This window comes from Solanum dulcamara, chromosome 9, assembly GCF_947179165.1.
Source record: "Solanum dulcamara chromosome 9, daSolDulc1.2, whole genome shotgun sequence".
Lineage (NCBI taxonomy): Eukaryota > Viridiplantae > Streptophyta > Magnoliopsida > Solanales > Solanaceae > Solanum > Solanum dulcamara.
The window spans coordinates 19,217,736-19,289,824 of NC_077245.1; the positions used below are offsets into that span (position 1 = coordinate 19,217,736).

The 72,089-nt window shown below is 35.3% G+C and overlaps 2 protein-coding genes and 1 non-coding gene across 4 annotated transcripts; all 3 read right to left on the reverse strand.

The window, feature by feature from the left end:
* Positions 1-7,328: 7,328 nt before the first annotated feature.
* LOC129904252 (RNA-binding protein Y14A-like) lies at positions 7,329-14,041 on the reverse strand. Its single transcript, XM_055979794.1, has 4 exons — positions 13,680-14,041; positions 12,063-12,199; positions 11,293-11,438; positions 7,329-7,724 (listed from the first exon to the last, which is right to left on the reverse strand). Exons 1-4 carry the CDS (start codon positions 13,936-13,938, stop codon positions 7,679-7,681), a joined length of 588 nt encoding a protein of 195 aa, XP_055835769.1. The 5' UTR covers positions 13,939-14,041; the 3' UTR covers positions 7,329-7,678.
* Positions 14,042-23,840: 9,799 nt separating this feature from the next.
* On the reverse strand, positions 23,841-47,807 carry LOC129902192 (protein-tyrosine-phosphatase PTP1-like). Of its 2 annotated transcripts, none has more exons than XM_055977275.1 (9): positions 47,433-47,807; positions 32,227-32,323; positions 32,056-32,138; positions 31,795-31,929; positions 29,932-30,063; positions 26,156-26,304; positions 25,924-26,065; positions 24,573-24,648; positions 23,841-24,399 (listed from the first exon to the last, which is right to left on the reverse strand). In XM_055977275.1, the coding sequence occupies exons 1-9, from the start codon at positions 47,658-47,660 to the stop codon at positions 24,389-24,391; spliced, it is 1,053 nt and encodes a 350-aa protein (XP_055833250.1). In that variant the 5' UTR covers positions 47,661-47,807; the 3' UTR covers positions 23,841-24,388. The 2 variants fall into 2 exon arrangements, with proteins under 2 accessions (XP_055833250.1, XP_055833251.1); XM_055977276.1 differs by having other exon boundaries at positions 24,563-24,648.
* LOC129904852 (U6atac minor spliceosomal RNA) lies at positions 45,668-45,798 on the reverse strand. The gene has a single exon (XR_008770519.1). It is a non-coding gene; the product is annotated as a U6atac minor spliceosomal RNA (small nuclear RNA).
* Positions 47,808-72,089: the final 24,282 nt, after the last annotated feature.

A 72,089-nucleotide genomic window follows, 5' to 3' on the forward strand; every position in this document is an offset into this window, starting at 1 on the left:
TGAAATAAAGAGAGTAAAGAGAAAAAAATAATATTTCCAACAATACCATTAATGACATAGTATTTACGAAGAAGATATTACTCTACTTTTAGTACATAGGGATAATTTAGTAAATAAAGAAAAAAAATTGAAATCCACAATGAAATTCATCGCTAAATTGTTCAAACCTACAATTCTTTTAATAATCCGATGCTAATTCGCTAGAAGCATTTCTCCATAAAATATGCCATTGGAGGGGTGTTGTAGTAAAGATCGTAGTGCCCATAATTTTTCACCAATCTCATAAGAAATTTAGTGATATATTTTGTTGTTTAACTATAAAATTTATTTATTGCTAATCTATGTTTTTTTAAAATAATGTAGGGTGGGAGTTAACTAATAGGGAATTTAAAGTAGTAGGTTTCCAAACGAATAGTATTGCTTAGATCATAATAGATAATGTGAAAGAGTCCACCTCCAAGAAGATTGTCTTTCAGTTTTGAAAAAATATTTTTTTGTAACACAAATAATAATGTTAGCTCTCCCGCAATAGAAATCTGAGAAAATGGTCCAAAAACAATATGTCAAGGCATGAAAACACAGAAAATAGCAAGAAGGAAAAATTGGGATAAAACCAAAGACATATCCTTTTACACCATCAAGTCCATTAGTGTAATTTGACATTTATCAAACATTATACCCATGTTCTTCTAGTATATCTTTGGTAGTCCTTTGTGAGTACGACACTCACCTTTTATGCTTGTTTCGAAGTTATTTGTTTAGGTGTAGCTTGCATTCATAATGCATTAAGGGGACAAAGATAAAAAAAAAATTGTTGGATGTGGCTCAGAGACAATATCGATACAGTGAGGTATTCCAATTGAGATTGTTTTGTTGGAACGTCGTTCTCTTCCATTTCAATTCCTTGTTTTGAATTAATAAAGAGAGTATTGACATTAGATGCCAATATTGCTATAAGGTCTTCACTATCGGAGTTCATTGTGTTCCTGATGGGTACTGTGTTGTGACTCATTCTAAAAGTCACAACCCATTAATTCTTTTTAAAACGCAACAATATCCCATCTACTTGAGTTCATTGAGTTCATGATGGGTACTATATTGTGACTTATCCTAAAAGTCACAACTCATTCATTCCTTTAAAACCCAACAATCCCCCACTTGAATGTAGAATGACTATTTCATGAAAATATATGCATGGAAAAAATTGTGTGATTCAAAAATAAGGATTCATTGCATCTGGATAAGTAGTTTTTTCTTTGAACTTTCTGTAGTGAATATATATCGGATATACTCGGTCAATCGGTAAATTTTGATACCTTTGAACCGTTGATCTTTGGTGTATACCTAGACAACATAAGTCACACAATCAACTATTTATCCGTCTTCGGTTTTCATTGTTTTATTCTTTTAAGCCATGAACACTTTTCAATTGATAAGTGCGTGGAGAACTAGCCCTACCGGATTCTCCTTGAAGCAACTTACACTTCACACTTACATAGACGATTCCTAAATGTATTATCCCATAGAAACACCATTTGGTATAACCTATATCAAACTTAGAAATTATTAAAAAGTCTTAATGTCTTATTCTTGTTAGTGAACATTGTTTTATCACGAGAATGGATCATATGATACATTTTGACCATGTTGAACCTTCATCAATGACTTTATTTGATCTTCTTGAACCTAGATCTTGAGATCTTCAGTCTTTTAGGTAGAGTTGCCACCTAGATGATTTATCCTCGGCCATAGTCCCAATTTTTTTGATGATCTTTCAACTACCCCATAGTTAGGCCTTTTGTAAGTGGATTCAACACATTATCCTTTAACTTTACATAGTCAATTATGATAATTCCTCTGGAGAATAGTTGTCCGAAAGTATTGTGTCTTTGTCATATGTGATGAGACATATCATTATACATAACGCTCCCGACCCTTTCTATTGCCGCTTGACTATCACAATATATGCCTATAGGAGCCATTGGTTTGGACCAAAATAAAATGTCTTCTAAAAAATTTTGGAGCTATTCAGCTTCTTCACCGGCCTTGCCTAAAATTATGAGCTCAAACTTTATTATAGAGCGTGCGATACATGTTAGTTTGGATGATTTTCAAGACACTATTTCTTTATCAATGGGAGAAACATATCCACTTGTGGACTTAGTTTCAGTTGATCAAGTGATCCAATTTGCATCACCATATCCTTCAATAACTGTTGGATACCTGTTGTAATGCAAAATAAAGTTTTGAATATGTTCTAAATACCCCAAACTCATTTTATTGCCATCAAATGATTTTGATTGGGATTACTTGTTTATCAAATCAATTTACTTATAGCGCAAGCTACGTCTGATCGTGTATAATTCATGATGTACATCAAGCTTCCTAACACTCTTGCATAATTCAATTGAGACTGACTTTCACCGTTATTTTTAGCAAGATCAAGATTCACATCAATTGGGGTTTTTACACTTTTAAAGTTTAAGTACTTGAATTTTTCAAGTACTATTCAGATATAATGAGATTCACACCATGTTAGACCTTGAGCAGTTTTGTGAATCTTAATTTCCAATATCAAATTGGTAACTCCTAGAGCTTTCATATCAAACTTACTAGAAAGCATACGCTTAGTAGCATTTATATTAGCAATGCCATTATTCATTATCAAACATCATCCACATATAAATAGACAACGGTGACTTGATTTGGAGTGTTCTTTTTGTAAACACATTTGTCACACTCATTAATTTTGAAATAATTTGATAGCATTATATGGTCAAATTTTGCATGTTATTATTTGGATGCTTGTTTTAGTCCATGTAAAAATTTAACAAGTCGATGCACCTTCTTTTCATTTCCAGGAACCATGAACTCTTCAGGTTGTTTTATGTAGATTTCTTCCTCTAAATCTCCATTTAAGAAGGTTGTTTTCACATCCATTTGATAGGCTAACGCTATTAACACTCGAATTGATGTAATTCTAGTTAGCGGTGAGTACGTATCAAAGTAATCAACACCTTTACAACAACAAATTCAGTATAGTCCCACCATGTGGGGTCTGGGGGAATCAAGACCTTCACGTTGTCTAAATTTTTTGACGACAAGTCTTGCTTTATAATTTGTCAATAGCACCATCATCTTTCATTTTTCTTTTGAAAATCCATTTGGAACCTAAGAGTTTATTTTTGGGAGGAAGATCAATCAATTCTCACGTATGATTATTCATTATGGATTTAATTTCACTATGAACTGCCTCTTATTAATATTGTACTTATAAAGAAGTTATAAATTCTTTGAAAGTTCGAGACTCATTTTCTAATAAGAATGTTAGAAATTATGGTTCAAAAAAAGCAGAGGTCCTTTGACATTTGCTACATCTTGAATTTCCTCGTCATGATCATTTTTCTTTGTTTCTTCTCAAGATCTTTAAGTCATTCGCTAGACGCTGACATTTTCTTTTATGCGAATATATGGTTCCGAAAAGTTTAGTATTATCTGATTCAATTATCATATTAATATGAATATATGATTTCGAAAAATTTAGTATTATCTGATTCAATCAACTGTTTTAGGTCTTATTTTTATCTTTTAGGTTTAGGAACTTGCACCTTAGCCAAACACCCCCACATTTTTAGATATTTAAGGTTAGACTTTCTTCCTTTCCTTTTTCGTATGGAATAGATTATGTTTTACTGTGGTAAACTCGATTGAGTATTCAGCTAGCTGTAAGGATAGTTTTTCCTCCACAAGTTCTGGAGTAAATTAGAACTTATTAACAAGGCATTCATCATCTGCTTAAGTGTTCTATTTTTTCTTTTCGCAATTTCATTTGATTGTGTGGAGAGTAAGGGACAGTTGGTTGATGAATAATGCCATATTCTAAACATATTTCCTTAAAAGGAGATTCATATTCACCGTCCCTATCACTGCTTATCATTTTGATCTTTTTGTTGAGTTGTGTTTCAACTTCACTTTTGTATTGTTTGAATGTTTTAATTGTCTCATCATTACAACTAAGTTAATAGACATAACATTATCACCTATTATCATCAATAAAAGTTATGAAATACTTATTTCCACTACGAGATGATAGTAACTTCATGTCACAAATATTTGTGCGAGTTAAGTCTAACGGATTTGAATTCCTTTCAACTGACTTATAAGGATATTTAACATACTTAGATTCAAGAAAAAATTGACAGTTTGATTATTTTCTTTCAAAAATAGGCAATAAATTCAAATTACTCATTTTGCGCAAGGTTTTATAATTGACAAGTCCTAAATGTGAATGTCATAAATTATTTGACTCAAGCAAGTAAAAAAGAAGCTGCAACTTTATTATTATCAACAACTATAATATTCAATTTGAAAAGACCCTTAGCGGGATAACTTTTTCCTACATACATCTCTTTCTTACTTATCAACTTTGTTGGAAATAAAAATGCACTTAAATTCACTTTTGACTAGAAGACCAACAAAACCTAAGTTATTCCTCATTTCAGGAACGTGATAAAAGTTGTTCAGAGTCACCACATTACTAAAGTTCATCTTTATAAATATTTTTCAATAGTTTTCAACCTTGGTTGCTCGAAAATTTCCATGAAAATGGTCTCGTCAGATGCAGCGGAAGCATCTGTTACAAAGGCTTCTATAACAACAATAACATGTAAGATGGCTCCTGAATCACAACACATAAGTTATTAGTTCTCACACCTATTTCAATCATGTTGATTTGACCTTTCTTTTTATCCTTTTTTGAAGGACGATATTCCACAACCTTGTGTCTAATTTTTTCACAGTTGTGACAGTCTCCTTTGAACTTTTTCTTGTTAGGAATTCTTCGATCTAAAGAGATTCTTCCTCTTTTACAGATTAGTTAGGCTAGCCTCAACAATATTTGCTCCCACAATTATTGAGTTTCCTCTAGCCTTATTTTTAACAACTTTGTTATCTTCCTCAATCCTCAACCGAACAATAAAATCTTTGAAGGTCATCTCTTTACGCTTATGTTTTAAATAATTTTTGAAGTCTTTCCATAAGGGAGGCAACTTCTCAATCATTGTTATCACTTGGAAGGCATCATTCACAACTAAACTTCATAAGAAGTTATGTAAGTATTAACAGTATATTTATTTACTCAGACCTCACTTAAGTGAAATTTCACTAGATATCTTGTGTTGTAACAAAAGCATTATTTAGGTGCATACCTTCAGAAACTTAACAACAATAAACTTCTCAACTCGACATCTTCTATTTTGTACTTTTTCTCTAAAGCATCTCATAATTTTTTGGACGTTTTCATATTGTTGTACATATCATCCTGTAGCCCGCTTAGTATATAGTTTTTGCACAAAAAAAAGAGTGCGTTCAGACCTCAGATACTAGAAAACGTTCATTATCCAGAGTTGATTCCGGCATAACTGGAACATCTTCTTTAATGAACCTCTGTAGAGTTAATGTAGTCAGGTAAACAAATATTTTATGTTGCCTGTGTTTTAAGTCAACTTCACAAAATTTGTCGGACTTTTCTGTTGGAGCCAGTGCTGGTACAGAACAACTGGAGGGGCTGCATAATAGTAGTGCAAATCATAGGAGTACTTTATGTTTCTGTTATGTTTGTTAACAAAAAAATAAAATAAAATTATCAATTGGTGAAGATTTTATTTCTTAGAATCAAATACACTTTTTTTTCCGAACAAATTTGCCAATTGGTGAAGATTTATTTCTTCGAACCAAAATAACTTCTCTTTTTCTGGAACAAATTTATCAATTGGTGAAGATTTTATTTCTTCGAATCAAATAATTTTTTTCTTTTTTTCCGGAACAAATTTATCAATTGGTGAAAATTTCATTTCTTTGAAACCAAATAATCTTTCCTTTTCTGGTACAAATTTACTATTCGATGAACTTTTTATATTATTCGAATCAATTACTGAATCGGAGTAGAAACACAAAAAGGTTTTAATCTCCAAATCCAAAAAAATAGATGAACACAAAAGAAAAAACAGCTTGATTGTTAATGTGTTCTATTAGAATAGCAGAAGAACAAAGAAAACTAGAAGTAGTAAATGTATAAACAAATCTTAAAATATATGTGACCACAAAATTCACAGTGTATCCTTAAGTAATTTAATCTCTTCACTGTACCCGAAGTTGTGAATTATTTCCTCCTAAGATAAAATAGATATACCTAATATTGACGTAACGATACCTCAAACATCAATATCTCCAACAAACTCAAAGAGGCAGTCTTCAAACCACTCTTAGACTCGAATTTTTGTTTGTAAGAAAATATGTAGAAGATGCAAAAAATTCAATGCCAAAAATGAGAGAAACCTCTTGTATTTATAGTCAATAAAGGATAGTATGAAAATGTGTTATTGTGTGTTATCAGAAAAATCGCAACTCATCCAAAAAGTTACAACGCATCGGAAGAGACAACACATCTTAAAAGTCACAACTCATCCTAAAAATCACAACCAATTCACACCTTTAAAACCCCAACAATTTCTAACGCCAGTCACGCCCTGACGCCCAAAGATCCTGCTGAAACATACCTGGGACTTGGGAGGTATAAAAATGTTCAAATCTAATTCAACATTAATGAGACAATATTTCTTAGTATTTGCTTGATGCTGTCAAGTATCGCAGTATTTCACTACTTAAGAATGCCATTTTTCCTTGATTGGATTTTAACTCAAAATCAGTCAAATAGGTTTAAGTAAATTAAGAATTGGATTCCAAGAAAAAAGAATATTGGAACTAATATTGTCATTTATCTACTCTGGTTCATTCTTTGGGTTTCTCAAAGAAGAAATACAGACAACATTTATCAAGTGACATGTCTGCTATCATTTTTTCTTCCAAAAAGCAAGTTTCATTTCATATAAGATATAATCGAAAAATGGTTTTCCCTTACTTTCAGGAGGGGGAAGGGGTGAAAATTTATTGTTCTTGCAGAGCTGTTTTAACCGTGTTATGTTTAATAAAGGTCTCACGCCCTTATGTAAGTTTTTACATGGCAAAACAAGTAAATTCTGCTCTACTTGTTCCACTATAAGAAGAAAAAATTCGAAGTGACATTTATTGCATAATAATTGAGCAAATGAAAAGGATAACATCTGTCAACCTAAACATAACTTAAAATAAACATCCACTCCAATCAAAGCAGCACAAGTTATCCGCTCACCTTAAAAAAAATAACTGGATATTTTAAACGATCTTAGCTTGAGAAAGAAAATGTGCCATTGCACTTTCTTTTTGCATATATCCCCAATAATAGAATATGCTAACTCACTTGAAAACGAGAACACAACCCGCGTGCAAAGTTTTATCAAAAGAAGCAACTTAAGAGACATTTTTTGCATAACTCAAATCCTACCGACATCCCATTCACAAGGAAAAAAGATCAATCTCAAATAATGCTAGGGAGTGCTGAATATTCTGAACGAATAAAAAAGAACCTAGACATCTCTCAGAGGCCAGTATGATAAATGCAATGCTGCTGGGAAAGCTCTGAATACCGTCTGCACATGGTAGTTAAGGAAAGAGAGAATAGGCAAATTGGAGAAAACTCAGAGTCAGTGAAGTAATATCATACACATAACTAAGGACAGGATCAAACAAGTTGGGAAAAAAACTGCAAGTAAGCCTCATGACCATTGCATTTGCACACTGATTAGAATCTCCGCCTGGGACTTCTAGAACGATGGCCACGTGGTGATCTGCAGAAACAAGGATCAAATAAGAACCCACTGTGTTTCAGATAATATTTCAACAAATCAAAACCTGACAAAATTTCACAAATACAAACATAAAAGAAAAGAAATTTCTAATATTCTTTTTCTATTTTGAAACAAATGAAAAAACTTTCAGAGTAGGAGAAAATGTCCTAGATTCTAAGGGCTCCTTACAACTCAGAAGGCATTAACTCGCTGAGGGAAATCATTAACTTGTATTCTGATTTCCGTCTCTAATTTTTCCAATTTTCTTTTCAGTGTGTTGTTGGGAGGAACTGAAGATCCTACTCACAAAGATTCCTTCACCAAACTGAGAGAAAAAGTTCAACAATGTCATCAAACACAGTAGCTAAGCTTCAATCTCAAACAAGTTAGGATAGGCTGCATGAATCCTCAGTCTATGTTTTCGCTCCACTTGGATATGTTTCATCCTGATACTCCATAGTTTTTGTTTCTCCAAAACTAGAAACTCCCTGTATTTTTCTTTTGGCATACCAAACTCTGAATAGATTACAAAGACTACTAACAAACATGGCACCTGATGTAAGTGAACCTACATGACTAATAGCCTGTTTAGCGAAGTTTTTAGGAAGCCAAAAGTGCTTATTTTAAAAACGTGAGGTATTTGGCCAAGCTTTAGGGGAAAATAAGTAATTTTGAGGAGCAACTGAAGTTGTTTTTCAAAAGGTAAAAAGGTAGTTTTTCTCCAAAAACACTTTTGAGAAGATACACTTAATTGCTTAAAAGTTATTTTGGCTTAAAAGCACTTAAAATACGCCAATGCAAACAAGCTCTTAGAAGCACTTTTAAAAAGCTTGGTCAAACACTAATTGTAGCTCAAAAATTGATTAGCCAAACATAAGAGTGCTTCTCACCAAAAGTACGTTTTCAAAAGCATTTTTGAAGAGAAAAAAAACACTTTCCAAAATAAGTTGATTTTAGAAGTTTGGCCAAACAGGATATAAGCTTTAATCTTTTGCTTCCAATGCATTCTGTTGTTTGCCAAGATTGTAAGAACTCCAAGAGATTGCAAATCTTTCAGAAGACTTTCACGAAATTTTAGGTCTAAACTATCCCCCACCCCCCAAACACCTTTTAGTCATCCACGTTCAATAATATAAGCAATGCTAATAAATAGATTTTACATGCATATCTCACATTCTACGCTAGTAAAATGAGGCAGGAAATTTAGGCCATTGGTTGGTACACTCTGGTTGTTTGCTAACTCAAAAAGAAAGAATCTGGATTTGCCTGTCCATCAGATGTAGCTTCGACAATTTAGCTTTTAGTGATTGTCGTTCAACTTTGAAGCATGCCAATTTGCAAGAAAAGCTGGAGTGTGCCTGTTTGGCTTGAAGCTTAGTACAGATATATCCTCATAGTCTAGCTAACTATGTTGCTCAGACCCTCCAAAAATATTGCCACACTCGTATCGGATTCTTCACAAATGCACTACTTTTGGAAGATCCTACACACACCCGTCAACATTTTTAAAGAGTCCAAAGCAACATAGCTGGCTACTAGAACTAGAAGTTGAAAGCCAAACCAGACACAATATACCCCAATTTGGCAATAATCAAGATTGTGCATAATATAATATGTTGGTCCTTTCGGTCCCTACTGTGATTGATGTGAATCTAGTTCAATCCATCTCAACTTGGGTTAAATCATAGTACTAAATTCAACATTTTGAAAATCCTATGTTGACCATCAATTTCTGAAGAACAGAACCCCCGCCTCGGGAAAAGGCAAGGAGGAGGACTAAACGATGTAAAGTTGGTGTCTATAGAAGCAAATCGTGTGATAGAAGTGAGAAGGCGCTTCTGCATGGATAAAAAACTAGGCTTCACATAGTAAACCTAAAGTCGACAATATACTGGATTAAGGTGAAGAGGTAGCCTGCTCGGCTGTTCCACATTATTTTTTCTTGGGATTATTATTTGTATGCTTAACCCAACATGCTAATTCAACAGTACAATCTAAGGTCCAAGAGAAGGCTGACTGAATCCAATGAATCATGAGTCGAGCATTGCTACAAACCTCCGAGTACCTGTGGAAAATACAAAAGGTTCACAAAGAAGGCCAGATACACAAAACAACAAACAAATGGCTCTCCTGGAGCAAGAACCAGAGATACTAAGGGAAGAGATGCAACAAGTGCGGGCCAAACTCATTGTAACCACCTTTCTGCACCTACTTCATTTTCCATCCTTTAAATCACATGTTCCAGACCACTTCCCCTCATATACCCATTCATCTCCGATTCCTCTTGCCAATTTTGGCCTACCTCCGATCACTCCCGCCAACTTGCCAAATCTACCCGGACCAAACTCCATATGTCCCATCTTATGCATAATTCCAACCTACTACTCCCCTTGCATTCACGACTACACCCAACTTTTCACTACCAACTCAGGTTGCTACCATGCCTGCTTACCCAACGATGTAGAAGATGCTTGGGGCACATATCGCCACTTCCTATGAGCTACCTAAGCCACCTGTATATGCATTGGAGCTTCTACGTTCACAGCACTGATTGCGTTCAGAGTCCTATACGAGGTGGATCAGTACGCAAAAATAGAGAAGGATGCGCAATTGAAAGAAGAAGAATTGATAGCTAGCCAACTCCACGATACGAGAAAGGCACTGAAAAGCCTGCAAATCGCCAGGTGAACCGAGAGCCTGGACTATGATGACTTATGCACCCACCCAAACATCGACATGCCAGTGGGGTACAAGCCACCTAAGTTCGACATAGTTGACAAAATGCGTGATCCTCATATGCATCTGAGAGCCTACTACGACAAGCTAGTCCGTGTATGGAAGAACGAGAAGTTACGGATAAAGTTGTTCATCTGATGCCTTTCGAGAGAAGCTCTGACTTGGTATACTCGTCAGGATCCTCACAAATGACGTAAAAGGCAGGAAATGGACGAGGATTTCATGACTCACTATAGGTTCAGTATCGAGATTACCCTGAATAGATTCTCATTAGCCAACATACAGAAGAAACCGTCTGAGTCATTTCAGAAATATGCACAGTGCTGGAGAACCGAGGCCTCCAAGGTCCAACTCTTCAAGTACTTCTTCTGAGCTCAAGAAGGTATTTATTTCGACAAGATGATGTCGATGATGAGCCAGAAATTCACAGAGCAGGTCAAAATGGGAGACTTTATAGAAAAAGGCATCAAATCATGAAAGATTCAATTTATAGTCACACGACAAGCCACAAGTAAGGTCATACAATCAGGTTCCATTGGTAGTGTCAAGAAGAAAAAGGAAGACGTCTCAGCCGTCACACCTTAATACCATCACGGAGAATCATCCTGCCGATACCCCAAAAAAACCAAATAACGACAGACTTAAAAGTAAAAAGAAATAGATACAAGATATAACCATCAAAACCTACTTCAACTTCATTCAGAAAAGAATGATTAAAGTGAAAAGTAGTGTTTTTGATAGGTTTAGGCATCATTTCTTCAGATTTTCTGCTTCATTTCCTATAAATCACATGTAACAAAGACACAATAGCATGGATACACTATGGACATACCTCCGTCTAGCATTCCTCCTCTTGAAAGGACCCCTGCTGAATGCCCAATCAACATTTATAGTCTGTGTGAGAAACTCAGCTCCATCCTTCTCACTTATAGCTCTTTGTGCTTCTTCAAAGTTCTCATATTCTATGAATGCATATCCCTACACAAACAGTTCACGTCAAGTAACAGAATAGAAAGGACCTGCTCCAAGCTTAATGAAAATGCAAAACAAGATGTTTCCCTCCAATAAGGAAGGGCACACACATGAAGAGTTATCCTATCTAGAGGTTTGAAGACCCTCAAAATAACTGATAATTGCATTCTAAAGACAACAAATGACTTCTGATAAGTGAATCTGTGATTATGTTCCAACATGGGACATATCCATGGCTCCATGCATACATAAGTTTGTGCTAAATTAGTAGCTATTAAAGGTTTCCAGTAAATAGTGGAAGACTCAATGGTCAAACATCCAACATAGGTAGAAATGAGAACCATCCAGGTGTGACTTGTGAGTGCTACAGAGAGCACCTCTAAATTAAACTAGCTAAACTATTAACAAGGAGTGCTCTGTTCTTGTTACTATATTGCACTTTCTTCATTGAAAAGTGACCTTATGGAAATGCAATAATACTAAAATAAATGCTTGCAACAGCTAGTATTCACTATTGACTATTTATTCATATAGTCCCACCACAGTCAGCATCTTCTCCCATGAATAGAAATTGTGCAAGAAGCAACAGAACATTACTCGACAGTCTGAAACAGAAGAGAATCGGGTCACCTTGACAAATCCAGTCCGACGATCCAGATTCAAATGCAAATTCTTGATTTCTCCAAAATCACCGAAATCATTATGAAGATCATCTTCTTGTGTTTCTTCATTAATCCCAGTAACTAAAACAATCCATCCTTCAATGGCTGCAGAAATTTGATTCAGTAAAACTCAATAATCTTTATTGAAATTCTTCTTGCCTCATCAAAAGAAACATAATTGCACTCAGCAAACAAAGGCCATATCTAACTGACACTTTGTTGATGTTAATTACTAACAGCTTGTCTGGTTGGTTGTTACCGACTGTATTATATATCATTGTTAGTTTAAATACAACGTTTTGATTTGACTGTTACTTAAATTTTATTGTATCATATCGTTAATCCATCGTTAGGTAACAACAAAAAGTCTCATTTTGAGTAACGACAGATTTGGTGTGAACGCATCGTTAAGTCTTTTTCTCATTTTTCCCTTTACTTTATTATTTAATAATCATATTTTATCCTTTGCTCTAGCTTCTTATAGTAGCTCTACCTCGTACCCTGCTTTTCATGTAGGTTTATCCTTCAAATTGTTCATGTATGACATTATGTAATGATGAAAAACAATACATCTATCAAAACGTTGTATTCATCAAAGCAATCTAGTGCGATGAAATACACTACAATATGATACATTAAAAAAAAAAGGGCAGCCCGGTGCACTAAGCTCCCGCTATGCGCGGGGTCCGGGGAAGGGCCTGACCACAAGGGTCTATTGTACGCAGCCTTGCCTTGCATTTCTGCCAGAGGCTGTTTCCAAGGCTTGAACCCGTGACCTCCTGGTCACATGGCAGCAACTTTACCAGTTACTCCAAGGCTCCCCTTCTACAATATGATACATTATGAAGCAATATGTAATAACTATACAAACAAAGTGTAAGTAATTCCATAACTTGGATGTACTATCTAATAGCTCACCTAATCTGTACTCTAAAGTGCTCACAGCTCATTACATGGCAGTAAAATAACTGACTTGGAGAAAAATCGACAAACTCTTTACCCACATGTTTAGCCCATCTAAAGCTTCATAACAAGCAGTGGCCTATGAATCAACAAATCAGAATGACCATTAAGATTATTTCTTGCGCTAAATACTAAACTAGCCACATAACACTTTCCCATCTTTTGGGGGGTGACTTCAAGTTAAGCCAGATTGGCACAGGAGGTGGGCTGTGCTCTTTGAGAAGTGAGTAACATCATTTTAATAAATTAAAAACTGCTAATTTCAAGACCCCTCTCTCGGATAATTTCCTTTCTCTTGGTAGACAAAGACAAAGGAACCAACTTTAATTCTTCTTCATCTCTTTTTGAGGGTCAGCTCGACTGATTTCCAATCTTAATCGGTTAGTTTTCCAGAATACAATTTGGATGTTTAAAACCTAGAGAGAAGTGCTGCAATTGCATTCTTTTCCAGGTTAATTGACAGCATTATCCACTCCATGAAGTAAATATTTTACTATCTATAAATTAGAATGCAGTCAATTACCCACCCTAATATTCAAACTTTTTGAGCAAAAAGCCAAAACATTCACTCAAAACTCTAAAATGTACTGAAAAGATAAGATAGAGAGGGAGGGAAACTGACATCGTTCAGGACCAGGACCGCCCTCAGAATCGAGAGAATCAAAGCGAGCAGACATACGGGCATTACGGTCAGCCTCAGCAGCTTCTTCACGGAAACCACGTCCCTTGGTCTTCTTAGGAGCGGAGGATGAGCCTCCAGTGATGGCAGATTTGAGCTTAGGAATTGTAGCCCTAGGAGACGACGAAGCATCCACGTCTTCATCCATCAGATCGTCCTCCTCTGGCTCGAAGTCAACCGCCTCTACCTCTGCATTCGCCATTGGAGGGAGCTGGACTGAAACAGCTAAAAGCAAAAAACGACTCTCTTTCGTTCTTGTGCAGAATGAACAACTTTCAACCCAAATTGGGGGAAAAGGGTTTAGGAAAGGAAATAAAAGTTGAGGGTCCGGCTATAACGATAAATCCGGACCGGGTTGATTCGGGTCAATATTTGCCCTTTTTGGGAAGTTCTATGAGTTGAATAGATAGAAAAATTAGATAAAATGTCTTTCAATAAAGTAAATAATCCAATTACGTGCTAATTACCACAGGGATCGTTTGACTTGGATATAAGTTATAATGAAATTAATTATGTTAGAATAAGTTATGTTGAGAGTAGTTTTTATTGTTTGTTTGGTTTGTCATATTCAAAATTATATTCATTGCATAATTTATAAGAATAAGTTGTTTGTTTACAAAAACACCATCCGCCTTATTTAATTTATTTTTTTTGGATTTTCTTCGCAAGATTTAGTTATTCATTCTTAAAAATAAAATTTTTATCTTATTAAGCTTATATATTTTTGTGTGCATTTCCATAATTGTTCCGTGTGTTTTTAAAATTAAACTATCATCTCTTTTAACTTAAAAATAAAACTTTCATCTTATTTAGTTTTAAATAAATTTTCCATCTTATTTAACTTAAAAATAAAACTTTATCTTATTTACCTTAAAAATAAAATTTTAATCTTATTTAGCTTAAAAATAAAACTTTCATTTTAAGTTTACTACAGTAAAATAAATTTTATTATTAAAATTATCTACATTTTAATTGATATATAAAATATAATTTTTAAGTGAGTAATAAACTATTTAATTAAAAATATGTAATTTAGTAGTGAAGTGAATATTTCAGGAGAAATCAAAATATAAATAAATATAAGAATTAGACAAATAAAATCAACTTATAATATATTCATTAATAGAAATTGTATTTATAAAATATATTTTTTTAATAGAAAAATATATTATCGTAAAAAAATAATTAATTAAGATTGTGAATGTTATTATAAATATTGTTAAAAATTATGTTAATATACATTAATATAAAAAATGGTGTATAAAAGAGAGTTTAAGGAGGGGTATTTTTGTTATTTTACATACTTTTCCCACGATAAGTTATCCTAGGATTACTATTCCACCCTCGGAGAGGGATAACTTATCCCAGTACTAATTGTTAATATTGGGATAAATTATCACATCCTTTGCAACCAAATAAAAGATTAAAGGACACTTAAAAATTATTGCGGGATTAACCCCTCTTATCCATCACACTAAACGACCCCTTATATCTTTATTCTTATATCTCCAAGCTAATGTCATGTTAAAGGAGGAGTTTTTCCAATGCGCTAACTTTATATAGCCCAAGACCTCCTTTTTTTTCCGGCTTGGTAACAATGTCCCAACTTGTAAGATGGCATTTTCTTTTCTCCTCCGTACTACCCCACAAGAAATTCCTTTGTATGGAGTCAATTTTGTTTAAGGTAGTTTTGGGGAGTGAGTAGAGTTGCATGATATGATTAGGGATGGCCGCTAGGGAAGATTTAATTAAGGTGGTCCTTCCCGCAATATTGATAAAAATTATTTTCTAGTCATTTAATCTAGTGTTTAGTCTATCATGATGAATTGAAAATTGTTATTAGAAAGCCTAGTATTGATCATTGGAAATCCTAAGTATAATTTCCAAAGTTGTTAGAATATTTCATTCCTATACAGTTACTAAAGAGATCCTTAGTTTCCAGGGACTTATTATTAGAAAAAATGATTTTTGATTTGTAATAGTTTATAGATTGCCCAGATATAATGCAAAACTTGTTAAGGGCATCAACAATGGAATTGCAACTATTTTTGTTTACATTAGAGAGTAGAATAAGGTCATCTGCAAAAAAAAGATATGATATTTGAGGTCCTTTGGTTGAAATTTTAATAGGGTCCCACTACGACAATCTACTTCGTGATAAATAATTTTGGATAACATCTCCATGCATATAATAAATATATAGAAAGAAAAGGGGTCTCCTCGTCTAATTTCCCTTGATGGTTTGAAAAAGTCTGTCTTAGTGCCATTGATGAGGATGGAGATTTTTGGCGAGGACATGCACGACATGATGATGTCCACTAAATCTGCAGGAAAATTTAATGATTTCAAGGAGAAGCGCACAACAGACCACTTTATTTTATCGAATATTTTTTCTAAGTCAATTTTTATCATTTCTTTTGATTTTTTTTTTCCTTTCATCACCTTAAAGTAGTTTAATATTTCATGAACTATTATATCAGAAGCCCTTCTTCCTTTTGTGGAACTCGTTTGTGTTTGATGGATAAGCTCGGGAAGGAGGGGCTTAATTCTATTAACTATGATTTTTGTAACAACTTTGTAAGCCGTGTTGCATAGTTCAATAGGTCTAAGTTGTTTCATGGTTTCTGCACTTTGACATTTTGTGATGAGGCATATGACGGTGTTTTTCATTTCTTCCATCATTATTTTCTTTAAAAGTATTTTTGCAAAAAATAATTAGACACTCCTTTGTTTCAATCCAATATTTTTGATAGAAAAAAAGATGTAGTCCATCCGGACCTGATGCTTTAAACAGCTTAAAGAAAAATATAGAGTCTTTGATCTCCTCTTCCGAGGGTTCTTTACATAGATCACTATGTTCGTCTATCTTGATGGTTTTACCATAAGCCATGTATCTTTCTTGGCATAAGATAGTGGCTTGCCGGTAGTGTATAACTTAGAGTAGTATTCACTAACCATGCTCTTACTATCTTTTTGGTCGTAAAACCAATTCCCTACATAGTATTTTAGGCTAAAGATTCTATTTTTTCCGTCTTATTTGCATAGTAGTGATGTGAAAGAATTTAGCGTTTGCATCCTCATCTTGTAGCCATTGAATTCTAGATTTGAGTTTCCAAAATTCGTCTTGTAGCCATTGAATTCTAGATTTGAGTTTTCAAAATTCTTCTTCTAATTTAAGGATGCTACTTAGTTCCTCTCATAGTTCACTTTCGAGGTTCATAAGGAACTGGCTAGTCCTATGCTTAGGAGATTTTTGAATGCCCTCGATTCTAGCAATAGTATTATTCTTTCTATGAAATATGTTTCCAAAAATCTCAGTGTTCCATGCCTTAGCATTCTTGGTGAAGGTCTCAATGGCTGTTAGTATGTTTGGTTGATTATTCTAGGCATTTTGTACCACATTTATGAATGATGGATGCGAGTTCCACGTAGATTCTAGCCTAAAGATACTATTGTCTTTGGGAGTTCTTTTATGAAGCTCGAGTTTAATTGCATAATGGTTCGAGTATATTCTCACTAGATAGCTAACACTAACTTCTTGGTAAAGGTTAATCTACTCGGGGTTTGAGAGATATCTATCGAGTTTTTCCATAATTATAGTTTAACATTTTTCCTTTTATTAGTCCATGTGTATCTTTGGCCTTTAAATCCTAAATCAAGCAGGCCACAGTGGTCCAAACAGTTTAGTAAATATTTTATTATATTGTTACTAACAGGGAGTTCGTCAAATTTTTCACTCGCTCTTGTGACCTCATTAAGGTCTCCCGCTACTAACCATGGTCCTTTATAGTTATTTGCAACAATTTTTAAATTATTCCATAAAATAAGTCTTCCATTCAACAATTTACTAGCATATATACTAGTAAGTAGCTAGGATTTGGGTTCATTGTGTACCTTTATCATCACGTGGATTTTCTAATCTGTAAAGCCAATTTGATCAACATTGACCTCGTCACTCTTCCACATAATTGTGATGCCGCCTGAATTTCCTTGGGCTGGGATTTGAATCAGGCTTCTAAAACCAAAGTCTCTTGAGATGTTGTGATGATCCTCTTTCTTAGTTTCTAGTAGTACGACCAAACTTGGCTTATTATAATCTAGCATTGACTTGAAAGCCCTTTTGAACTCATCATTTCCTGGCCCTCGGCATTTCCATACTATGATAGACATATTAAGGTTCCTGTTCTGTGAACTCCCTCCCCTTTGGGGCTTCTTTAGTTTGATGTTCCCTTGTTGTCCATCATGTACCTGGCATACATTGTTGGTACCATTACCACTGCATACTTGTAGATTCCCGATGGGTGTTCCAAGTTCCTTCTAGTAATTGAGCACTTCCTCAAATCCACTAGGTAGCGTAGGATGTATTTTTTTTCTTTTCTTCCCTTGAACAACATTGTTTTTGGTAATCTTAGCATTCTGTACTGGACCACATTCTCTGTTATGTATCTTATCTCTTCGTCCTCCTCTTCTATCTGTGATTGAAATAGGGTTGGTGCCGCTGGTGTCATTGGGGAGGTTGGTATGGCTTAACATGTGTTTGATTCTCTTGAGGGGTATACATATGACTCTGCGTTGGGATATGCATTGATCTTGGGGATGGACATTATTGTAGCCATAGTACTGCTTGGAGTTTGCATCATTACATGAGCTTAGTGATTTATTTGATAACTCATTTCCTGATTTAGATTCTATTAGAATAGTTGTGTAGGGACATGAGGTAGTTAGTAGCTGAGGAACTAGGGGAGATTCATGTTGAGTAAGTTGATTAAGTTTTGTGGATTCCAAACTTGGTTGGGGAATAAAGGGTACATTGGAGCTTGTTGTGGTGAGTTGGTTAACCAAGGATGGTTCGCTATGTTGTCCATTCCAATTCTCAAACCCTCTGTCACTATCTAAGAAAGGTACCTTGGGTCCTATATTTGAATTATTGTATCCTAGACATTGATTCAAAGACTCAGTTTCAACATGTGGATGGATAGACCATGTTCCAACCAATATTGAGGAACATGATTCAGATGAAGGGGGGTTGTAGAGAAGGGATAAGGAACATCTTTGGTTGCATTGAAGGAAACAAAATCTTTCAGCCAGAGAAGAGGCTGTTTAGATCTTGTAGACTTTCTAGTGACCTGTGGAACCACAGGAGTTTGTGACACATTAGGGCCACTTGCATCAGAATGAACCTGCACCTCAGATAAATCAAGATGTACCTCAGGTTGCTCACCACTTGTATCAAGATATGTTGTATCTACCCCTTCTGATATAATAGCTTGGTCAGTAATTGGTGATACCACAGGAGCTATGTGAAGGACATCTTGAGCAACTACAGCTGAATCTTGCAGGGTATCTACAAATATCTGCTGATGAGCAGAACTATCATCTTTGGCAAATGGAAAGATATCCTCCCTAAAGATAACATCCCTACTGGTAAAGAAGGACTTGTTGGGTGAATCAAACAAAATGTACCCTTTATGCACTTCAGAATATCCAATGTGAAACAACTGATTTTGATTTGGGCATGAGTTTATCATGTTCAGTAAGATTCTTTGCAAAAGACAAGCATCCAATTGTCCTCAAATGAGATAACATAGGTTTGACACCATATAGTCTTTCATAAGGAGTTTGAAACTCAAGCACACTACTAGGAAGTCTGTTAATGAGATAAAATGCTGCCAGGACACAGTGACCCCAAAACTTTATAGGTATTTTAGCTTGAAACCTTAAAGCTCTTGTGACTTCAAGTAGATGTCTGTGTTTCCTCTCAGCAACACCATTTTATTGAGGAGTGTAAGGACAAGATTTTTGATGTATGATACCTAGTTTTTTAAACAAACTATCACAAACTGAGTTAACAAATTATGTACCATTATCAGATCTTAGAACCTTGACTATTTTGCCAAACTGATTCTTCATACTGCAGGAATATTGGAAGAGATACACAAACATCTAACTTTTGTTTCAGTAAAAATAACCAGGTCATTCTTGAAAAGTCATCAACTATTGTAAGAAAGTACTTGTTGCCAAGGAGTATTATAGGGTCTCCAAAGATCAACATGTAACAAGTCAAAGCAGTTACTACTTTTGATGCTACTAGAAGAAAAAACAGATCTGGTTTGCTTTGCAATTGGACAAACTAAACACTTAGACACCTGGCACATAATGTGTTTATTCATAGTAAACATCTTAGCTAGTACTGCTGAAGATACATGTCCAAGCCTTTGATGCCATAACTCCATGTCTGTGACTGAGTCCTTGACTTTGGAATGAAATTTATCAACAGTAAGAGCAGACTCCTTAGTATTACTGTCATTTCTTTGAGTTAATTGTCTTCACAGCATATATAGGCCTCCTTCTTCTTTACCAACTTCCTTCACCTTCCTAGTGTAAAGCTCCTGAAAAACACAAAAATCAGGGAAGAAGGAGACTGAGCATCCTAATTCCTTTGTTATTTTGCTAACAGACAACAGATTATACTTGAACTCTAGTATGTGGAATACATTAGTAATGACATTTCTAGCTGATAGACTACAAAAACCAATATGTGTTACTTGTGTGCTACCCCCATTTGGTAAACATACATCCTTAGGAATATCAAGCTTTAACACAAATTTCTCTTGTAACATATCCAAATTAGAAACCATATGGTTTGTTGCACCTGTATCTACAATCCACACATCACTATTTTCAGTGACAAACAATGCCTTACCTGTAACATTTGCCTTATTGCAATCAGATGTAGTAACTCTTGATCTTGATTGTTGACTCATCATTTTAAGGATGTGGTGATACTGATCTTTTGTGAATGTACATCCCTGAAGTAATTGTTTGACATCTTTTTCAGCTTGACTGATCGTATTATTAGATGTAGAAGCTTCACTTGGGACTAGATCTGTGTTGTGCTGTGATATGATGTTCCTTCCCCATACTGATTCATCATTCACATCGGTGTTCAAACCATAAGAAAAATGAGCCTGAACTGGTTGCTGAGGTTGACTAGACAAGCTAGGAGCATCAGAATAGGCAGTGTTTGCACTTTGTATCTTTCTCTTGGACTTAAAGTCTGGTGGATAACCAACAACCTTATAACAAAATTCTTTTATATGACCTCTACATTTACAGAAGTCATAGATTAAGAGAGTATTTTTCTTAAATCTCTGACTAGCACCTGAACTACTGCCACCTTTAGAATACATAGCAGCTGACTCTAGAATAGAAGAATTTAGACCCAAGTTACTGATGCTTGTAACAACAGATTTTTGACTCTCATCTCCTACTATCATAACATATGCCTGATTGATAGTTGGTAGTGTATCTATCATAGAATCTGACTCCTAGCTTGGTGATACGAATCATTTAGTCCCATTAAGAACTGATATAGCTTTTGTCTGTTCATGTGAGCTACAAATCCTCTAGATTTCTCATAGTTATAGTAAGGTGAGGGCATTAACACTTCAAACTCATCCCACAAGACCTTTAGCTTTGTGTAGTATACAGACACAGAAGCAGTCCCCTGCTGTAGAGTGGCAATTTCTTTATGTAAACTATAAGTTCGTGATCCATCTACTCTATCAAACCTTTCTTGCAGATCAGTCCACACATTCAGAGCACTCAAAGCAAATGCAATTCCACTAAGTAGGCTCTTCAAAACTGAATTCATTAGCCATGACAAGACAATAGCATTTACTCATTCCCATTGACCCTATAGTTCTTCACTATACATTTCTTTCTTGCATGTTCCATCCACTAACCCTAACTTGTTTCTTCCTAACAGAGCTAGTTTGATTGACCGATTCCATAAGGTATAATTTTCCATACCATACAGCTGGAATGATATAATGCTAATTCCACTTACATCCATAGGGCTAAGAAATAGAGGGTGATTATAGTCAATACCTTGCCCATTGCTATTCGCAGAACTTGCAGCCATAGGTATACCAACTCATTGAACATTGAAGTGGTTCTGATTCAGATTTTGAGCTGAATCAGGTGTTGTTGCTTCACCTGCCATTTTCTTCAAGCTTTTTGGAATTTTGTTGCGGAAGTAACTGTTGATTGCAGATTTTAGCTTCAATGGAGCTTAGATCTACAGAGCAATCTCAAAAATTGGATGAATCTGTGAATCCGACTTCGATTCTTTGACTCAAATAGGAAACGACTTCACATAGTAATCACTGTGATGAAGCTCTAATACCATGAACGTAGTTGAAGACTCAGTTTTTCAGAGAAAGAAATAGAAGAAGAAGAAGAAGATCAGCTGAACCTTTTCATTTTGGGGCTAAAATGCCCTAATCTCCTTATAGTGTAAAGCTATGTATATATAGCTGATTAGCATCTAACTAACTTGTTTTTCTAACTAATTGTTAGTTAGTTAGTTCTAACTAAAAGTTGGTAAAAGACTAAACTACCCCTGCTTCTAACTTCTTATTCTAACTTCCTTAATCATCTTCTTATATCACAACAAAGATAAGTGGGGTTTGGGCTATGGGCATTTACAACATTGGGTTCTTATTGGATTGTTGGTTATATTCCCTCACCCAAACATTTTTCCTTATATATTGAGCCCTCTTGTAGTGATGTGGGGGTAGTCTTGGTATTTTCCTTTTTTTTCCTTTAGTTTTGGAGCTTTCTTAGGATTGTAAGTAATTTTTGTTTTTGGCTCTAATATGCTTATATTATTAGTTTCTGATTGTTCTTGATCCAATGTTATTAGTTGATCCATTGGGTTATCTCTATCCTCTTGCATAGTCTGATCATTATCATTAATGTGATGTTGATTGTAGCGGTTAATGTTGTCAACATGATGTGTACTATGAAAATTTTGGAGGATACTAAAACTAGGGGTGCTTATCGGTGAATCAACCATGTTGAACATGTAGTGGTGAATCAACCATGTTGAACATAATGGAGAAGAGAACAATATCAACAACACATAATACAAAAATCAAAGCAAAGAAAACAACAAGTAATAAAAAAATCGAAGAACAAAACAATATATGGCTAATAATAACAATATTGATAAGGAAAACTTGATAACGCTTGACTACCTACTAATCTTCTACTCTAATCCCCAACCTCTATATCCTCCTATCTAGAATTATGTCCTCAATAAGCTGCAAGTGTGTGATGTCATGTCTAATCATCTCTTCCCAATACTTTTTTGGCCTACAACTAGCTCTCCTCATAACCGCCATAACCAACCTCTCGCATCTCCTAACTGGATCATCTACGCATCTCCTCTTCACATGCTCGAATCATCTTACTCTCATCTCCTTTATCTTGTCCACCATGGAGGACCACTCACACCTTGCCCCAAATATTTTTATTCCAATCTTATTTCTTCTAATATGCCTACACATCCATCTCAACATCCTCATTTCCACTACTCTTTTTTTCTGGACATGTGAAATTTTGATACGCCAATACCTCACCCAATACCACATATATAACTGATTTGACAACTACTGATTTGAAATGAGCATAAGGACTTTGTATAGTTGTCTATATATGTATATTTATTATTATTAAACTATTGTTTACTTTGTTTATGTACGTCTCTAAGTCGACAAGTATTTGAGAGATTAAAGTTCCAACATGGTTGTACTTTGAGATCAGTTGAGCGTTAATTTACTTTAATAATACAGTAACTATATTTCATTATAAAAATAAAAGGTGCGTGAATCAACAACTAATAATAATACACTCGCAAACCCATAAGGCAAGGTTGCAACAATTGAAGGTTTGTTTTAAAATGCACAAATTAAATGCAAGCCACCTTTGGTAGCTTGGTTTAGACTTGGACTTGAGAAATGGTGATTTTGATCCAAGAGAAAAAAGATTAAAAACTGAAAACAACTTATAAGTAGCTTATAAGTCAATCCAAATAGGCTCTACAAGGTAAATTGAGCAAGCTAAACTGTTAAAGAAAGAGGAGAATTTGTTGACTTTAATCTAAACTTAGCAGGAATGCTCAGGAAAATAAGCTAAGGAAGAAAAGGACAACTAGGCATAATTGTTCCTATCTGAAAAAGGGACCTTTCTACTATACACATACCTAACTTATGCTGGGCTCAAAATGTCAAATGCTGAAATATAAAATAGACTAATGTGTAATTAACCTAACTTATAATTGAAACATATGTGGGCCAAACTGTAAAAACTTAAAAAGTATTCCACTTAAATAACTCCCTCTTATCCGTTAAGTACACCTTTGCAAGCCCAAAGTACTCTTCCCTATGCGCGTATTCTCTAAAATATTCCAGCACACACCATTTCAAATCCATATCAATGTTAAAAATCACCAAGTAGCAGTTTGACTCTCTGCATAAGGTTAGAACTTGGAACATATGAGTTACAACATATGCTTAGTGTTCAATGAGTGTGTTACACGGTAAACCATAAAGACCAGAAATATAATTTATTTTCTGGATCTGCAAACATTGTAACTTCATGATATTAAGTCAGCCAAAGGATACATCTCACATCGACATGCAACTTTGAATTTCAATAGTGGATCCAAATGAGTTCTCATCTCGACGGAAATAGCAACAGGTATCTCTTGAACAGCTTGGGATCCCACTTAAAGAGAGCCAACTGATTTGCGTCTTCAGCATAGCTACTGTGTCATATCCCATTGGGAGCAAGAATCGCAGCTCTTGTTAACTCACTACTGTAAAAAGTTAAAGACAACAGATTGAGGGCTTCTTTGTTCGGGACATGACTAGCAAGATATAGACAGTAAATAAGGTTGAAATTTCTGCAGTAAGAAAATCAATGCATGTACTTCTACTTGCTGCAGCAACCAATTGAATTTCCAACAAAGTGAAAATTACCATTACATACTCTTATCTCCATTGTCATCTGAAATTAGGTCTTCCAGTTCATCAATAATGGCATCATAGCAGAAAAGGTATTGATCCTGGAACATAATAGAGGTAAGATATTAAGCATAATAAAACTAAACTATAAAAGAGAATCACTGAGAATATTGGAACCTAAGTCACAAGTTCACGTTCAAGACTCCCTGAGGTTGCTGATCTACAGTAATTTAGGTAAGGCCAAATAGAATAATCCTTGTGATAATGGGGAGCCCCTCAACTGAAGAGCACACATTACGCTTTTATACTTGTAAGGAGGACGAGTGTAGAAGTAGTTGTAACGCAAGGATTAGGAGCATTTTGTATCTGAGTTGGGCCTGTCCAACTCATATAGCATTAGGGAGTAAGACAGAGGTCCTCCCTCATTGTACAGTACTCTCTCATGTTTTTAATCCCACCCAGACATCCGAATTCATCTTTGGAAGCTGGGTGGTTCGCCTAAATATAAAGAGTAATAAAGATACTCGGGGTGAAAAATACTTGAAATTTTAGAAGACTAGTTGAGAATATGGAACATGTTTGTCCTCAGAAGAAATAATTTATGGACCTTTCCCTCTGCAAAAGCTGAGCAGTAAAAAAGACCAATATTCTTGTAGTCACGAGTTGCCAGAAATGGAAAGCATAGCAAAGTGCCAAGGTGCGTTGGGGCTTTAAGTGGCTTTAGCAAAGAAAAAGAATAAACCGTTATAAAAAAACATATTTAATGAAAGAAAAAAAAAACAATAATACAAGCGATAATTATTTGGACAAAACATTGAAAACACAGAATTTATGCATATATTAACAAAGAATTTTCTTATACTAATTCTTTTAAGCCTTATTCCTTATCACTAAAAAGTCGCTCATAATGCATTATTAACAATTAATAACACTTTGCCGACTTCTTTTTAATTGTATAGTGCCACCCCTCAAAGACAGGTGATAATGCGCATCTCTTGGTGCCTTGTTAATTGCAGCAAAGCTCCACCCAAGCGAGGCAATGCATTTAAATTGAGCTTCGCCTAGTTTCAGGACTTAAACACACCTCAAGCAAGCCTTTAGCATCACTGATACTCTGAGGGTATAGGGAAGGGTTAAAAACAATAGCTTATCCTTTACAATATGTTTAACAAACATGAACTCACTATGTTCTTTACCGGCAATCAGCTAAAGTTTTCAGAAAAAAAGCTGGACGTTGTCTGCTACTTTAAAAAATCAGAAACTATTGCTTCTGCAGTAGTCTTATAATAAGCAGTAGCTAGTTAATATGAAGCCAAAGAGGAAAAGCCAGCATATTGGAAACATTGAAAAGGAAAAAAACACGAGAGGATCTGTACCATTGTCTGGACCATCCCAATTCGCTGAGACCTAAAAATGGCTACTGTATTAACGATGTCAAGAGCAGACATATCTCCACCCAGTATTCTCTGGATGGTATTATGGATTGTGCAATATGTTCCAGTCCTACCAATACCTGCACTGTACAAGAGAATGAGGCGTCAGGCTATACAAACAATTAAATAATAGAGTTTTTAAAAGCACATTTACAGGGATAGTGATCAGAGAAACCTGCAGTGTACTACAACTGGCCCAAGACTAAGAGGCACATTGTACGTTTGTTTCAGAATCTCACGAACAGCAAGTGTGTCTATTGGAACTCCATGGTCAGGCCATTCAGGATACTGAATGTGTAAAACACATAAAGGTGGTTCTTCTGACTAGAAAATAGTAAGAGAAGCAGATCAGGTATGTATTCTTAGCTTCTCCATAACACAAGAAAAGATCTAGTAAAGTTGAGTTTATATAGAGATGGCTATTGGCGCTGGAAGATAGAGGAATAGTACGTCACCCCCATCAGGTCCAGCTAATATTGGGATAATGGCCTGGGTCTTACAAGGGAGTGAGGAACCAAATTTGAAGGGATGAGTATAAGCAATCCTAGCCGAACCCAACTTGATTGGGACCGAGGCGTAGTTGTTGTTAGAGTATAAGCAATCTCAGAATCTCATCAGCACGCCTACCTCGTACTTAATGTACATATGTAAAATATGAAGGCATACAGATATCACTAATAAAGATAATAACCTTAATCTAATATGCAGGATTGACCCGGAAATCTTCACCTAAAACTTATGTTGCTCGGACTCTTCAAAAATCTCAACGGGTGCATGTCGGATTCTCCAAAAGCAGTGCATTTTTGGAGAATCCGACACGGGTGCAGTATCGAAAGTGAAGAGTCCGCGCAACTTAGCCTAAGACTACATAGCTTTTGTCTAAAACTTATCTAGCACTGATCTTAGATGCTTCGTGTTTACATGTGCTGCAGGGACAGAGCCAACGTCATGTTACTAATGAGAAACATTCTTCAACCACAAGCTTCTGGAGCATTTAGCTATGCATTGACAAGTTGTTCAGAGAGCATAATTAATTTGAAATATCCAGTTTCAGATACTCTGAAGGTGAAGTCCTGCATCAACAGTAAGCTCAACATTCCGGAAGCAATGGGATTTTCTCTCGCATCACAACTCTGTATTTGGAGAATCACTCAGTAAGTTACGTCTAAGACATAGCGGCTAGAAAGCTGATCGTATGGAAACTTAGCACGTAAACAGTGAATAATCAGCCCTTCGACGTTATAGAAACCATCGCGGAGAATGAATACTGTTAAGAACGGATCAAGAGAAGGAAATTCTTAGTCGAGATTGACAGTCAGCACAAAGATCCTATTATGGATCTGTCAAAGATTATGCTAGCATCCGAAGGAACCTTGGAGATCTACAAAAAATTGAGTGTGAAGGAACAAGCACACGAATATGTAGTGCCACAAAACTTTTAACAGGTATGTTATGCGTATGAGTATACTAGCTTTCCAGGGAGTCTGAAGAAGTCTGATTATCATGCCAGGACACAGCAAACAAGATGTTCACAGACAAGGTTTAAGAGACTAACTAGTCCTCCCAGCAGATTTCCTATGCTGAAGCAGCCCAGTTAAATAGTTGGCCAGAAATGAACAAAGAAGCATCAGCAATATCACAAAGTTTGTGGCACTGAGGTGAAGGGATCAGAATTAAGGAAAGGAGAGAGCTCTTCGGTGGGTATTTGATTGGGAGATTTGAAGGTGTTAAAAATGAGCTACCCAGATGTTCTGAAATCGGCAACGGGCTCAATAACGATGGAAAATAGATAGGACTCGGTATGACTATACTCTTGATGACAGAAGATATGATGAAGATCCTTGTATTAGAAAACATATATATATAAGATACAGATAGAAGAAACTATGATATAAGAAAAAATGATAAGCTTTCTATTGGTATAGAAGAATGGGTCTCTTTTGTTGGGAACCATATTTTGGTGTAGGTTCTCTCCTTTTTGGTGTACTACTTGTATATGGGTTTCCTCAGTTGTCAATAATATACTTTATCTAATCAAAAATAAATAAATGATATGCAAACTAGGTATGAATATCAACCAGTTGTTAGAGAACCTGCAGGAATCTATCCCATGGGAATTTACTTCAACTTAAATAATGAAATGGTTATGCAATGGACCAAATATTCATTCAGTTACTGTAAAAGAAGGTATGGCTGTTAATAAGGACAACATTAAGATACAAAGTCAATTATATAAACAGGCTAAAAGAAAAATATGTCGTACAGGATATGAGGAAGTAGGAGCATATCATTGTACATTATCCAGAGAACACAAAAGATAATAAGAGATATAAAAAATATAAATGGAAAAGAAAGATAGCATTTGGGAAGGATATATTAAAAAGATGGAAGGGACTCACCGTGAATATACTCTGGGCAGCGGAAGATATGAAAGAAGATCTTTATGTTAGAAGAATGAGTTGGCTCGAAGTATGAGGGGCAACCTTCTAATATTCACTCTCAACTCAGACATTGACTTCTTAATCTTTCTTAAATAAGATTTTAAATAATTAAGCTAGATAAAAAGCACTACAAATTACAACTTCTTATAATTTAAAATATATAAGATTAAAGCATATGAAAGAGTTTGTGGTTAAAGAAAAGATGTCCGACTCTCCAAATAGTACAGTGTCATAAAAAGTGGAACAGAGAGAGTATACAAAAAATGCTAGGCAAACTATGTATGAACAATACAGTGTCATGTAAAGTGGAAAAGAGAGAGTAAACTATGTATGAACAATGGTTAGAGAACTTGAAGGAATATATCTTATGGGAATGTACTTATATTTAGATTTCATGGAGGATGCTAGACAGAACTTGGTACGAATAAGCTCCTGGTGACAGCGGATATGAAGAATACAAAGTCACTGCCAAATTATTTACAACGGAAATTTTGAAAAGATTGCATGCATTGAAAGAAGTTTGCGATAGAATATAATGAGGTCTACCCTTGCCGAATAAATAATGGATTCTACTCAAGAATAACCATATTACGGTGGAATGGATCCAGAAAACTTGTGCAAATTCTTCAAGTTCAACTTCATTTAGATTATTTCAAAGGGACATGATAATACTCAGCAGTCCACTCTTCCTAGACCAGATTAAAAATTCAGTACAAGCATTTTCATCGGGAGATGTAAACCAAAATAAATAACTTTTATGAAGATAATTACTGCAACCCAAGATGAAACTGCATCAATTAATTGTCTCTCGTTAAACTTGGTTCTATCTATCAGCTCCGAGGAACCATAGAGGAAGAAAAACGAAGAATTCGACGATATAGGATCTACTTCGGTAGAGCCCCTAGAACAAGTATTTTGTAACAGTTCTGGAAAAAAAATGTTAAAAAAAACAAGGAAATCCTAGGCATATATAGCGTTACAGAGAAACTGATAATACTCAGCTTCAAGGATAAGGAACAATCCAAAGTCAAGACTGATTCGAGATAAAACCGACAAGAGAGGATTTGGACTGATCAAAGGACATTGCATCACCTAAAGAAGTTGTGTGAGTTATGGAAAGTAAGGCAGCAGTAGAAACAAGAAATGGTGAAGAATGAAAACTACCGTATTCAGCATGCAAGAGTAATACAGAAAATCTATTTTTAAAATGAAAACTGCATTCCTTCTAAAGTAATCAGATGTTTCTTTACCAGACATCAAATTTAATAGAACAGAGCTTATAACAGGACACTGAAAATCAATAGTTGTAATACAATGCAAGCCGACTCTGGGTATACAAACAGTTCACAAACTAAGTATGAAACCGTCAACTTCAACCATCCTTTATCACAGATATTGGTTAAAAGATTTTCTTAAGCTGGATTAAAACTCAACACTCAATGACAAGATAAGATCTTTTCATTCATGTTTATTTCTTGTACCATACAAGGGCTGGCAACAATTTACTAACCTCAATATAGTTCACCTCCAGAGTTCGCAAAACTAAGGAGGTATCACTTGTTATATATTTTGTCACAATACATATATTGCCAAATGTTCTAGGCCCATCCTCTGCCTGAAAGTAATCCCCACACTTCACCATCTGCATTTGTTTTCATCAAAGTAGAAGGTAAATAATAAAACTGCTAAAATTGAATATAGGTCAACAGGAGTCACTTATACTTCAAGTGGGAACTCACTAGAACAAAATGCTAAAATAGACATGGCAGTTAACAAGTCTTAAAACTGACAAAAGGAAGGAATAGCAGTTCTGATACTGGTCAAAAAGTTACAGACTCAGGATGATGGCCACGCAGCAAGAATACATCTTTCTACCTATTCATTGCTACCATTTATCTGGTAAAAATTGGAAATGCAAATTGAGACAACATATGAGGCATAAATCATATTCAGAAATGCAACGAGGGTTTTCTACATCAGACTTCTCTAATTCCTCCAAAGATCATATGACCCAGCGGTCAACCCAGAAGCCCTAGCCAACAAAATCCTGAGACAACACTATTCTATTAGAATAAGTACAAAGGCTTTCAGGCTTCGAGGTGTTTCTAAGATTCTCTTGAAATTTTAAATGACATCCACAACCAATACAGATGCAGAAAAAATGATGTCCCACCAAAATGAATAGGAGATTCCTTTGCTGAAAGAGAGACAAATCTCTAATTTAAACCATTTGCCTTGAATTCTAATTTTATATAGAATTCAGAATATAGAGAACGTCTAGTACACTTTACTTTTATTTTTTATTTTGCATAGTATTGGCCCGAAATAAGTTTAAATGAAAAATATATAGAGAACTTTTAGTACATTTTCCTTCTTTTTTTTTTCTATTTTGTATTGTCCTGAGATGGAAATGGAAACATGGTCAGTGAGGATTCATATAGGCGATCCCTAATTTATTTGGGACTGAGGCGTTATTATTAGTGTCGTTGTGATTGAATACAATTTGATCCTACAGCCGCATTTCTCTGGCAACAATTCCTCCCTCCAAGCTATGTTTTCATCTCTAAATCACAATCTTGACAATGCGTAATATCCATAAGATTACTCAATATCCACTTAGAATACTCAATCGAAGTCCAAGCTCATGCATTTTTGAAGAAAGAAGAATAGGTGTAAGGTAACAAGATATGTTTAAATCACAAGTATTTAGCAAAGTACAAACCTTAAACCCATGACACCCTGCTTGAAGTTGGATCTAAAAAAGGAATGAGGAAAGACCACATGAAGTAATGAGGATGCTAATTAGCAATACCAACGTTATGGTGCCTTTCAGTGCAGGCTTTGGAGCATAGATGGGGGAACAAAAGGAACATCTTTTTATGATAACCAAAAAAAACTCCCACGCCCATTGGCACATAGTTCGATACTCGTTGAATAATGGTCCACCCTCTATTCTTCCCCACTTAAATATTACCCTTTTGTCTGCAACAAAATTCAAACGCATGACAAGCGCTAACCCACACATCATGTGTAGCTCCCTTACAGCTACACCAAAGCTCTGTGAACGAACGCATGAAAGGTATATCATAAGATATTTTTTCTCTTCAGCCTTTCCATGCCCTTCTTCCTCGCTTCAGTTTTGTATCTTAAGATAAAAGGTCAATACTCAACAAAGATTCATTTGCAACTTTTTACGGCATAAAAATGCCAGGTCTACTTTATGGGGGATGGGGGTACAAATGAAGAAACTGAAAAAGGTAAAAGTGTAGGTTGTTTCTTCCATAAAGAAAATTATAGATAAGACTATTTTCATAAAATGTTTAACATATTTTGGTTGCAAAACAAGTATACCTTATTCTAAACAGTTGAATACCTTGTAATTGTCAACCAATCGTGTAAGCATCACAATCACAGGACAGCGTTGCTGGATTATCATTTCCCAGAAATCTTCAAAGGTGTGTGCTAGTGGACCTTGTGTTGCAACAAACCGAGACACCCCTTCAGATATCTTGAATCAAAACGAGCAGTATAAGAGGTCAGAAGCCGATTTTGTGCTGTAACACAATATTGTTTGCTAAGCGAGTAGGGGAAGTGGCTTTTTAAATAATTCCAAGTGAAGGATGTAGGAATCCACCTCTATAAAGCTTGCATTGATATATCCCCTAGCTGACGGTCTGTAGTCTTTACATGGGTCCAAAACAACCCTGTTATTGTCAACTGAGAGCAATGAAGCTTGATACAATTATTTCAAAAAAATAATACAATTTAAAATCAAAGAAAACGAACAAACAACTGATTAGCATACATGGGATAACATCAGTATAACGATTCTTGCTGATATTTGTGCTGTCCAAAGCCACCGAGCATCTACTCTTCATTTCCGAAGCTTTCAGCCTATTTTTCTGAACCAAAGGAGTGTGAATTTAGCATGGCATCAAATGAAGCAGAATAACATCAGAGGTGGATAACGAAATAACAGGGAGTCAACAGACAACAATAGACTAAAAATTTCTCAAGATATAAGAGAACATTATATAAATCAGATAGATGATTTTTTTTCTTAAAAAAGATCTCGTAAATTTATGCTATCGAGATCCATTCTAAGCAAAACGACCATCCAAAACATCATAAAATGAGATATTTTCTGTATCTAGAACTAGTAAAGTTATTTCGAAAAGGAAACTCAATACGGATTCACCCCATTTTACCTCAAAATATATTCCGATTTCTGTGTTTCGAGACTTCTATTTTATTTCAACAGTTTGTACAAAATATATGCAAGTAGTTAACATGAGCTGATGACTTGCGATTACCAAGAATTCCTTGTTAGACAAACAATTGCAATGATTTATCCCCATCAATATGCAATTTCAAACATTATACGGCTTGTCAACCAAGGCTATAAGCTCATTAGATACATCAGTGTGCACGCATGTGGCTCAAAACATCCACAAAGCATAACAGATTTATGATTACCTCAAACTTCTGTTCCGGGTTTTTGCTTCATGATCTATTCAACAAACTCTAGAGAAATGCTCAATACTTAGCAACACGAATTGTGTATACATTAGAAATATATTTATTTAGGCAATAATCCATCGAGGCATTGTTCTGGACAAAGTATAAATAAAGAGGAAGGAACACTAGTTATGTCATTTTTAGTGCATCAGGGTAATAGTAATGTGTCACATAATTTGTTTATTTGAAACTAGTAATGTTGTATTCCTCAGCATTAAGGATATGCTGGCAACCATATAGAGAACTACAGAAAAGACTAGGAGAAATATAACAAAGAGCCTAAGAGATTTACTATCTGTTCAACTTCTTCTATGCATTCTTCTTTACACCAAAAAAGTAAAGATATAATACAGTTCATTTAACTTGCTGAATGGAATTAAACGTATCTTCAAAATATCTCCATTCCTCCCTCTCTACATTGTCCATCTTATGGATGTTGGGATTACTTTCCAACATTTGTTTTCTCTTTGGTTGGTTTGTTAATTATTTATAAGGTCAGATATTTTATGAATAAGTAATTCTAGGAAATTACAATCTCTCCACTTTGGTTGATATCTGCAACCAATTATCGTTTACAACAAAAGTTGTGTTTTAAGAGTCATTTAGCTCTTATAAGACTCATTTAGTTATTTAAACTAAACATTGGTTAATCATAGGATTCATAAGGCTCGTGCACTCATTTTTAGCACATACTAAGTAGGGTGAACATCACAATATAAGGCAGATACTATGTGCTAGAAGAACCTATCTCCACCAATTTGCTATGCAAGAATTGATAATATACACCTAGAACTACACCCAAAAAGCACATTTTCAATTTCCTCATGTTTGATAGGCTTAAATGTTTTAGAAAATGTTTTTCATAACAACTTATTTTCCTCCAATTTAAGGAAAATAACTTACCTCCAAAAAAACAAAGGAAAACAATTTACAAAACTCTCCACCAACCTCAAATTACAATTTTTTTTTCTTACTCCATCCCTCCCCCTCCAAAAAAATTAAAATTTATGAAATTTCTTTTCCTAAAAATTTCAAATTTTTACCCCCCTACCCCGGCCCTCACCCACAAACCAGCCCCCCCCCCAACCCCCAATCAAAAAAACTTTAAATTTGAAATTATTATTTTTTTGAAAATACTTCAAATTTTAAAAATATCAGGTTTTATTACCTACACCTCGACCTCATTTAAAAGTGTTTGTTTTTGAAAAATATTTCAAATTTTAAAATTTTCATTTTTTTTACCTCACCCCTACCCCGACACCCTCTACCCCCCCCCCCACACACACACTCACACCACACACAACAAACAACAATTTGAAATCCCAGGATGAAAATCACATCCCGAGTCAGGTGTGGTTGGGTCCCGATTCGAAAATCAGGGGTCGAGTTCCGATTTGGAAGTCGAATCTTGAGTTGGAAGTCATGTCGGGTCCCGATTCAAAAGTTGGATCCTACATTAGGTGTCGAAGTCGTGTCCTGATTTAGAAGTCAGGTACCGATTCGAGTGTCGGGGTCAAATGTCGAATTGATCAATCCTATCCAAGTTCTGGTGTCGAGGTCATGTCTTAGATCGGATCTCGGAGTTGGATTTTGGATCAATCCCAAGGCTCGTGTCTCGATTTGAGTGTCGAAGTTGAATCCTAGTTTGAATGTCAGATCTCGAGTCGTGAGTCGGGGTTAGGTCCCAAGTCGGATGTCGGAGTGGGTCCTAGTTTGAATGCCAAGTCTCAAGCGGAAATCTGGGTCAGGTCTCGAGGTCAAATTATGGATCAATCGTCAGGGTCTTGTCTCGATTCAAGTGTGGGGTTAGGGTCGGTCCCAGTTCGAGTGTCGGGTCTCAAGTCGGGAGTCAGAGTCAGGTCCCGAATCAGGTGTCGAGGTCAGGGTTGGGTCTCAGTTTGAATGTCAGGTCTCGGATCGGGAGTGGGGGTCACTTCCTAGGTCGGGGATTGGGACCGAATCCCGAATTGATCATCGGGGTTGAATCCCGAATCAGTCGTCGGGGTCGAGTCTCGAATCGGTTATTGGGGTTGATTTTCATGTCAGAATATATTTTCATAAAAAGTATTTTCTACAGATATTTTCTGAAAAATATTTTTCATTCACCAACCAAACAATAGAAAATATTTTTCACTTACCAACCAAACATGAGAAATAAGTTAGAAACCAACTTGTTTTCTAAGAAAACATTTTCCTTCATACCAAACACACCCTAAAGTCTACATTTCTTTGGTTTTTGCCAAGGAAGAAGTTATCCATGCGCCTATACCAAAAACAGTGACTCGCATGCACCTGTGTATAACTTATATGCTTGTATCCGTCCTACTAATATGGGCTAGTAGAGCTTTCGATGAGCCCTTATTTCTCAATTGACTAGACGAGAACTTTGGAGCGAACCATGCTAGTGCTAAAATCTATCACAAGAAGGGATCAACTTTAGTCATCTCCAAGGTTTCCTACTAAGGAGATATCAACAAGACGCTCTACCTCAAGACCAATCCGGACAAGGGAACGTGGAGTTGGCCTCACATGAATGATTGCTTGCTTACCAAGCCATTTGAAATTCCTTGTCATGTAAGTAGCAACCTGCACAGATGGTATAACAACTGTCCTTCTGTCTCCAACATGGACCCAAGAAAATTGGAAAATCTATAGATGCACATATCACCAAAAACCAAATGACAAACATGCACCTTATGTAGAACATATATGTTGATAGCCATCCTATTAATATGAGGCTACCTGCTTACATCCATTCATGGTGTAATTATTGTAAGTACCCAACAGGAGGAGGATGAAGTTGTATAAAGACCATGAAAGACTAGGATTCAAATGACGCAAAAAGGCTAGTTAATTTCTTCCCATTGGTATGTTGATATTGTTACTGTTATTGTTTTTTGTATTGTAGAATTCACATTGCTCCTAGTTTTTGCCACTTTGCTTTATCTATTGTTGTTTTCTCCTACTTGGGGTTGTTACATTCGAGCCGAGGGTCTTTCGAAAACAACCTCTCTATCTCCATGAGGTAGTAGTAAGGTTTGCGTACGATCTATCCTTTCCAGACCCCACTTGTGAGATTTCACTAGGAATGTTGTTGTTGTTGCTATGTTGATATCCGTCAAGACAGGTTATAAGAAACTTTTTTCCACCCATACATAGTGTAACTACCACAAGTATCCAAGGGTGTAGCCTGGTCAACGAAGCTGCATGAAGACGATGGAAGACTACGATCCAAATCAAATCCCAGAAATGCGGAATAAAAAGACTAGTTTTCATATCTTTGTAAATCTTGATGCCAGTGTTATCAAAGGCAAAAAGCGCAAAAAAGCTCTAACGTCCATTGGGGGGCTTTAAGCGCAGAGCGCAAATAAAGTGTGGGCTTCAATGAAAAAAGGCACAAAGAGAGAAAAAGATACAAATATATATTTTTAGTCCAAGACCAATAATTATAAACATGAATGACAAATATATGACCGAAGAAATTAAAAAAAGGTATCATAAAGTGAACTATCAATTGTTTAGTGTCACTTCTTTAAAAGAGGCTCATTGGCAAGGAAAAGTTTGCCAACCTTGATGACCACACTGAAGCGCACATAAAGCGAAGCGAAGCGCTAAACACGTTTTGAGCCTCGTTTTAGGGCTTAAGTGCGCTTAAAGCGCACCTTTGACAACACTGCTTGATGCGCAAATTCCATGAAAGGACATAAATACTTGATGAAATGCTTAAATATTTGAGGACAGAATTTCATGAAAGGAACTCAATGGAACAAGCTGCTAACCAAGTTGCAGCTGCACTATGTCATGCCAACTTCGTGGACCAGCTGCCTACAATGGATCATTCAGCATACAAAGGGGAAGACGAGACTTGCAAAAGTAGTGAAGATGGTATATGCAGAATTAATACATAATTTGTGGCTAGAGAGAATGCCAAAAATTTTAGGGTAAAGCTAGAGACAGTGTGAGTTTGGCCAGAGAAATAGCATGTATTAGCAATCAAAGGGCAGAGGAGTCATGATATCATGGATGCAGCAGCTTCCTTTCTAAGTAACAGTTAATGATCTATGTAATAACTTAGTCACTGCTTTCTTTTCTGCAGATAGAGTAGAATCTTATCTGAATTTCAGCTAGCAGAATATGCTAAGCTCTGTTTTGTAATGCCTTACTTTGGTGATTAACGGAAACATTTGATTACCAAAAAAAAAGTTATAGTCAATATACTTCGCTTGACTATGTGTGTATATGTATGTGTAAGTATATATACGTAGGTTATGTATGTTTTTTTTTAAAAATTGAAAAAAAAACATACATACATAACATACGTATATATACTTTACATACGTAACGTATGTTATGTATGTATGTATGTGTGCGTGTGTGTATTACGTACGTGACCCAAGTTCATGTTCTTTTACAATTAAGGAGGAGACCGTGATGCACCTATTATAAAGAGAGCTTAAGAGTAAATTTTTTTGAGAAAGGTAACTTGTATTATGAACAAAGGAATACTTAGAAAGTATTCCAGTAATACTTGCAACAAAATTACAGAGGGAGAGGTGACCCTACTAATGCTTCATAAATAATCTAGAATACTAGGAATCCCCTTCTTCTTGAGGATATTCGTGTTTACTCCAAAAAAAGAAAAGGACTAGACAGTTCATCTTCAGTTTCTACAGAGAGCATCTCTTGTTTTCGAAGCACCTCTGGTTCCTTTCCATCCATATAGCCCACCAAATGCAGGCTGGGACAATCTTCGATCTCTCCCTGTGTCCTGACCAGCAAGCCAAAGCCTAATTGATGCTCCTTGGAATAGTCCAGCTTATGCCTCTTTAATTAATGAAAATCTGCCATAACTTCAGTCTCTCTACAATGTAGAGAGAGATGGTTTACTGTCTCAATCTCACATTCACAAAAAGAGCACCTAAAGCAAATTTGAAAACCTCTTTTCATAAAGTGTCCTGGGTGAGTGGAGTAAATATACTCCTTTCCAAAATCCAAAAAAAAAAAGAATCTAAGTTCATTATTTCCTTTAATTTATTTCCAATTTTCTTCTCTTTCAAATTCCACTGGTTCTATGACCAAGCAAAGCAACATTCATATCATACTTAGACTTAGACATTTTATGCATCATGATATCTGAAATTTTATAACTTCAGATCATAAATTGTTCTGATCAAATGCCTAAAATCATATCCTTTTATATATAATCCGTGAGGTACAATGAAACATGTTGTAGACATAATACATGCCCCACAATGCACATGGAGCTTTTATGACAACGCCCCCGGCTATACCCTAATCAGAGACAAGAATTCACAACAGCAGAAGATAAGATACTGAGTGGGTCTCACTGTTACAACCGGAAGAGAGAGGGAGATACCTATGAATATCAATACTTGCATTACTTGCATCCACGAAAGACATGCAACACCCCCGAGCAAGGAGCTTGGGTACAAAATCACAAGTACTCAACTGGTACATGACCAAAAGTAATTGGTATAGAAGATCCACCTTTCATTCTTTTAAAAGGTAACATTTTATCATATCACAAAATCAAACCTGCTGTAAAACTGCAGCCTGCAGGTATCCATAATTACAAAGGGATTACAGAGAAGATCTTCTAATCCTACATCAAAAACGTGCAAGGATCCTAAGACATTCATTAATGAATCAAGATCTTCCATGTATTATTTTGCTTACACCAAAAATAGAACAACACCAAGAAATTCATTTTCAGCTTCTGAATAGAATTGTAGTTGTCCTTAAAACATCTCTGTTTCCTTTCTTTGCACACTGCCCACCAGATACAAGCAGGGATAATTTCCATCTCTCCTTCTGTCTAGAGAGGCTGCTGTAACGGTCCCAGATTTCCAAAGCATGAACAATTCTTCCTGGCATCACCCAAAACATTCTTTTTCATGTTGATAAAAAGCCTTCATAGCTCAGCAGTGATCTTGCAATGTAGAAAAGATGATTAACTGTCTCCACCACACACATCTTAAGCATAGATGAAAACCTCTTTTAATAAGGTTTTCGTGGGTTAAGACTGCTTGTTTTGATAAGACACAAACAAAGCAAATGCTACTTTCAGAGGGATTTTTAGTTTACAAATTAGCTTCCAACCATGGCCATCAACCAGAATGGTTGATAGGATTGCTGGATCCCTTCTAGGTCTCCTTTACTGTGAACTTGTCATGTTTATTGCCCTGCCATACTAAACAATCTTCAGCTCCTGATGGACCTTTAAATTGTTCTAGAATTCTATTACCCTCACAATTTCCCAGTCATTAGATAATCTTCTAAAACTTAGATTCTATCCTTGATTTGTCCAGACCTCACCCAGTGTAGCATCCTTCTATTGGTTTAACAAATTTAGATCAGGAAGTATCTCTTTCAAAGAACCTTGCTCAACCCATTTCCAACCTTAAGTCTGGACTTATCTTTTAGTTTAGGCAATGAGTTTCTAATGCTTCACCACAAGCTAGTCCCATAAGGTTGTAGTACTAAGTTCCTCGGACTCAGGTACGGGTATCTGAGACAGGTGCGGACCCAAGAATTGGATTTGGCAAAATCTAAATTTTAATCTTCGGGGGTACGAATCCAAGTATGGATATGGGTGCGGGGATTCAGCTAAAAAAATTCAACATTATAAAAATAGAGTTATTCTAAATTTGAGAGATTCTTTGTGATAAACTTACATGTATATTGTATCAATCTTTCATTCTCCAAGTTGGGATTACTCTTCCTATGAACACATCAAAATAGCAACTAAACATTAAATGCATATGACAATAGAATATATATAACTAAAAGAATAAAAAATAAATTGAAAGAAAAGAACTAACCTTAGAACAAGGATAGTGACTCTTGAAATAAAGAATGTAACTTGAAATAATGTCACTTAAACAAAGTGAAAGTGGAAACTATAATTATTAAAATTTAAGAAATAAACAAAGATATTCATCTACAATTTAGCTATTCATAATTAGTGAATCACATGACTAATCAATATTCAATATACCAAGTAAAAGTTCACTATTTAACGAAAAACAAAAAGCGAAGTGGAATCACAAGAAATTTTCATACACCTAGGCCTAATTCCATTGATGTCTCAACGTAAGTCATAACTAACAGAACAACAAAGTATTGTCAATTGTCAAGTTAGCTACTCTACCGCATCTTCGTCCTCAAAGATCACACCTTCCAATTGAGGTTCATCTATTTATTGTTTGATTAAACCATTAATTATCTCGTCAATATCAAATAGATCTCCACCTAAAATAAATTTAAAAGAATAGATATATGAGAAGAAAAAAATTATCAAGCAAAACAAATAATTGAGAAAAATAATAAAGAAAATGTTGACATACCTACATCCCGAATACTTGCTCAGCCAATTTAAATATTTTTCTTTTTTGCGAGATGGAAACCGTAGATTATAATGTACCAACACTAAATTTTTGGCTCTTGAAGTTGCTAACATATTTCTTTTGATAGAGTGAATCAAAGAATACGTGCTCCAATTTCTTTTACAACGAGAGGAAGAAGTCGGTAGAGTAAGCAACTTGTAAGCTAATTATTGCAAAAGTGGAGCCGATGCACCATGATTTGCCCTCCAAGAAAAAGGATCTTCATACATACATGAGGCTCACCAAAATAACCATTCCCGCTACAAAATGTTCCATACTCCAATGAAACTTGTTTCATTTCATTAGAATCTTTCAAGTACCTTTGAAGCTTGATTCTATTTGATGAAATTTCTCCATCTTCATTAGGAGCTAGCCTTGGAATTCCATTCTCTCCTTGAAGCCGTGATAGTATTTGAGAACCAAAGAGTGTGTCATACAATGCAGATGGGTATTGCTTTTGTTCCACCTAGCCATAAGAATACCATGAATAGTATTAAAAAGATTGATTGGCCGGAAATGAGTTATTTCCCCTCGTGCTCAAAGATTATTTTCTTAACCTTCTCAATCATTGAATCCCACATATCATAAATGAGATGTAATTCCGGACATCAATATCGGCACTTCTAAGGATATCTACAATATGTTCCGTAAATTTCAAAAAATAATCAATACTATCCCACTTCTCATATTCATTATAAGAGATTTTATTTCATAGGATTTGGCTTCAATTCCCTTATCCCATTATAATTCTTCCATTCATCATGACCATCTTCTCTAAAGAAGATTTCACTTTATGAACACGGGTGGTCATAAAAATGTAAGGCAAATCTTGTTTTAAATAAACACAAATCTGAATGTTTTTGAAAAATCGTAGAACAAGATTTGAATCACACATTATTATGACCACCGCCGGCTTTAACAAAGTGAAATCGTCTTTAGAGAAGATGGTCGTGGATGATGAAGGGAAGAATCATAAAGGGGATAAGGGAATTGAATTCAAAACCCATAAAATAAAATCTCTTCCAATGAATAATGAGAAATGGGATAGAATTGATTACTTTTTGAAATTTACAAAACATATTGTAGATATGCTTAGAACTACCGTTATTGATGGTCCGAAATTACATCTCATTTATGATATGTGGGACTTAATGATTGAGAAGGTTAATAAAATAATCTTTGAGCATGAGGGAAAAGATCTCATTTCCGGCCAATTAAACTTTTTTGATATTATTCATGGTATTCTTGTGGGCTAGGTGGAACAAAAGCAATACCCCTCTGTATTGTATGACACACTCTTTGGATCCCAAATACTATCACGAATCATGGCTTCAAGGAGAGAATGGGATTCAAAGGCTAGCTTCTAATGAAAATGGAGAAATTTCATCAAATAGAATCAAGTGCTTTCAAAGGTACTTAAAAGATTCTAATTAAATGAAACAGGTCTTATTGGAGTATGGAACATTTTGTAGCGGGAGTGATTATTTTGGTGAGCGTGATTGAGGCTAAATGTATGAATATCCTTTTTCTTGGAGGGCAAATCATGGTGCATCGACGCCACTTTTGCAATAATTAGCTTACACGTTGCTTACTCAACGACTTCTTCCTCTTGTTGTGAAAGAAATAGGAGCACGTATTTTTTGATTCAGAACATCAAGAGAAATAAGTTAGCAACTTTAAGAGCCGAAGATTTAGTGTTTGTACATTATAATCTACGGTTGTTATAAAAAGGGCAGCCCGGTGCACTTAAGCTCCCGCTATGCGCAGGGTCCGGGGAAGGGCCCGACCACAAGGGTCTGTTGTACGCAGCCTTACCTTGCATTTCTGCCAAAGGCTGTTTCCAAGGCTTGAACCCGTGACCTCCCGGTTGTTATCTCGCAAGAAAATAAAATATATAAATGGACCGTGCAAGTATTAGGATGCAGGTATGTCTACATTTTCTTTATTATTTTCCTCAATTATTTCTTTTGCTTGATAATTTTTTTCTCTTTTATAAAACCCTTCTAATATTCTATTCTTTCTAATTTGTTTTAGGTGGAGATCGGTTTGATATTGATGAGAAAACTAATGGTTTAACCGAGTTATCAATAGATGAAACTCAATTGGAAAGTGTGGTCTTTGAGGAAGAAGTTGAGGAAGATGCGGAAGCGTAGCTAACTTAAATAACTTCACAGTTGACAATACTTTGTTGTTCTGTTAGTTATGAGTTATGACTTAAGTTAAGATGCTCTCTTGTTTTTTGTTAAATTGTGAATTTTTACTTGGTGTACAGAATATTGATTAGTCATGTGATTTACTAACTATGAATAGCTAAATTGCCAATGAATATCTTTATTTCTGTCTTAAACTTTAATAATTTTAGTTTTCCACTTTCACTTTGTTTAAGTGATCTTATTTCAAGATACATTCTTTATTGCAAGAGTTATTGTCCTTATTCTAAAGTTAGTTCTTTTTTTCAATTTATTTTTGATTCTTTTAGTTATATTTATTCTATTGCAATATGTCTTTAATGTTTAGTTGCTATTTTGTTGCGTTCCTAAGAAGAATGCAAGAGTAATCCCATCTTGAAGAATGAAAGATTGACTTCTCCAATACACATGCAAGTTTATCACAAAATAGCTCTCAAATTTACAAAATCTTTATAAGTCTATTTTTATGATGTTGAATTTTTTTAGACAAAAGCTCCTGCACCCGTATCCATACTCGGATTCATACCCTCGAATCTTAAAATTCAAATTTTGCCAAATCCGACTCTTGGATCTGCATCCGCCTCGGATACCTGCACCAAAGTCCGAGCAACTTAGCATGCATGTTAATTGTCTACATGGGTTCAATCTCTAAAAAAGTAGAAGACATCGAAAGAGTCAAGGCCTTTGTTTCCAGTTCTGAACTTGCATGTACAGTACGCTATTCTTCTCCCTCCTCGGTGTTGTGTTTGCAACTCGTATGAGTGTTTTGTTGTGGGCTAAGATTGTTTGCAGTTACTTCTTCTTTAAGAAGATCAGATCTGGGTATGTGTTATAGTTCCATGCTGGACAGCCTCACCATGGATTAGGCCAGCAAATCTGTTTGCTGGCCTAAAGGCTTCTTTCGTATGTTGGCCCTATTCCTGCCATAATACTCATTTAAATTTTTGTCATTGTCATGTGTGACAGCTTTTGAGATATTCAAAATTTAGAATGTGTAAGAGCAGCCCGCGTGCCCTGACATACAACTGTGATCCCACCCCTACATAATAGGATAACTCTCTTACCTGTTGATCCATAATCTTTTTCCCTTTCCCTTCGTCGGCGACATACTGTACCGAAGACTCATACCAGATCTGAATTTTGAAGGTGAAACCTTCATGGTTCAGAGGCACGTCTTTGGGATAGATCCCCGCGTTCTTTCACCTTTGCTCTAGCCCATTTCAAAAGATTTCTAACCTCAGTTTCCTCCTCTGTTTGTACCCATCCTCCACAGAAATCTCCCACTTCTTTAAAAAAATCTTCTGCGTACACAGATGTAGGGGCAAACCCACAAGTCTGATTCAAACTTTCCAAATTCTCTGAGCTTGAGATAGCCCTTGATGTCGGCGACAACCATTTCAGGTGGAATTTATAGGATTTCCAAAACCTATCCCCTTTCACTATGTGGTTTGCGATCGTCTTCAAAGGAAATCCGAAGAGATTGGTTTCTCCCTATTTTGTATTATTTTTTTGATGAAGTTGTTTCATTACCGGCATCAAGAAGATGCAAAGAGTACCATTACATAACAAAAGTTAAGACACGGGAGCCATCCACAAAATCAAAAAAATCTAGAGAAGGCTGAACAGGACTATGGATAGTTTAGAGTTAAAAAGTTAACAAAATCTAAGAAAGCAGAACTTTTCACATATGACTGGTTGGATCAACAAAACAAACTGAACAAACATTTCAATTTCACAAAAAAAAAAAGATTGAACAAGCATTTAGTATATGTTTACGCCAGGGGCTTGTTTTCAGTTGCTTGCTGCCCACTAGCAAACTTCCGACAAGGTGATGTTTGAATTTCCTCTGGAAGGCTACCCACTACATTTCTGGCTAAGAGCTCATTCTGAGGTTGACCTTTGGCTTCTCAGATTATTAAGGACACACTTTTTATGAACCCTAGCAGCATTAATTTCTCTTGTAGTCCATTTGTTGCTTTTGTCAGTGTCGGCATATAAAAGCCCTCAGTATTTCTGTTGAAGATTGTACCAGCCTGCTGGGCATTGCCTTTAATAAAATTCAATATCTTGGTCGCAATATCCATCCATCATGTATTGAATGATTGCTCTGGAACAATAATTATTGTTCTTCTCTTACCTTGAGCATTTATGATGTTTATATATCGTCCATATCTGTTAAAATTTCCTTAGACAAAAGTACTTGAAGAAGTGATCCTAATACTTCCATCGCCTAACGAAATTACTCTGTCTTTGATGCTTCCTTGAGAGTGTATACCAACCACTTCATTGTATTTTAACTTAAACTCATCCTGGTCATCATGTTGCGACCACGTTCGACCCAATCATACCAAATTTCAGCTCTGGATTCATTTCTTGTTATATCGTATGATTTAAACCCCATCGCGAAATAAGTAATGTTATCCCCCATGGTAAAAAAGAAGCTAATTCCGGTGTTTCCGGAAAAAGATCAAATAAAGTAAGAGAGAACCTAGGACAGGTTTCCCTTGGGAGTTGTGCCTGGGAGCATATCCAAAGGACAGTATGTAGTATTCCAGCTTTCATTTTCCCAAAAGGTACATGACCAAGTTTATTGTGCAATGACATATTCACATCATTTAGATAAGGGCAAAAATTAAATTTTTAAACAAGAAGAATTGTTTTTATTGCCGAAAGTGGAGTTATTTACAATTGGATAAGGATGACATTTTATGGGGATGACATTGTATATTATTTATATCACAAGCAAAAATGGAAGTACAAGGATTGAACTCTTAACTACATAAACATAAGTATCACTCTTCAGAAATCCTGAAAAAAGAAGATACAGGTCATTTTTTACCTTACCGATCTCCAAAGATTCTTCATAAAGGGGTATGCAATTGACATTAAGCGTTTGTAAATGAGACAACACATTTAGGATACTATCAGAAATGAATTAAAATAATAGTGTACAAGAGAGAGGCACAAACAACACTTTGTGCAAATTGATGTTGGGTACAATTGTAATTTCCAACTTCTATCACCTTCACTTTATAACCATTTGGAATGGTGACCAATAAAGCATATGGCGAAGTTCTAATTTTCTTTAAAGTAAACATGAAAGAAAGAAGCTTAACAATACAAATAAAATAAGATAAAATAGGGTAAGATCTACCGAAGTGGGTAACCTTAACTAGATGTGACAGGTATCATACCAGGTAAAGCCCGAAAGATGTTCCCATCCCTGTTAGGGAGATGCCAACCATCTATCTTTTCTACAGAAACAGGTTCTAATGTTTGATAATAGCATTCTATTGAATGCCATGTGGTTTGAGGCTCATGAGTCAGCTCTTGTTTTGAAACATTTACATGAAAGTTTGTCAAATTCAATAGAAATTGAACGAGCTATAATATCTGCAAAGTTGAACACTCCACTAGTGATATAAAGCTGTTTGAGTTCTCCCCTGCATTGCCGATTTGAAAATGTTGTAACAGATTAACAATTTGTCCATATTGCTCCTTAGTGACGCTGACATTTTGATTCTCATCTTAAAGGTTAGGTTCCATTCCCTTAACAGATATCATTTCAACCGGTATACAATGCCCACTTTGCTACAGTTCTTTTCCCCTTGGTGAACTTAGAATTCTGATTGAAATTCTAAAGGTTTTCATTGGAATTTGGAGAATATTCATGCAGTTTATAGAACTTGTCCTTAGTGCATCTAAGCTTCTTACAAGTAGACTCAATAAACAACTGATTATTAGGCCTAAGCTGTTTTTGTTTTTCCTCCTGAATCGGCAGGGAAAAAGCATGTTTATGGAAGCAGTGAATTTATCATAAGTATGCCTCCTCTCAATATTTACACCTATTGAACCCCATGAGAAATTGAGTTAGCCTCTTATCTTGTTCTGCCTTATGCATAATTTCCTTGGATCCGCAAGTGTACTCACAACTACATTGAGTTTTAGCAGTCAAGGTGTTCAATTCCTCCCAGAGTTTCTTCATTTTCGTGTAATGGCTAGTAATCAAGCACCCCTTGAGTCCTGTAGTTAACTTCCTTCTCATTTTGGTACAACTTAGCACCATTTGTTTGATCATGATCTTCCAATTCCTTCCATAATTCGACTTACTCCTTAACATATTCCACACTATCAGCAACTTCTTTAGCAAGAGCGTTCAAAATCCACAAATTGACCATATCATTGAACCTCTCCCACTGATCAAGTTGTGGGGTCCCCGGACCTGGTCTTTCACATTCTCCATTGATAAAACCTAATTTATTCTTGACAGAAAAAGATCCTAGTTCACCTCTTCTAAAGTATTTGTACCCAATCCCATCAAAAGGAAGGGGTACTAGCATCGCACAAGGATTGTCAGAACGATGCATGTAAGAGGACTACTTGGATCCATAGTGGATTGCTCATTCTGATCATAGCCATGAGAAATAATTTGATCGATAAACTTAATGAAAAAAACAACTGATTTTGAAGATACAAGAGTTCAAATTCTGCTATTTGTACAGAAATTAACACCACATGTGCCGATTGAAGAACAGTTCAAGGAGATACTCCTGAGCTCTGATACCATGTTAAAATGTGAAGCAAGGAGCAATTATGGTTCAATCAGAGCTCCAATTTCTGCACATTGTGCTTACATACGTGTGTCTATCTGGCCTAAAAAAATATATCTAACTAATTGTTACTTAATCTAAGAGCTAACTGTAACTAACACAAGTAAACACAACTAATCCCACAGCTAACTAAGGTGCTGCTGATTCAGCTGAATGTATAAGTATAATACTATATCTCAATATCATTTTTGCAAGAACATTACAGTAAGCATCCAACTAAACATCAAAATATAGCCACACAGGTTTTATCAAACGCCGAAAGCTACAAAATAAGAGAAAAAAGGAGACCTGCAAAGTGGAGAACTCTGAGGCAATTTTGTCAGGAGAATGAAACCTTTTCTCCTTGAAGTCTTTTAGTGCTTCCAAACAGTAACTACGCTGATCAGGCGACAGTACGATTCTCTGTGGAACCGAATCAGCAGAGAAATCCAAAGGTTTCTTAGCAGTGCCAGGAGCAGTAGGTGGCGGCTCCGTGGAAGTGACAGCAGAGGATAACGGATTACCGGCGGCAGCCATGGCCGATCTCCGGCTCCGACTCCGAACTGATACAGCGCTACCCGTGGCTCCGACTTTCTTTTTTACTTTTTCTTTTCCTTTTTGGATCTCACGAGTCTGCTACTTGTCCCGCAGGGAAATGATGTCGCCTAAATTATGTAAGTGAAATATTACAATATTTTCAAGTGAGTGTGATAAGCGAGATATTTGTACTTATTAGGAAGAAGTGGAAAATGAAAAAGGGAAAAATATTGGTGCACAATGGAGGGTGGGAAAAAAAGTGAAAAACAAGTATAAGAAAAAAGCACGTTATTAGCATGAAACTTTAATTTTTCAGAAAATTAACTTCTATATCAGGTATATCTACTGAAGAAATTTAATTTTTAATTGTCTTTGTTATTTTAAAAATTAATTTTCATCACGTCAAACTTGTCAAAATTGGAATTTGTGGCACTTGATATTTCTGGCAAAAATTATTTGTCATGGGTACTTGATGCTGAAATACACCTTACTGCTAAGGGTCTTGGTAATGCTATAATTGAAGGAAATACAGCATCAAGTCAGGATAAAACAAATGTTATGATTTTCCTTCGTCATCATCTAGATGAAAGCATAAAAATGGAATACTTGACAGTGAAAGATCCACTTGAATTGTGGAAAGACTTAAAAGGGAGGTATGACCACCTCAGGGCAACGGTATTGCCAAGGGCTCGTTATGAGTGGATGCACTTACGGTTTCAAGACTTTAAAACTGTAATTGAATATAATTCTGCTGTATTTAGAATAACTTTCCAATTAAAATTATGTGGAGAAATTATAAATGATGAGGACGTGTTAGAAAAGACACTAACTACTTTTTATGTCTCTAATGTAATATTACAGCAGCAATACCGTGAAAAAGGTTTTTTTAAAAATACTCTGAATTGATCTCATGCCTTCTGGTGGATGAAAAGCATAATATCCTTTTAATGAAAAATCATGAAGTCTGTCCCACTGGAACTGCTCCGTTACCAGAAGCAAATATGATAGAAGCACATGGTCAGTCTGAAAGAAGACAAAATAAAAATTATGGCCACAATAATGTGCGTGAACGTGGCAATGGCAGAAGACGATATAATAATCATCGTGGTGGTGGTCAACATAAAAGGGAAAAAAATATCAGTTCTCAAAATGGCCCTTCAAAATGTAATTGTCATCGTTGTGGCATGAAAGGCCACTAGAAAAATGAATGTCGAATGTCTGAGCATTTTGTAAGAGTTTATCAAAATTCTTTCAAAAGAAAGGCAAGTAGAGGTGGTGCCTCTTCTTCTAATGTTCGGATAGAGACACACTTGGCGTTTGAAAATAATGTTGAGGCAGGACCTTCGCATAATAATAATATTGAAGCAAATCTGGTTTTGAAGGATGACGATTTTAATGACCTCAATGATATTACTCATTTGGATGTTGAAGACTTCTTTAAGAATTATAATTGATGTTTAATTTCATTGTATGATTTTCAATATGTTGTCATTTTTATGTACTTTGAATTATCGTGTTTTTACGTTTATCTACTGGAAAAAAAAAGGAAGAAAGTTAACCAGTGGTGAGGTATTACAATAATGTGAATTTCTTTAGGAAATAAAATTTGAGTGATGTTCAAAGTTATATTTTAATTATGCACTTAATATACAACCTAATAAGTTTGACAGTTATAATTACACATCTACATCTATCTATTAATCATGTTATTCATAAGGATGTGGATTTGATATAATAACGTATATAACAAACATTTATTGAATGAAATAAATACTACTCATGATTTGTGTGTTTATTATCAGTATGTTAGTGTTCATACAAAATATGTCATTCATATATGATAGTAATCAGTGTTTTAATTCAATCACCATTATGTTTGTATGAACGATCAATACATAACGTGATTTACTTAGATGTAATTATAATACAAGTTTGCATATGTTTTGGTGTTTCAAATTATATCATCATATTATTAACACACCACACCACATGATATTTGAATAGTTAGTTTATTATAAAATACTGATTTACATTGTTATATTACTTATTGATATGATATTAATAGCAACATATGTAAATTATTGCTAAAACTTGATTTATTGCTTTTGAATTATACATGATTTTGAATTACGTGAGCAAGTAATTGCACACCTGTCACGACCCAAGCCTAGGGCCTAGACGTGACATGGCGAATGAGGAACCCGAAAGTACCTCAAACAAGCCTCTTAGCATTCTTTTAGCCTTTCATAGGTAATGATGATAAATAGATAAGCGGAAATCATAATAACAAATCTTCAACTTACATATGTCCAACAATACCTCTAACTATTAGATTTAATGGGGCTAAGACAAGTTTCTAGCTCACCCTCAATCATAATAGAAGAAATGTCATAATAAAATATCTTAACATATCATAAGCTAGAAAGACAAAGGAGTATTGTTCCCGGAACATGGGAACTCACCAAAAGTAGTCTTCAATGGAATATCAACTAGCCACGTGGAGGAGAACGAGGAGGAGCACCGATCCCTACATGGTGATATCATGTAGGCAAAAGAGTATGCGTTAGTACTTTGAATGTACTAAGTATGTAAGGATGCATGAACATTGAGAAAATATTATAACATTTATGTAATATGGAACATAATGTAATACATGCATAATAAATCATATGGATATCCTTTAAAACATTCATTTTGTGGGAAGCTAACCATAACCGACATTTAAGACCATGCGAGCTATTACATGGAATCCAACATAACCCCCTACGTTGGCCGGGGAGACTACTTGCCAGGTAGAACTCCGTCAACTTCATTCATTTCTTTAACTTTAACTTTAAGGGCTATTTATGGATCCATTAGCCTAAGCCTACAAGGGCTCCTATGTTGGCACATAGTTAATGAGACAAGGGGTTGCTACTAGGATTCCCTTACCGAATCCCACCTCAATGCCTCATTCGGTGCTAAGTCAATCCCACGGAATAGTTTAATACTTCAAAATATTCATAGCATATAACTTGAGAATTCAAACATCATATTCGGTAGAATAGCTCATTAAAACATTTGATAATTCAAATATGCAAGAATTGTCCTTATTGCATAAAGAATCCATCATTCATATCATTTCATCATTCTTTCATTTCATAAGACTCCCTTTTTTATCATGGATATTGCTTTCATAAACATTTATTTGGAGTCAAAGCTTTCAAGTCAAACTTTATTAAAAACATAGTAAAACTAGGTGGGTTCAAATCACTTCAACTTGCAAATATGTATGTAAATAAATATTCATAAATACTTTGAAATCCATTAATTAAAAATCATGCTTTAAACAATCCACCATGAATTTCAACAACCTTTAAAAATATAAATAAATAAATTACTTGCAATCCATCATTTCATACATATAAAATTATGTTGTATCAAAATAGACCAATAATCATTAGTTTAACCATGATTCATACTATTAAGTAAAAATAAAAATTACCATAACAAAAATATTACTTGAAATCAAGAGACTTAAATGAAAGAGTTTTTGGACTATATGGATGGAAGAATTCATGGATAAACACCACATAACTTAGAGTAAAGCTTAAAGAAAATAAATATAATTTATCATATAATCAAAATAATTTAGACATGAGAGTGGAAGGAATACTCTCATTGAAACCTTACATACCTGGAAACCGAAGCTTTAGTTGGTACCGGAAGACTTAATGAACACTCTTGAGTCCTAGCTTCTCTCCTTGTCGGAACGTTTTGTGTACTACCCGGAATATATGAATCACCGGAATAGTATTTCTTCACTACTAAGAACTAAAACTATATTTGAGAATGTGTATAGAGAGAAGATTTGCTTGAGAAAGCTTGATGAATAAAATGAGGAAATAAGGTGGGTATTTATAGGTGGAAAAGATGACCTAATAATAAATAAAATAATTATAAATAAAAATCTGAAAATTTAGTGGAATATATTGATGTCATGAATGATGTTAAATGGAGGACAATTTATGTCATGAGTGATGTCAAATGTATCTAGATCTTTCTATGGTAGGTGAAATGAGTTATCTTTGACAGAATACTCTTTTTGGGAGCTGCGTTTGAATAAGATAAATTCCTTATTAGGATTTGGTGTCTTCATAAGAATTGTAGATATGGAAGTCTAGTTTCATATCGTTCAAGAATCAACCAATTTGGATAAACCTACAGTGAGATATGATTTTTCTTCTATAAACACTCATTTCAGTAACAGCATCCTACCTTACAAAGATTAATTTATTTGACCTACTTAACCTCCGAATCTTAAAATATGGTCTTCATAAAAGTTGTAGATAATGATCTTTTGGTTACTCAAAAATTTGAATCACTCAATTTGGATATTTCTATGAAAAGTTATGACCAAAATACAGAGGCTGTATCATGTTTAGGCAAAAATTGAAACATCGTATACAACGTTTTTAGGGGATATTACAACACCATATTATTATATATTTGTATTTATGCTGAACCACTCATATACCACCATATTTGTATCTATTTCTATATAACCATTACATTTATCTCTACTACATTAATTCCTGATTCATTCTTTATTATGTTACTACATGTTAATATATCATACCTTTTAACTTAACTTATGTGAATATTATTTTTATTACTTATTTCTTATAATGTATTTTTATTTTATGAAGATAAATAAATTCTTCAGTCTTCAATTTGATCCAAGATGAGTAATGGAAATATGTGTCTTTTGGATAATGCCACAACTCATACAATATTAAAAGAAAAAAATATTTCTGTCATTTGATTATGAAAAAGGCCTATGTCAATACAATATCTGGTAGTACAAAATTGATTGAAGGCTCTGGAAAAGTGGTCTTATTACTACCTGGAGGAACGATATTGATAATTGATAATGCATTGTATTGTAGTAAGTCTCAAAGAAATTTGTTAAGTTTCAAGGTTATTCGCCAAAATGGCTATCATATTGAGACTGCAAATGAAGGAAAGGTTGAATACCTTTATATTATACAATAAATATGGAGAAGAAAATTGTGCACGAAAAATTAATAGCACTTTCTTCTGGATTGTACCATACAAATATTGGTACTGTTGAATCATATGCCATAGTAAACAAAAGGTTTACTGATTTTAATGATTTTATCATTTGGCATGACCGGTTGGGTCATTCTGTTATAATATGATGCACATAATTATTGAGAATTCATATGGACACACTTTGAAGAATCAGAAAATTCTTCAACCTAAGGAATTATCTTGTGTTGCTTGTTCCCAAGGAAAACTGATTATTAAACCATCAGCAAACAAGGTTGGGATTAAATCCCCAACATTTCTGAAACGTATACAGAGTGATATATGTGGGCCAATTCACCCTTCATGTGGACCATTTAAATATTATATGGTCTTGATAGATGCATCTATAAGATGGTCACATGTGTGCTTATTATCAACTTGCAACATGGCTTTTACGAGATTGTTAGCTCAAATTATAAGGTTAAGAGCACATTTTCCAGATTATGCAATAAAGACAATTCGTCTTGATAATGCTGGTGAATTTATATCTCAATCATTTAATGATTATTGTATGTCGGTTGGAATAAAAGTTGAGCATCCGATCACTCATGTTCATATTCAAAATGGTCTAGCAGAATCATTGATTAAATGCCTCCAATTGATAGCTAGACCATTGTTAATGAGGACAAAACTCCCTATTTCAGTATGGGGCATGCTATTTTGCATGCAGCAATACTTGTGCGCATAAGGCCAACAAATTATCATGAATTTTCTCCATTACAGTTGACGTTTGGAAGGGAGCCAAATATATCCCATCTTAGAATATTTGGGTGTGCAGTATATGTCCCAATTACTCCACCGCACCGCACAAAGATGGGTCCCCAAAGAAGGTTGGGAATATATATTGGGTATGAATCTCCTTCTATTATAAAATATTTAGAATCTATAACTGGAGATTTATTTACGGCCAGATTCACTGATTGTCATTTTGATGAATCAATATACCCAACATTAGGGGGAGAACATAAGCAATTGAAAAATGAGATATATTGGAATTCATTATCACTATCTCATTTAGATCCTCGAACAAATCAATGTGAGCCAGAAGTTCATAATATGATTTATTTGCAGAATATTATAAATCAACTATCGGATGCATTTACTAACCTTCCACGGAGTTACTAAATCGCATATTCCAACTGCTAATGCTCAAATTCGAGTTGATGTCCCGGTAGGACAACTTGTTCAGACAAATAAGTCTAGGTCACGCTTAAAACGTGGAAGACCAATTGTTTCAAAGATAAAAATCTTCAAAAAAGAAAAGGAATAAATTATCAAGATAATCATAATTTAGAGGCAATTGCTCAAGAAGAGTCTAGAGACACAACAAATGGTGATACCACCGAGGAGGTCCAAGTACCTGAAAATAATGAGAATGAAGAAATCTCAATAAGTTATGTCTCGACAGGAAAACGGTGGAACCAAAATGATATTGTGGTTGATAATATTTTTGCTTATAATGTTGCCTTTGAAATAATGCAACAAGATAAGGATCTTGATCCAAAATCTGTCAATGAATGTAGATAGAGAAATGATTGGCCAAAAAGGAAGAATGCAATTCAAGCAGAGTTAACTTCACTTGAAAAATGTGAAGTTTTCGGATTAATAAACCGAACACCTGAAGGTGTCAAGCCAATAGGGTACACATGATTCTTTGTGCGTACACAAAATAAAAAAGGTGAAGTCGTAAGATATAAAGCACGACTTGTAGTCCAAGATTTTTCGCAAAGGCCTAACATTGACTATATGAAAACATATTCCCCTGTGATGGATGCAATTACCTTCAGGTATCTAATGAATTTGGCAGTTCATGGAAAGCTTGAAATGCACCTAATAGACGTGGTCACTGCCTATTTATATGTCTCATTAGACCACGATATTTTTATAAAAATTCTCGAAGGGTTCAAAGTGCCTGAAGCATATAAGGATTCTTGAGAAATTTGCTCAATAAAGCTTTAAAAATTCTTATACGGGTTGAAACAATCAGGGCGCATGTGAAACAATTCTTTTAGCGAATATTTGTTAAAAGAAGGATGTAAAAATGATTCAATTTGTCTTTGTGTCTTTATGAAAAGGTCTGGATCTAAATTTGTCATAATAGCAGTATATGTTGATGATTAGAATATTATTGGAACTCCAAAAGAACTTTCAAAGGAAGTAAAATATTTGAAAAAGGAGTTTGAAATGAAATACCTTGGAAAGACAAAATTTTATCTTGATCTACAAATTGTACATTTTACAAATGGAATATTTGTACATCAGTCAACATATAATGAAAATATTTTAAAGAGGTTTTATATGGATAAAGCACTTCTATTGAGTACCTCAATGGTTGTGAGATCTCTTGATATTAATAAAGATCCATTCCGGCCTCATGAAAATGATGAAGAGTTTGTTGGTGCTGAAATATCATATCTTAGTGCAATTGGTGCATTAATGTATCTTGCCAATAATTCTAGACCAGATATAATTTTCTCAGTAAATTTGTTAGCAAGATTTAGGTCTTCCCCAACGTGAAGACACTGGAATGGAATTAAGCATATATTCAGATACCTCCGAGGGACCATTAATATGAGACTATTTTACTTAAATGATTCTATATCACAATTGATCGGTTACGTAGATGCGGGATATTTATCTGATCCCCATAAAGGTCGATCGCAGACAGACTATTTATTTACATGTGGTGGTACAGTTATATCATGGCGTTCAACAAAGCAAACTATGGTTGTCACTTCCTCAAATCATGCATAGATAATAGCCATCCATGAAGCAAGTCGAGAATGCGTTTGGTTAAGATCAATAACTCAACACATTCAAGAAACATGCGACCTTTCTTTGAAAGAGAGACTTCCAACAATATTGTATGAAGACAACGCTGCATGTATAGCTTGATTAAAGGGAGGATACATCAAAGGAGACAGAACAAAACATATTTCACCAAATTTTTTTTTACCTACGATCTTCAAAAGAAAGGTGAAATAGATATCCAACAAGTTCGTTCAAGTGATAATTTAGCAGATATGTTCACCAAGGCCTTGCCAACATCAATTTTTGAGAAATTGAGATACAAGATTGAAATGCGTCATCTTCAAGATATTAAATGATGTCTTCATCTGGGGAGTATAATACGCGCTGCACTCTTTTTTTCTTAATCAAGGTTTTGTCTCACTGGATTTTCCTAACAAGGTTTTTAATGAGGCAACACTCAAGGTGTATTACCAGAGGTGTGTACTCTTTTTCTTTCACTAGGCTTTTTTCCCACTGAGTTTTTTCTAGTAAGGTTTTAACGAGACACAATATCCGTGGATGTTCAGAATAACTATGTATATTATTTCTTGTAAAAAAAATTTAATGAGGCATATTACACGTGGACATCCAAGGGAGAGTATTAGGAAGAAGTGGATGTTCCACTAACTTTTCTTCCACCTATTTTTCCCCTTTCTTTCCACCCTTTATTGTCCCCCTACGTTTTTCCCCTTTTCCTTTTCTATAAATTGGCTTGTTTTACAATGTAAATGAATATAGATAGATATAAAACTCCCACTCTTCTGTTTTCCTTTCTTTTCTTTTACCCTCTCCTCCTTATTTTGTTAAGTTAGCGTATTTTACAACACAAATGCATTTTTAATCTATTTGTTAATTTTTAACTACAGATTTATTTTTTATTGGGGTCTTATTATCCCCTAAATTATTTAAAAGTAAAATTAATTTCACCTTAAGTGCTGATATGGTATAGAAAATGTATTTCACTCTCTTAAATAAAGTGAGAAGCAACAATAACAGTAAAAGATATTTTTATATTATATATTTTATTGATTATGTATTTTCTTTTCTTTTTTCTTATTTTTCTGTCTATACTTCCTCCGCCACAACCATGCCGGAGCCACCATCTTCTCCAACAAAACTCATCCAATTAATTCTTTCATCTTCCCCAACTGTCACAACTTTGATTCATTTTTGCTCACATCAATTTCATTAATCCGATTCAAATAAAATCATTTTTCGTGCACTAAATCGATAAAATCCAACCATCTTCCCCAACATTAATAAAATCCAATTCATTTTTGCTCACACCAATTTCATTAATTTGATCCAAATGAAATCTTTTTTGTGCACTGAATCGATAAAATCCAACAATTTATTAACCAAATCAGTTGTATAAAGCAACGAAAAATCTGAAAGAGTGAAGACAACAATAAAGAATTTATTGGGGTTTTGCAAAGTTGTCAATGAAGTATTTGTTGATTCAATGAAGATTGAGGTATGATTTTTGATGGGTTTGAGCTTGAACTTTCATTGGATAAGTTCAGAATTTGGAGGTAAGAAGTGGAGGATTTGAAATCAAAAAATCAAAAAACATGAAGATAAGGTGATGGTACAGAGATTTAGGGAGCCAATGAAGAGAGTTAATGTAGTGATTTTGAGGGAAATAATAGACTTAGAGATTTTGAGAAGAAAAAGAGAGTACCGCCATTGTTATGAGAGGTTTTGCTTTGAGAAAGAGTGTTGCCAAGGTTGGAAAAGAAAACACAACTGAATAAGGAGAAAAAAATTAAACTAAAAAATTAAATTAATCCTTAAATACACCTATTAGCGCGTGTATATCATCATCAAACACATAACTGATTATGATTTTTTAGGGTGGAATTAATTCCACTTTTAAATAATTCCGGGGGGTAATAGGATCCCTGCAAAGTATAAATGTGTAGTTGAGAAATAACGAATAGGTTGGGGGGGGGGTTGACTATTTTCTCTATATAGAATTGCATGTTATTTTTTAATGACACATAAGAAATTAAAAGTTAAAAAAAATCAAATAAATCACTTTTGCAATTTCTTCAAATAGTCATGTTCTTCATATTTACTCACAAATTAAGTATCAAATTCGTATCAAATAGATGAAATTCTTCCACATTTAACTTGAAAATTCAACTACAGGTTCACCAACACAAACTCAATAAGTTTCAACCATAATTTTAAATCAATTTCATAAATTCACAAGACCCATTTATTATTCTTTAAGTTTTCTCAAAATTATCAATGAAGTTTTGAATTTTTCTAGACCCACCATCATCCTTCACTTTAATTCATATTCGCACCTCTTCTTTGAATCCAACTAATATAAACAATGGTCTCAAATATTTTTATTTAAAAAACTAATAAAATTAGAGGGGTAGGGGTGGGAGTGAGGGGCAAAACGAAGCGGTTAGAGGTGGAATGAGTGGGTTGAAGAAGGAGAAGGGGAGCTAGAGGCCTGGAGAAGAAAAAAGTTGGGGGGAGAGGAGAAGAGAGGCTGAAGAAGAAAAAAGTTTGGGTGTGGGTGGGCGAGGGATGATTGAAGAAGAAGCTGGATTTTTTGTATTTTTAAAAATTGATTATTGTTTTTTAACTTAAAATATTGTAATTTACTCGCTTTAAAATGCGTGTAATCCCACATTTTTTTGAACTCAGCAACATTAATGTTGCATAAGTTAGGTCAATGGTCAGAGGGTTTAAAATATTGTGTTCTGGTGGATTTAAGGGTTCAGTTGGCAAAGTAGTAAGTAGAAGGGTTCAACTAACAAACGGAGTCGAGTACAGGAGTCCCCAAATCATTCCACCTAGTTTTAAGTTATGCGAAATTCAATAAATATGTTTGGTTAATTGTTTGGTTCAAATATGGCTCTTTCGTCAATACTTTGATCTACAAATGTCTCTATTATAATTTTTGGGAAAAAATTTATTTCCCTAAAAAATATTGTTTCTTTTTTTTCAAAACATATTTTTTTCCTAATAAAAATTATAACTCATTATTAATATATATAAATCATAGTAATTCATCATTAATTTTTATTGAGGTAACGATAAAAAAAATCTTAGTAAAATAGGAAATACTTTTATTTTTAAATGTTTTTCATATTAAAAATGGATAAACATTTAATACTATAATTCTTGATTTTAAAGTTAAGATTAAGATACAACAATTACAATCCCTTAAAATATATCGTCACTTAAACACCTAAAGTATGTTTTTGTTCAGCATTTCTGTCAGAAATTGTTTTCAAGGTTTGAACCTATGATCTCTTGGTCACACAGCAACAACTTTACCAGTTACTCAAGGCTCCCCTTCATATGGCATATATATATAAAAATAATTATTAAAAATATTGTGAATTATAATGATAGTTTTAAAACTTTTTAATTAATTATTTTAAAAAAACGATACATTTCAATAATTAAAAAAGAAGAAGAAATTAGAGCAACATCTTCCTTTTTCTTCTGACCATCTCCATATCTCCTCCTTCCACTCATTTTGGAGTTGGTTATCCATAGATTTTGCACTTGAGTTTGATATATAATTGTTGGTATCGTTTGGAATTTTTCTAAATCAGTTGAGTTGTATTATTCGTAGAGACTTGTAGACATACCTGGTTGGATCTTCTCAACTTCTATATATAGAGTCGTTGGTTTTTTGTATATATGATTTCTATTGCGGCTTTGTCGGCTTGCTAGCTCTTTATCAGCTAAGTTGGCCTTGTCGGCCTTTTCTATATGTCATTGATATTATTGTGACCTTGTCGGTCAAATTATTTTGTTCCAACAAGTAAAATAAGATATCGGGTGCCCGTTGTACCTCCCTTAGTTTGGCACATGACGCTTGTCAAGATAATGGATGCAAACTCACCGTATGGATCCATATAAAAGTGCTTATCAGGGTCTGAAGTAAGGAATTGCCCGAACCAACGGTACAATCATATCCTATGCTGGCTACATAGTTTATGGGGTTTGAAATGTATTAACTCTTATTCAAATCGGTGCTCAATACTACTCCTAAAAACATGCAATAATGCTCATAATTAATTGTGAGAAAAATACTCAAAAATACTTATTTTGAAGTCTCATTGAACTTAACTCGATTTGACTCTACTCTTTCTCAAAGTCATTATACTTCTCTTTTAAAATAAACATACTTTCTCAATCTCAGTAAATTTATTTAAAGTCGTTCGTGTTTCTCAAAATAAAGTAATGCATAATGCTTTAGTGTACTCAAACTCTGAAAATCATGCATAATTTAAAGCAATGTAATTATTGTAAGGTTTCTTCTCAATTCTACGTGATTTCAAGCAAGGTATGTGGGGATTGATTCATGGGCCCTTTTCACCCATGAAGTTGCAAAGATTTCTCAAGTTTTCATTCAATTTACAATTGATTATGAATCCTAATTTTGATAAATTGCATTGGACGGATTTGATTTTATTTTTAAATGTTACCAGTGATCTTTATATGCATGTTCTTATATGAATTGCATGATTTCAAGTTGAATTTAGATGCCCATGCATAAAGCTATATTTTAAGGCTATGATTATGAAGTAAAGATGATTTTATGAGTTAGTGATGAGTTAAATGATTTATAAAGATAGTTTTCAATGAGTTACAGCTGAGATTATGATTTTAAATTTAAAGATTGAGATGATGATCAGAGTTAAGATCATTAGATATTTTGAGATGGTAATAAGGACAGTTCTCTCCGAAGTTATAGATTCTTATGAATTACCAAGTTAGATGAGCTATTCCTAAATATTTTAAAGATGAATTAATAGATAGTTACTATTTTTCCTTATTATGTTATGATCATGTTTATGAGATTCTGTTGAGAGTTACCTAGCATCAAGTGGACTTTAAGATATGAATTCTCTCCTGTAGCAAAGTCCCATTGTCCCATAACTACGTGCCACCATAGGATAAAGGATCACTGGATAATAGAGATACCACCTGAAACAGAAACTATGATATCCTCAATGACTAACATCTGACCTCATAGTAATCAAGTATGCATAGTATGCTCATGTAGTCGTATATGGTGAATACATATACATATGTCATGCACCAAGAGGGTATCCTAGACGTGGTCCGCACTCGAAGACCATTGTTGGTCACCAAGCGAACCACTTGGTCCAATCACACATCCGTTCATATCAATCAATCAGCAGAAAGTTTTAAGATAAAGAAATAATTTAGTGGGCAATCCAAATCAACGATTCTAACTTAAGAAAGAAAGGCCATTATCACGACCCAAAATGGGCCGTGAGTGGCACCCACACTTAACCTCCTAGGTGGGAGAACCAACGATATAAACCCCAACTTACATTAACGATTCAACTTATAAATCATGATAATACTGCGGAAGCTCAATCTTATTAAAATCAGAAATAATAAAAGCCACTAAAATCTATTACTTGATGTTCCCCAAAATCTAAAAGTCATCACACGAAGGTCATCTAAATTCTAAAACTAAGTCTGGAAAACATCAAACACCAGAATAAACAAATAACAAAATGTGTCCAAAAACTAAGGACGCCATGCCATGACAAGAGATTCCATCGCCAGCTAGAAGGATAGCTCACCCAGCAATCCGATGACCTGGACACTGACTAGAATTGAGGTCGAGTCGAAGCCGATGGAAGAATCACTGCACTCCACAAATAAAATAAGAAAAGATACAAGTAGGGGTCAGTATGGGACAACATGTACTGAGTAGATATCATCGGCCGACTCAAAATATGAATCAATATGCAATAAGTAATAGCAGGAAATCAACCGTAGCACTTAACAGGTGACAACCACCAAGATCAAGATCAAGTGACAACACAATAAACAATTTCATAACCAATCAATAATATTAAGATCACACATGAGGACTCAAGCCTCCATATCACACTCTTTTGGAAAATGAGTTATTGGAGATTGGGTAATATTAAGTTATTTTAATTTTTTTTTTTTTAATATTACCGTGCCGAAATGTGACACCCGATCCAAATATATCGTGTCGGAACGTGACACCTGATCCAAATATATCATGTCGAAACGTGACACCCGATCCAAATATACCATGTCGGAATATGACACCCAATCCAAATATAATTAATTTATCATTCTTCATAATTACATTCCACTCCATTAACAATATTTCACCAAGTCTTCTTTATTCAAGACACCATTTATTATAGGGCAAGTTCAAGATTATGAATTTTATGGCCTCGGGATTTTAGACCAATCACAACAACATATCAACCATCCAAACCACAACAATTAAATGCGTAGTAAACTTCACACATTACCCAATGAATCTCAATCACTATTAAGAGTCTATCTATGATATAGAATAAAACCATAACCTACCTCAATCGAAGAACTGAAGTTAAGCAAGCTAATTCACCAATGTTTTTCCCTTCTTCGAAGCCTCGCGTTTCTAATCTATCAAATATACAATATTCGTAAGTAGACTAATCCGTAGATGTTAATATTATACACATGTTTAATCTAACCCAAAAACTCACCCAACTCTATAATCAATTTCCTAAAACTCAAGCCTAGGGTTAAGCCCCAATTCTTCCAATATCATAACTCTAATGATTTTCATATAATACAATACACCTAATATTTAATTACCTATCTCAATAAATTAAAACTTAATTTATAATACGATAAGAAAATAATAATAATTAAGATCAAAACCAACTGGTTACCTCGGACTGAGCTTACCTCGCTTACCGAATCTCACCATACCCTTCATGGGTGAAACCTTCAACAACACTTGCTCTCCCTCCATAAACTCCATGTCCCCGACCTTTCGGTCTGCATACTCCTTCTTCCTGCTCTGAGCTGCTAGAAGCTTCTCCTAGATTAATTTCACCTTTTCTAGGGATTCCCTCAAAAGATCAGTTCCCCAAGGTCTCACCTCAAATGCATCAAACCAACCAATATTAGACCTACATCTCCTTCCATACAATGCCTCAAATGGAGCCATATCAATACTCGAGTGATAGCTATTATTATATGAAAACTCTGCCAGGGGTAGAAACTGACCCCAATGACCACCAAAATCTATCACGCATGCACGAAGCATATCCTCTAGCACTTGAATTGTCCTCTCAGACTGCCCATCGGTCTGAGGGTGAAATGCAGTACTAAGATCCAATCTAGTACCTAAATCAGCATGCAAGGTTCTCCAAAAGTTAGAAGTAAATTGCGTACCTCTATCTGATATGATAAAAATTGGAACTCCATGTAATCGAACAATCTCGCGGATATAGAGTTTGGCTAACTTCTCTACATCATAAGTCACCTTGACTGGAATGAAGTGAGCAGACTTAGTTAACCTATCAACAACCACCCATATCGAATCAAACTTACCCAAAATCTTTGAAAGGACAACCACAAAATCCATTGCAATCCTTTCCCACTTCTATTCAGGAATGGACATTCTTTGAAGTGTCCCTCCAGGCCTTTGATGTTCATATTTTACCTGCTGACAATTTAAATAATGGGCAACAAAATCAGCAATGTCACGCTTTATTCTACTCCACCAATAATGCTGTCTCAGATCGCGATACATCTTGGTTGCACCAGGATATATAGAGTACCTCAAATTGTGAGCCTCTGCAAGAATAGTCTGAATCAAATTATCAATACGAGGCACACATACCCGCCCCTTAATCCTCAAGACGCCTTCTTCATCGATCACAACCTCTTTGGCCTCTTCTTGCAAGACCATATCACGAATTCGGCTCAGCTTCTCATCATCAAACGGCTTTTTTTTAATCTTGTCGAGGAAAGAAGATCTTGCCTCCACACAGGCCAAGAATCCTCCTTTCTCCGTTAATTCTAGCCTCATAAAGTCAATAGCCAGAGTTTGAACCTCTCTAGCCAATGGGCGTTGGGAAACCTGCAAATGAGCTAAACTTCCCATGCTCCCTGCTTTTCTGCTCAAGGCATCAACCACTACATTAGCTTTTCTGGGGTGATAAAGAATAGTGATATCATAGTACTTTAATAATTCTATCCACCTCCTTTGCCTCAAATTCAAGTCTCTCTGAGTGAACACATGTTGTAAGTTGCGATGATCTGTATACACTTCACAGTTCACCCCGTATAGATAATGTCTCTACTGCTTCAATGCAAATACAACTGCAGCTAATTCCAAATCATGAGTGGGGTAATTACGCTCATGCACCTTTAATTACCTTGAATAGGCAATTACCTTTTTCTCCTACATTAGCACTACACCTAAACTAGAATATGATGCATCACAATAAACAATGAAATTCTTACCTTCTACTGGCAGGGCAAGAATCGGTGCAGTAGTCAATAAGGTCTTGAGTTTCAGAAAACTCTCTTCACACTCATCCGACCACACAAATGGAACTTTCTGCTTGGTCAGATTAGTCAGCTGGGAAGCAATAGAAGCAAATCCCTTGATAAATCGGCGGTAGTAGCTAGCCAAACCAATAAAGCTCCTTACTTCTGAGTCATTAGTGGGTCTTGCCCAACTCTTCACTGCTTCAATATTTTGGGGATCCACCATCACTCCATCTTTAGAAACCAGGTGCCCTAAGAAAGACACTGAATCAAGCCAGAACTCACACTTGGAGAATTTGGCATATAGCCTTTTCTCTCTTAACAATCCCAGAACAATCCTCAGATACTCTTCATGTTCTTCTCTGCTCTTTGAGTAGATTAATTTATCATTAATAAAGATAATAACAAAGAGATCCAAATATGGCTTAAAGATTCCATTCATCAGACTCATGAAAGCAACAGGCGCATTTGTAAGCCCAAAAGACATTACCAAGAATTCATAGTGACCATACCTGGTTCAGAAAGCCGTCTTCGGTACATCTGTCGCCCGTATTTTCAGCTGATGATAACCAGACCTCAAATCAATTTTTGAGAAAACACAAGCACCCTCCAACTGATCGAATAGGTCATCAATGCGAGGAAGGGAATACCTATTTTTAATAGTCACCTTGTTCAGCTGCCTATAGTCTATGCACATACGAAGGTTACTATCCTTCTTCTTTATAAATAAGACTGGAGCACCCCAAGAAGAGGCACTCGGTCTAATAAAACCTTTACCCAACAACTGCTAAAGTTGGGCCTTCAACTCCCTCAACTCAACTGGGGCCATTCTATAAGGTGGAATAGAAATAGGGCGAGTACCGGGCTCCAGATCGATACAAAAATCTATATTCCTATTAGGTGGCATACCAAGTAAGTCTGCGGGTAAAACATCCATAAACTCACGCACTATCGAAATAGACTCAATCAATGGCACTTCAGAACTATCATCCCTGAAATATGCTAGAAAGGCTAAACAACCCTTACTCACCAACCTTTTAGCATAAAGAAAAGAGATAACCTGAACTAGGGCAGGAAGATAGTCACCCTCCCACACCAACTGATCCATCCCAGGCTTGGCTAATGTCACAGTCTTAGCATTGCAGTCTAAGATAGCAAAATTTAAAGAGAGCCAAGTCATACCCAAGATTACATCAAAGTCAACCATCTCCAGAATAATCAAATCTACATAATTCTGCTCCCCACAAAAGTCACAAGACAAGACCTATACACTTTCTTAACTAGCACAGACTCACCAACAGGTGTAGAAACACGAATAGGCATGTCAAGTAAGTCACAATATAAATCAAGTCCATCAGCAAATGCGGAAGATACATAAGAAAATGTGGATCCAGGATCAAACAATACGAAAGTCAAGCTATCACAGACCAGAAGAGTATCTGTGATAACAGCATCGGATGCCTCTGCCTCTGACCTCCCGGGGAAAGCATAACAATGGTCTCTGTCGCCTGTCTGACCATTTCCCTTGTTGGGCTGTACTCCAGTAGTTCTATCCTGCCCGCCACCCTGGTTGGACTGGCGACTACCACGATTTTGGCCACCACATCCTCTAGAATGACGGCCCCTACCATAGCTGTCGCATCCACCTCTAACTGCTGGGGCTCTATAACCCTAGTCATGCCAAGTCTGACTCTGCCTTGGATAATATTTTCTGATATGTCTAGGCTCACCACATCCATAACAAGCCTTAGGGTCAAGAATGGGTCTTTGTGAAGACGAAGAAGACTGAAGATAACCCTCAAAATTAGAAAAGGGCTGACTAGTCTTTAATGGACCTCCATCTGAAACCTGCAATGAAAACTGAATAGGACGGGTCGAATAATCTCTAGAACTCTGTCCTCTGGAGTAAGAACCACTAAAATCACCTCCCTTACGAAACTTTTTGAACGTTGTCTCTTTAGCGAAGTTATCTGGCTTCACCCCCTCCACCTCTATCACAAAATCAACCACTTCCTGAAAAGATTTTGCTGAAGCAGCAACCTATAAAGCTGGAATCCATAAATCTGACCTCAATCCCTTCACAAAGCGGTGAATCCTCTCTTCTGGACTGAAGCAAAGCTGAGTAGCATATCTGGCTAAGGCACGGAACTTAGCCTCATAAGCGGCAACAGACATCCTCCCCTGCTCTATATTCAGGAACTCGTCTCTCCTCCTGTCCCTTAAGGTCCGAGGAATATACTTCTCCATAAAACAGTGAGAAAAAGTTGCCCAAGTCATAGGTGGTGCCTCTGCTGGTCGACACTCCACGTGAGACCACCACCACATTTTGGCGTCTCCTTGAAACTGGTATGTCACAAACTTAACACCAAATTGCTTTACTATATCTATTTTATGAAGCAGCTCATGACAATCAGCAAGGAAATCGTAGGCATCCTCAGATTCAATACCCTTGAAGACTGGGGTTTCAACTTCAAGAACTTAACAAAGAGATCATGCTGGTCACTTGTTATTACCGACCCTGTAGTCAATTGAGGAAACATGCTTGTTCCCAAGGATGCAGTCATACGCGGAGCTATAACAGCTGCATGTTGAACTCCTAGAATATGAGGTGCTGGGGGAGCTTGTCCCTGATCGGATAACCCACTAAGATAGGTGAGAACTTGGTGGATCATCTCTGGAGTAGGCTGGGGTGGTGCTTCCCTCTCATGAACCTACTCCTCCTCCACCTCAACATCATCTCTAACTACCTCATCAGCCAGTGGAGGGGTCGCTGCTCTTTCCCTGACTGGCCCATCTGTCTGAACCCTGCCTCTAGTGGGCTTTCTCCCACGACCTCTACCACGGCCTCTCGTTGCTACTCTTCCTATGCCTACAGCCCCAACAGCTGGCTCAAGTGCTCTTATTGCTCTAGTTTTAATCATCTGCGAAAGTAAAGTGAAGAAGGTCAGATACCAATTTGTATCACCTAGATACCAATTGAATTCAAGTAATAGCATGAAAGAAAGAAGGAATGGAGTTTTCCTAAAGTCCTGTAGCCTCTCCAAGAAAAGTAAAGGCGTTCCCGTACCGTTCTGCAAGACTCTATTAGACCTGTCCTTATGTGATGAGATCAATAAACCTAAAGCTCTGATACCAAGTTTGTTACGACCCAAAATAGGCCGTGAGTGGCACCCACACTTAACCTCCTAGGTGGGAGAACCAACGATAAAAACCCCAACTTACATTAGCGATTCAACTTATAAATCACAATAATACTGCGGAAGCTCAATCTTATTAAAGTCAGAAATAACAAAAGCCACTAAAATCTATTATTTGACGTTCCCCAAAATCTGAAAGTCATCACACGAAGGACATCTAAATTCTAAAACTAAGTCTGGAAAACATCAAACACCAGAATAAACAAATAACAAAATGTGTCCAAAAACTAAGGACGTCATGCCATGACAAGAAATTCCATCGCCAACTAGAAGGATAGCTCACCCTACAATTCGATGAACTGGACACTGACTAGAATTGAGGTCGAGTCGAAGCCGATGGAAGACTCGCTGCACTCCACAAATAAAATAAGAAAAGATACAAGTAGGGGTCAGTATAGGACAACATGTACTGAGTAGATATCATCGACCGACTCAAAATAGGAATCAATATGCAATAAGTAATAGCGGGAAATCAACCGTAGCACTTAACAGGTGGCAACCAGCAAGATCAAGATCAAGTGACAACATAATAAACAATTTCATAACCAATCAATAATATTAAGATCACACATGAGGACTCAAGCCTCCATATCACACACTTTTGGAAAATGAGTTATTGGAGATTGGGTAGTATTAAGTTATTTTAATTTATTTTTCTTTAATATTACCGTACCGGAACATGACACCCGATCCAAATATATCGTGTCAGAACGTGACACCTGATCCAAATATATCGTGTCGGAATGTGACACCCGATCCAAATATATCGTGTCGGAACGTGACACCTGATCCAAATATATCGTGTCAGAACGTGACACCCGATCCAAATATACCATGTCGGAACGTGACACCCAATCCAAATATAATTAATTTATCATTCTTCATAATTACATTCCACTCCATTAACAATATTTCACCAAGCCTTCTTTATTCAAGACACCATTTTTTATAGGGCAAGTTCAAGATTATGAATTTTATGGCCTCGGGATTTTAGACCAATCACAACAACATATCAACCATCCAAACCACAACAATTAAATGCGTAGTAAACTTCACACATTACCCAATGAATCTCAATCACTATTAAGAGTCTATCTATGATATAGAATAAAACCATAACCTACCTCAATCGAAGAACTGAAGTTAAGCAAGCTAATTCACCAATGTTTTTCCCTTCTTCGAAGCCCCACGTTTCTAATCTATCAAATATACAATATTCGTAAGCAGACTAATCCGTAGATGCTAATATTATACACATGTTTAATCTAACCCAAAAACTCACCCAACTCTATAATCAATTTCCTAAAACTCAAGCCTAGGGTTAAGCCCCAATTCTTCCAATATCATAACTCTAATGATTTTCATATAATACAATACACCTAATATTTAATTACCTATCTCAATAAATTAAAACTTAATTTATAATACGATAAGAAAATAATAATAATTAAGATCGAAACCAACTGGTTATGAAATCGAGTTGATTCGAACTAACAACAGACCAAGAAAACAATTATTGGACATTACTCCCGTAGCATTCCATCATATCTATTCCTACTCTGTACTAATAATTCCTCATACCACAAATTACTATTTACACTTTCTAGTGATAACCAATCACTACACATGCACATATACTGACAAAAATAATAATTTAACCAACAATCATATTCTTGTATATAATATTAAACACATAAAATAATGGAATCAATTTGGACAATTGCATCAATTCCCTATATCTAATCTATATTATAATATACTGCATCTATACAATAACAAAATACTCACTCAACATAAAAAATTTGGCCATTACCTCGGCGGCTGCTCTCGTCTCTATTATGTAGGTATTTTCTGTTTTTCTTTTCTTTTCTTATTAATTAGGTATTTAAAAGTTATAACTCTACTAACTTATTTTAATAAATATGGACAAGTGGTATAACATATTAACTAAATTATCAATTTAGTCCACTAATTAAATTGGTTATTTAAAATTACCCCTTAACTAATTAAGCATAGTTATTGAATAGTCCAAAATATCTATTAAAAATTTACGGAATGAGTCTTTAATGAAGTAAAAACCTCTAATTCTCAAAACGACCTAATGGGTCGTTACAGCCATGGGCCAACAAATCAATTCCAATCTTTGTCATTTAAATTAGTTTGACAAGAATAATTCAAGGAAAGAAAATACTCAATCGACCCATCACTGTCTAGTCTATGAAGCCTTTATCGCTTCTATCTAATTGGTGCCAATGATATGTTCATGGCTATCTCAAATCAAAATGAAAAGGGCTACTCGACGCAAGAATCACATAAGCGGTGTCCTCCGAATGTAGGAAATGACTCACCAATACGCTGAGTGGGTATAGATCCTCAATGATGCTTCTATTGACGATCTCTTAAACCTGTCTCTGCATCATGAAATTATGCAGGTTCAAATGGACGTCAGTACATGGAATGTACGAGTATGTAATATGACAGAATGAGACACACCTCAAGGAAGAGTAAGGTTGGTTCAAATATCTCAACTCAGAAAGATAAGAGAGACTCAATCAAAGTGTCATAAGTCTAAAGTAAGGATACATTTTTAGATAAAGACCAATCATATACCATACAATCCAATCCAATTATGTACAATACAGTTCAATCAAATCATTTACAATTCGATCCCATCCAATCACATACCACTTTATTCAACCCAATCACACATCATTCTATTCAATCCAATCCAATCGTACACTATCCGATCATATATCATTTAATCCAATCCACCACATATCACCTACTCCAATTCAATCATACACAATCCAATCATATATCATCCAATCCAATCCAATCATATACCATCAACTCAACAATCAAGTCAAATGACTCAACTCAATAAATATGCAAATTAGAACTTAGTAATGTGATATAATGAAACTCAATTATCAACAAGCTCAATCAAACCAATCAAATCATGCACAATCCACTCAATTTGGGTGTTTCTCTAACCGATAACAATCCCACCACCTATGAGTAGGTGATGCACAATGAGCCACGTTATTGCCACGTCCGTCCATACCTTACCAGGGCATGAACGAATCAACCAATCATGGATTCCATCAATTAGTCAAGTCCTATCATTTCAGGACAATAAAATGGAAAACATCCGACTTTAACGGTTCGATTCCATGGGAAGCATCAGACTTTAACGGTTCAATCCCTTCCTACGTTGGCGGCGTAGTTTATGGGGTTCGAGTATGGACTATATTCTTACCTAATTCGGTGCTCGATACTTCTCCCAAGACTCAATATGCACATATCCATCAAGTGAGTAAAATATTTAAAATACTCGTTTAGTTTCTTAGGACTTAGTTTCAAATCAACTCATTTAGTCTCATTGGACTCTTTTCAAAACTCAATCCATCTGGTCTCATTGGACCTTCTTTCACAATCAACTCATTTCATTAATAAAACTCTTCTTTCTGAATTCGATACCATCTCAACTCAATGAATACAGAAAATATTAGATGCATTTAAAATATAATTTCAACTCCTCAACTCAAACTCAAAATAGATATTTTTACGTAAAAATACTCAACTCGTTTATACTCCAAAATACTCATGTTCAAAAATAATTAAAAGACTTCTCAAACTCAACTCATGCTTAAACTCTTTTTTTAAAATCATAGATGAAGATAATCACTCTTTAAACTCAAAATAGTGTATAAATAGTTTATGCAAAAATGTTCACAAATCATTTATTTAAAACTCACTTCTCAAAAGATCATTTATTTTCAAAATGTTCATAAGACTCCAATCAAATCAAATTACGCAAATCACATGTCACATGATCACATTATACTTCAATCCACTTCATCACACAACATCCTCATTAACATAACCTCTTCATCAATCATTCTACGTATGTTAAATAACCACCATTCACATCATCACTCACACCATCATCAAAACTTCACCATTCACATCATTATCAACATCATCATTCACATCATTATCAACATCATCAAACATCTTGCTCCAAAATCCTTATTTGATTCTATATTCCATTTATAGAAACAAAAGTGACATTCTAGCTCTACCAATGTTTCATTTCTTTTTATGTCATTCACATTCATAACTATCCCAATTCTCATATAACTCAAAGTCAATTTTATCAAACTCAAGTAAAAGAATACCTCATTTCACTATAAAAATAATATTATTTTTATTATACATAAAAATCATCAATCTCATTCTCAAGATAAATTATGATAAAAAAGAAATCTCATCTTGGGTTCATGTGAATGAATACATGAATCCATACTCTCAACAAAGTTAACTCAAGAATATCATTAACACTTTTTAGTAATATTCTATAATTTAGGAAATTTCAAGAAAAATCTTCTTAAAAGGTTCAAATCTTTCACAACTTCTATCCAACACATCTATGGGCATATGGAAGAACTCAATCCATATTTTAGGTTAGCCTTACATACCTTGCTTGAAAATAATCTCACCGAAAACCAAGACTTGACTTGAAGATCTTGAATCCTTGAACTTTTGAGGGCAAATCTTGTTGGAGATGTTTGGGAGAGAAGAGAATGGATATTAGGGTTTTTAGAGAGAGGCACAAGACTGAAAAATATGGTCCAAATCGTTCAAGGCTAGAGTATATATAATTAGGAAAAAAGTCCAATTTTCCCTTCCTAAAAAATCTGGAAAACTGAGCAAAAACTCTCCTGGAGCTATAGTGGCGCGCCGCGCCACTGCAGCGCCAAGTCAAAATAGGCTTAAAAACCCTGCAACCTAATAGTGGCGCATTGCGCCAAGGACCAAACTACTGAGGCTATTTTCTGGCGCTATAGTGGCGCGTCGCGCCCTTGCAGCGCCAAGCCTAAAAGTTTCTGGATTTAGAGTCCAGGCCTACAGTGCTAGTCTGTAGAAAAAGGGTCATAACTTTTGACTCCGAATTCCAAAAATTGCAATCTTAGTGGCGTTAGAAAGAAGAATAAAAGACCTTTAATTTGGTAGGTCG

Bases quoted from the DNA above. Each gene is read 5' to 3' on its own strand.
- LOC129902192 (XM_055977275.1), bottom strand. From the start codon at position 47,660: ATGGCTGCCGCCGGTAATCCGTTATCCTCTGCTGTCACTTCCACGGAG. The intron at 32,139-32,226 runs GTATGCTAATCA...CATTGCTCTCAG, and splicing joins TTATACTGATGTTATCCCAT to TTGACAATAACAGGGTTGTT. The intron at 24,649-25,923 runs GTACAGATCCTC...ATTATGTTCCAG, and splicing joins TTGGGATGGTCCAGACAATG to GATCAATACCTTTTCTGCTA.
- LOC129904252 (XM_055979794.1), bottom strand. From the start codon at position 13,938: ATGGCGAATGCAGAGGTAGAGGCGGTTGACTTCGAGCCAGAGGAGGAC. The intron at 11,439-12,062 runs GTGACCCGATTC...CTGTTTGTGTAG, and splicing joins GTCGGACTGGATTTGTCAAG to GGATATGCATTCATAGAATA. The intron at 7,725-11,292 runs GTATGTCCATAG...TTGTTTCTGCAG, and splicing joins AGGAGGAATGCTAGACGGAG to ATCACCACGTGGCCATCGTT.